The sequence below is a fragment of the Triticum urartu genome, chromosome 1A (assembly GCF_056163025.1).
Source record: "Triticum urartu cultivar PI428250 chromosome 1A, HENAU_Tu73, whole genome shotgun sequence".
Lineage (NCBI taxonomy): Eukaryota > Viridiplantae > Streptophyta > Magnoliopsida > Poales > Poaceae > Triticum > Triticum urartu.
In genome coordinates this window covers 534,567,138-534,637,512 of record NC_141873.1, presented here as the reverse complement: position 1 = coordinate 534,637,512, position 70,375 = coordinate 534,567,138, and the positions used below count along the sequence as shown (strand labels likewise).

General features: G+C 46.1%; 5 protein-coding genes and 2 pseudogenes across 10 annotated transcripts; 3 read left to right on the top strand and 4 right to left on the bottom strand.

The window, feature by feature from the left end:
- The first annotated feature begins 3,790 nt into the window (after positions 1-3,790).
- LOC125533061 (uncharacterized) lies at positions 3,791-5,787 on the top strand (annotated as a pseudogene). Its single transcript, XR_015615254.1, has 3 exons — positions 3,791-4,134; positions 4,273-4,544; positions 5,099-5,787. The product of XR_015615254.1 is annotated as an uncharacterized LOC125533061 (transcript).
- A 6,165-nt stretch (positions 5,788-11,952) lies between these two features.
- LOC125526592 (mitochondrial outer membrane protein porin 2) lies at positions 11,953-15,123 on the bottom strand. Its single transcript, XM_048691246.2, has 6 exons — positions 14,958-15,123; positions 14,792-14,859; positions 13,334-13,444; positions 13,110-13,205; positions 12,759-12,967; positions 11,953-12,501 (listed from the first exon to the last, which is right to left on the bottom strand). The coding sequence occupies exons 1-6, from the start codon at positions 15,037-15,039 to the stop codon at positions 12,201-12,203; spliced, it is 867 nt and encodes a 288-aa protein (XP_048547203.1). The 5' UTR covers positions 15,040-15,123; the 3' UTR covers positions 11,953-12,200.
- Positions 15,124-16,615: 1,492 nt separating this feature from the next.
- Positions 16,616-21,258, bottom strand: LOC125526573 (protein IQ-DOMAIN 31). 2 transcript variants are annotated; one of them, XM_048691238.2, is made up of 7 exons: positions 21,085-21,258; positions 20,568-20,700; positions 20,144-20,437; positions 19,691-19,894; positions 18,777-18,833; positions 17,538-18,600; positions 16,616-17,003 (listed from the first exon to the last, which is right to left on the bottom strand). In XM_048691238.2, the coding sequence occupies exons 2-7, from the start codon at positions 20,655-20,657 to the stop codon at positions 16,972-16,974; spliced, it is 1,740 nt and encodes a 579-aa protein (XP_048547195.1). In that variant the 5' UTR covers positions 20,658-20,700; positions 21,085-21,258; the 3' UTR covers positions 16,616-16,971. The 2 variants fall into 2 exon arrangements, with proteins under 2 accessions (XP_048547195.1, XP_048547196.1); XM_048691239.2 differs by having other exon boundaries at positions 20,144-20,434.
- Positions 21,259-28,433: 7,175 nt separating this feature from the next.
- LOC125526565 (protein PIGMENT DEFECTIVE 338, chloroplastic) lies at positions 28,434-32,594 on the bottom strand. Its single transcript, XM_048691232.2, has 8 exons — positions 31,708-32,594; positions 30,844-30,918; positions 30,681-30,752; positions 30,509-30,589; positions 30,093-30,190; positions 29,051-29,176; positions 28,921-28,969; positions 28,434-28,702 (listed from the first exon to the last, which is right to left on the bottom strand). Exons 1-8 carry the CDS (start codon positions 32,491-32,493, stop codon positions 28,490-28,492), a joined length of 1,500 nt encoding a protein of 499 aa, XP_048547189.2. The 5' UTR covers positions 32,494-32,594; the 3' UTR covers positions 28,434-28,489.
- A 189-nt stretch (positions 32,595-32,783) lies between these two features.
- LOC125526552 (uncharacterized) lies at positions 32,784-35,219 on the top strand. The gene is made up of 2 exons (XM_048691226.2): positions 32,784-33,023; positions 34,957-35,219. The coding sequence occupies exons 1-2, from the start codon at positions 32,901-32,903 to the stop codon at positions 35,074-35,076; spliced, it is 243 nt and encodes an 80-aa protein (XP_048547183.1). The 5' UTR covers positions 32,784-32,900; the 3' UTR covers positions 35,077-35,219.
- A 1,862-nt stretch (positions 35,220-37,081) lies between these two features.
- Positions 37,082-41,967, top strand: LOC147992329 (type IV inositol polyphosphate 5-phosphatase 3-like). 4 transcript variants are annotated; one of them, XM_087529362.1, is made up of 11 exons: positions 37,084-37,399; positions 37,476-37,665; positions 38,346-38,420; positions 38,873-38,960; positions 39,185-39,289; positions 39,773-40,136; positions 40,269-40,565; positions 40,761-40,945; positions 41,042-41,150; positions 41,219-41,361; positions 41,485-41,967. In XM_087529362.1, the coding sequence occupies exons 1-11, from the start codon at positions 37,247-37,249 to the stop codon at positions 41,678-41,680; spliced, it is 1,905 nt and encodes a 634-aa protein (XP_087385488.1). In that variant the 5' UTR covers positions 37,084-37,246; the 3' UTR covers positions 41,681-41,967. The 4 variants fall into 4 exon arrangements, with proteins under 4 accessions (XP_087385494.1, XP_087385488.1, XP_087385502.1 ...); XM_087529368.1 differs by having other exon boundaries at positions 37,082-37,399; positions 39,773-40,565; positions 41,219-41,383; positions 41,485-41,628; XM_087529376.1 differs by having other exon boundaries at positions 37,085-37,399; positions 39,773-40,565.
- A 232-nt stretch (positions 41,968-42,199) lies between these two features.
- LOC147992328 (uncharacterized) lies at positions 42,200-43,995 on the bottom strand (annotated as a pseudogene).
- Between the last annotated feature and the right edge of the window lie 26,380 nt (positions 43,996-70,375).

The following is a 70,375-nucleotide window of genomic DNA, read 5'->3' as shown; positions in this document are numbered from 1 at the left end:
GACGTTTAAAGCGGTAAACCCAAGAATCAAAATCCTCATTTTTCACAATCTTAGGAGGAGGACCGGCATGATTCAAATGAGTAGAAGGAACCGGTCCACCATACACAAGTGGTGGTTCCACATGGGCAAAGATGCCGGTGCCATTCTTGCCACTAGAAGAAGGAGCCTTTTCACTACTAGCTTCCCCCTTGTCGGGGATAGCATCCGACACCTTGTTGGTAGGATCCCCCACTTTCAATGGTGCGGTGGATAGTTTGAGCCCCTCAAGAAATTTAGTAAACATGTTTTCAACTTCGGTCGTCATGGAGGTTTTCAATGTCTCCAAGGCTACATTGAACTCCTCACGAGAGACCAAAGTTCCCCCATCGCCCGTAGACGAGATAGGATTCACACCGGAGTGTTCCTCCGCTCCGTCTACGGTATTAACCATACTCTTTGGACGGTGAAGTCCTTAATAAAGAGACGAGGCTCTGATACCAATTGAAAGGATCGATATGGTTGACTAGAGGGGGGGTGAATAGGCAACTACCAATTTTTAGCTTTTCTTTATCAAATTAAACTTTGCATCAAAGAAGGTTGTCTAGATGTGCAGCTAGGTGAGCAACCTATATGATGCAACAACAACAAGCACACAAGCAAGCAAGGGAACAAACACTAAAGAGCATGCACAAGTGAAGGTAAGAGATAACCAAGAGTGGATCCGGTGAAGACGAGGATGTGTTACCGAAGTTCCTTCCTTTTGAAGGGAAGTACGTCTCCGTTGGAGCGGTGTGGAGGCACAATGCTCCCCAAGAAGCTACTAGGGCCACCGTATTCTCCTCACGCCCTCACACAATGCGAGATGCCGTGATTCCACTATTGGTGCCCTTGAAGGCGGCGACCGAACCTTTACAAACAAGGTTGGGGCAAACTCCACAACTTTATCGGAGGCTCCCAACAAGACCACGAAGCTTCACCACAATGGAATATGGCTCCGAGGTGACCTCAACCGTCTAGGGTGCTCAAACACCCAAGAGTAACAAAATCCACTAAGGATGAGTGGGGGAATCAAAAATCTCTCGGTGGAAGTGTAGATCGGGGCCTTCTCAGCCACTCCTGAGCAAATCAACAAGTTTGGTTGGCTAGGGAGTGAGATCGGGCGAAAACGGAGCTTGGAGCAATAATGGAGCTTTAATGGTGGAAGAGGTAGGTCAAAGGGGGGAAGAAGACATCCTTTTATAGTGGGGGAACAATCCACCCGTTACCCCCCACTCAGCCCCGCAGAGAGCGGTACTACCGCGGGGGCAGGGCGGTACTACCGCTCCAAAGCGGTACTACCGCTCCATCTCAGCGGTACTGCCGCGCTACAGGAGAAGGGGCTGGGGCTGGGACCCAGAGCGGTACTACTGCGGAGGCAGGGCGGTACTACCGCTCGCAAGCAGCACTACCGCCACTACTACTGCAGCTAGTACCGTAAAACCCGACACGAGAAAATGCGCACTAGAGTCGAGGCGGTAGGAACACGGAGCCACAGCGGTACTGCGGCTGAGGCCACCAGCGGTACTACCGCTCCGAGGAGCGGTACTACCGCTTGCTGAGCTTCAGCCGTACTACCGCTATACTGCAGCTAGTGCCGTAAAACCCGACACGAGAAAATGCGCACTCGAGTCGAGGCGGTAGGAACACAGAGCCGCAGCGGTACTACAGCGGAGGCCATAAAGCGGTACTACTGCTCCGAGGAGCGGTACTACCACTCCGAGGAGCGGTACTGCCGCTTAGTGAGCCTCAGCGGTACTACCGCTGTGGCCCGGTACTACCGCTGGGTCCAGGAAAAACCACAAAGGGAGAAGAGAGAAGCTCCATAGAGACGGAGAGAAAACGGTGGGAGAGAGAAGAACGTGTACGTGTTGATTCCACCCAAACCATACTGAAGCAGATCCCCTCTTGATAGTACGGTGACTACTACGAAACTTAGTCCACCAACAAAGTCACGAAGGAAGCTACACCGTCTTGAGTAGAGCGCCGAGGGGAAAAAAATCATTGCGTGCCAAAGGATGAATATCTGAAAGAAACCAAAGCACCCGATTAGTCCGCAAATGCATTGTCATCAATCACCAAAACACCGTAGGGATAAATATGCCCTTACAGAAGGTTTTTTGCAAGAACTCATTATATATCCTCTTGCACGTGCAAGATGGGTAGCTGGTGTTACCATATGTTGATCTTCTTATTTTATGAGGAACAAGCTGTTATACGTAGGAAATAATTGTTACTTTTTCATGGTTATAAACTATGAGTACATCCATTTTTAATAATAGACAGTGTTTATTCTTGTGTAGGTTTTTGGCATGACAACACATATCACAAGTGTAAAATTGACAATGACAAATTTGTTATATGTGTGAATAAATGCAAATATGTTGGTAAATCAAGTAATTTTTTTACACTCGTAATGATGGAACTTTGACCTTTCAATAATTTTCCCCTTGGGAAAACATATATTGCTCTTCTTAAAGAGTAACCACTTATGTCTTACAAAAATCAAAAGCTTTCTACTGTCAATCGACAAAACGCCTACTAGATCGACCTAAACCCTTATAAAATGTAACCAGTTCACCGGAGGATTACACACCCTTTCGCCTTTCCACTTGAAAACATATCCAATCATTTTGTTGATACCAAGACTTCAGTGCAGGTCTCAAGCAATGTGCAAAACTATTTCGATGAGATTTAGAGTAACCTCGTTGCAAAGAGCTGGTGTGCTAGCCTTGATAAGTTGGAGAATTTAAAATATGATGCCCATATCTTGACTTGACAAATTATATGAAAGCCTCCTTCTCAGAGAATGCAAAGAACTCTCCAACTTCGGAAACACAAGAAACATAGGTTCAGTTAGGAGATGCATCCTAACATGATTTTAAATGGCTCCCCTGATTCTCTTTGAAGAATATGTGTTGGCACACATGGTCTATTTACAACTAGTATTGTAATCAGAAGTAAAACCATCACAGGACTATGTCTGAGAACCCCCTTCAAAGCCCTATTCTATATTAGTGATAGCAACAGCGCCTTCAAAGCCCTCTGAATAGTGACCATATCTAGAAAATAACACAATAATTTAATGTGCATATCATGTAGATTACCTTGAAATTATTTGGAGAGAGATAGAGGGCGCTGCAACATCATGGTGTCAATTTTTTGAATTCATGGGTTATTAAATGCATATGTAGATATGTATATATTTTAGTGGAGCATGTATTAGTTGGTTTCAAAGGACCCATTGCATATCAATGGAATTTCGTGTGTTGTATGCGAGATAAGTGATCACCAACATTAATAGAAAAGATATGCTTACATTCACTGGTAATGAGTGGATCATATGTGTGGCATAGTTACTCAGTGGAGGATATTAATAAATTATTTGCAAATACATACACAACAAAATGTCGTTGACATGTGTACGTACATAAAAATCGACATTGATATATGGGCCACCGATGACCAAACCGGATGAAAATCTTGTGTGCTATACCTATGTGCGGGCGGCGAATACCATGGTTTCAGGCTTACACTGCGATGAGAGGAGCACATATGTCACGCATGCACAACACAGGTGTCTTCTCTCTGGCAAGATTGAGATTTATCAACACTCAACAGGCCTGCGTGTGTTGTCTCTAGCAGTCTTCCTATCTACAATTGCATGTCGCCAAACCGAAAAAATCTTAAATAAATGATAAAATCTTGAGTTCAACTTCACATGTGTCGGTGTCTTCCAATGAGATTCATAAGCAGTTTATTAGTTTTAGTTAAATCTCTATTTTTGTGGCCCGACAATCTACCAATGCATCAAATTAATTAGTGAAAGTAGGTTCCGTACCTGGAAGGACTATAAATACACTATCCTAGTCCTCTCTCCGTCCCCATTCTCTAAGCATTCTTCATAGTTCATACTACCCACAAGTCTGTAGTTTTGACCTATCTAGTCTCATGGATCCATTGGTCAACCAAGGGTGGACCTCATCAGAGGAAGAGGAGGCAAGGTCACTCATTGTTGGGCACAACAGCCACACAATCGTGTATGATGACAAGAACAAGAGGCACAACAACATCGTGGATGCTCTCCATGAATTATTCCCTTCAAAGACAAGGCAGCAGGTAACAGATCTTTATGTCAATCTCGCCGTGGAATCGTATATGATGCATTCGAGGGAGGAGAGACATGTTGTTGGTGGAAACACACATAGTGTTGGCCCCATTAACCTAGTGAACAATAACTTTGGGGTGTCGGGTCAGGAGATTGGTGCTAGCAACATATGTGGCATCAATACCATGGGTGACCATGTGATTGACGGCTATGCAGTATGAGAGGAGGAGGAAGCAGCAACCATGAATGATAATGAATTGATATTTGGTCATGCATTGGAGGATACGAGGATCACGGAGACGAAGGAAGCACCATTGATGGTAGACAAGAACAAGATGCAGATTTTGGAGAACAATATTACTAGTGATCAACTAGTTGTTCCCCCACGCCAAGGGAGGTTTTGGACCATCGACGAACACAAGTAATCAATGTCTACTCTGACTTTTGTCATGTAGTTTAGATTGTTCTTTATATTAAATCACCATATACTAATTAATCATGTTGTGCAGATTTAATATATGTGAGAGTTAGGTTAAGTATTTGATGATATATCTCTACACCTCCCATACAAGTTTTAGACTGACAAACTTACATCCCTTACATTTATTTGTGAGTTGTCAAATATAATGATTTGAAATTAGGTAACATAAATGTAATAAATAAGGCCAGAAAACTCCAATATGGCATTACTTGCCCCTATTCAAAAGATTGATAACATGTAGAACCATACAAAATTGCTAAGATAGTGTTTAGTTGTAGTTTGATATGGTCATCTATATTCCAAAATGTTCATTCATCTAAGGATTTCTGATAAGCATGTGTGTTGTTGAAATGGTTAGAAACATATATTACGTAAGTCGGGATATTTTGTGTCTCTAAATTTATTGGTTGCTTCAATAAAACAACTCAATCGACCATTCATCTTTGCATTCCACAACTTAGTCTAACAAATTCTAATGAACCTTGTTTTTGTAGGTTGTTTCTCCGTGGGCTAGGTGTCTACGGTCGTGGTGACTGGAAAAACATATCCAAGCACTTTGTCACTACTAAAACTCATGTTCAAGTCTCAAGCCATGCACAAAAGTACTTTAGGAGGCTACATAAAAGAGCCTCGTTTGGGACGCAACGTTATAGCATCAACGATGTTGGGCTACATGATGAGGACCCATGGTCGATGAATAATAGTTCTGGTCCCTTGCAAATGCTTGGTTCTACCGGTCTCAACAATGAAACAAGCTTCGGGTTGCAGGCTCCGATAAGCTCATCCATAGTCATGAACAACCAGCCTCAGTTATGGCCACCTTTCATATATAGTCACCAAATAAATCAGCAGCCAGTGTGGAGTGAGCATCATATGTTGGGGTCAACTGGAGTTGTAACGGCTGGCATGGGAAATTCTGCTCCTCCATGTCAACAAGGATCGACTTGTTTTCCTCTTGGCAATGTATGAATAAGATGTAGTAGATCATAGGTTTGGGAAATGTTTGTGAAGCTATAGCATTAAGGTAAGCATATAAACGAATTTCCTTCCAAAAGATGGTAACATAATATGCTGAAGACAGTATGGCTAAAGTTCCTGTTTGGAAAGTCAATAATTTAATGTTTGTAAGAAACAATGTATTTCACCTTATATGTGTCGTTATCTTAATATAGTGTTTGTTTCATGTCCCTGATTTCATAAAAATACAATTATTTTCAATTACCACACTTAAGTTGGTGTATATGTTGTCTCTATATGTTTCCTTGAGTAATATATCATACATGATTGTTGCCTTCATTACAAAATTGTATTCACCCAATGACAAAACACAAGAATCTTTGAAATGATGCTCAATATTTATTGACTATATAAAATAAGATACAATTGCAAAAATACTTGAAAAACCTATCATCTACTCAATAGTCCAAATCCTATAAACTTCCACTACATTATCTAAATCATGCATGTTGGCTTTTCCTTTTTATAGTCAAAGCACCGCCACTATTTAGTGTGTTATTGCTTTAAAATACTTTAGGTACAATATAATTGAGGATCCACTATACATAGTTCCCAAATAGCTATAATGCCTTGCCTGCTCCTCATTGTATATCCCAGTTGTCTCATAGTATTGCCTTTGTTTGTCTGATAGCGGAGAATGGAGACATCATGGGCAATGACCAGCACTCACTGGTATTCATTTTGTCATGCTCATAGGACCTAGGGTTGGAATGACGTATGCATAGGAGAATATATATGAGATGGCGGAGATGGCAAAAGAAACAATAGGTGAACATATACTGGCATGGAAGTCTTTTGAAGGAAACACGGGGTAGTGTTTTATTATTCTTTCGGTGACATGAGTTGATTCAATCCTACTGAAGTTCATTTGGGCCATTGTAACTTGGTTGATAGCTCATATTTCATATTTTTCTCTGGTTAACATGAGCATTTCTTGGGAGTGTCGTTCATATGATAATAGATGATAAAATGGAAGGACATACTAGAAATAACTATAGTTGATAATAATGAGTTGGGGCAAAGATGAAGATGTGGGAGGTTCAGACTAGTCCAAGATAATGAGGTGGAAGTGCCAATGAACCTGTTCTATTATCGATGAGTAATGCCAAAAAGCGGTTGCTTTTCACCATAGAAGGATACATGCCCGATCATTGACGGAGCGAAATCTCGTCAGTTCCCTCGGTAGGGGTCCAAGCGCAGCTGAAAGTCATGGATCGGAGGTCACACGAGGGTTTTTCCAAGTTCGGGCCTTCAGAGAGTAATACCCTACATCCTGCTGGTTTTGATGATTCATAGTGGAGGGATACCTCGTGCGAGGGGTTACAATGTTGTATGAAATTGCTACCAAGAGTTTTTCTATATGTGGATAGATGATTGATGGGTACCCTAGACCTTCCTTTATATAGGCAGGAGAGGTCTATGGTTTTACAAGGTAGATGCGATCGAGGGTGTTGCCGCCCTCCTTTCTTGGACATCACAAAGGTCACCCTCTCCCTCTAGGGTTTGCTCCGCACGCTGGGTCTTGGATGAGGTCGTGCTCCTGGGCATTGGCCACCCCCTGTATTGGACACCATCTATCATTCGTTATGTCCTTGTCATTTTCCTCGATTAGGTAAAAAAATCCTTGCACTATTTCATGAGATGCATGGTGTGCACTATTAAGGAAGTGCTCGGGTATGAATTAATAAAGAGATTCAAAAGTTTAATTTTCTTTGTTATTGAACTATATAGTCATTGTGGCCCACCTTATCTACATACGGAAGAGGTTGCTTTTGACCAAGGAAGGAGACATGCTCGATCATTCTTTATGCCCTTGTCATTTTCCCAATTAGGTATTTGTTTTCATGTGCACTGTTTCAGGAGATGCATGGTGTGTATTATTAAGCAACTCCTCGGATATGAATTAATAGAGAGATTCATATGTTTAACTTTCCTTGTTACTGAACTATATAATCATTGTGGCCCATCGTTATCTACATACAGAAGTTACTTTGGTTAAGAAGTGTCGCTACACTACTCAGTGTCTACTAGGGAACTTGAGCGATGGGAGCTGCTTGGTCGTGTTTACTGCATAGCTTTGCTCTCATGGGTGCAATATTTATCGTTGATGGGTTAGATATCATTTTAATGGCCCCACCCTACAGCCATGCTATTTTGCCCTCCTTTCAGTGTGGATCGAACTCTATCGAGCATTAGAGAAACCTCATACTAGTTCACGTGCGAGAGGGGGGGGGTCCTATGCCACCTTTGATATTCATGACATACCGCCTCATATCGAGCATGCTTTGTCAAATAGCCTCATCCCCTCTCCATATGCCTCTCTCATTTGCACCCTTCCAACTAATGGCCATGGTCGCCTCCTACTTTTATACACCTCCTCCGTCCAATTGCCTGGCCTATGCTTCAATGCGGGAGGGCGCTAGCGGGGATTTCTATTCTAATGGGCAAGAAGCTTACAAAAACCGGTGATGATATGGTGGCACTTGGAATTTTCATAGACCAACCGTGACCCAGTATGCTACATAGGTTTAAATATTTTAGTTCTCTAATAAAATGCAGTTACATTACTCCATTTTTCTTGCTCCAATTTAATTCTAGTATCATTTTGCTAGAACTTTTTTGGCAAGAACTCATTATATATCCCCTAGCACGATCAAGATGGATAACTGGTGTTAGCATATGTTGATCTTCTTATTTCTCGAGGAACAAATTGTTATGTAGGAAATAATTGTTACCTTTTCATGGTTATAACTTATAAGTACAACCATTTTTTATTACCAGGCAATGTTTATTCTTGTGTAGGTTTTGATCATGACAAAACATATCACGAGTGCAAAATTGCAATGATAAATTTGATTTATGTGTGATTAAATGGAAATGTGTTGGTAAATCTACTAGAATTTTGTACACTCGTAATGATGGAACTTCAACCTTTCGATAAATTTACCCTTGGGAAAACATATATACCTCTTCTTAAAGAGGAACCACTTATGTCTTACAAAAATTAACCAGTTGCTCTTGTCAATCAACGTAGTGCAAACATAACCAGTTTGTTAGAGGGATTACACACCTTTCGGCTTGTCCGCTAGAAAAACATATCCAAGAACTTTGTCACCACCAAGTGTCCAGTACAGGTCTCAAAAGCCAAGAGCGGAAGTATTACGACGAGGTTTAGAGTGACCTCATTGCCAAGAGCTGGTGTGCCAGCCTTGATAAGTTGAAGAATTTAAAATATGATTCACATCTCTTGACTTGACAAACTATATGAAAGCCTCCTGCTAAGTGAATGCAAAGAACTCCACAAGTTTAAACACACAAGGAATATAGGTTCAATTAGGAGATGCATACTAACATGTAAACGGCTCCCCTGATTCTCCTTACAGAAGATGGGTTGGCACACATGGTCTATGTACATCGACTGTTGTATACAGTCGGAAAGTAAAACCATCGCAGGACTATTCTATACTAGTGATAGCAACAATTTTTTAGTATTTTTAAATAACTTTGAGCATGCCCTCCATTTTTTTCCCTAGATTCGCCAATGTTATGAACCTATTGTGGTTGATGAGTCCTCAAGGGCAGTGTGCTGTACAGTAAACGTCATTGCCGCAAGGAAAAAGTCACAACAGAAGATTCTAGGAAAACGTTTACGCACGGTGCGCCGGCTGAACGCTCGGGCCGGTCACTTCGCCACGCTGGCGCTAGCCACTAGGAAGGGAACACATGTACCTTATCTTCTCCCCAACGCCCGCATCCACTTCTTCTTCCTCGCGCCCGTGACCTCGCTTTCCCTATCTGTTTCCGTCTCGCCTCCTCCGACATAGCACCAGGCAGCACCGAGCACTCCCCCCTTCGCACCTCACGCTGCACCTCCTCCATGGGGGTGCTGCTCCCATCCGCCATGGCTTGCGAGCTCAAGGTCAGGGCGGCCATGGCTTACGAGCTCGGGGCGGACTGCGACAGGGGCTCCTACAAGCTGTTATGGGCGCCATGGCTTATGAGCTCGGGGGCAGACGAGGACGGGGGAGACTGCGAGCTGCTATGGGCGATGCCGTTGAGCATTTGCTACTGGAAGAAGCTCATCGAAGCTGCGAGCATCAAGCGACACCTCCCATGTTACAACTGGTGTTCAAGGAAACTACCACAGGCGCCGCAAAAAGCTTCAACCGATGACGCCAAATGCTGGGACCGCTCAGTGCCATCGCAAAAGGCTACAACCGGCGTCGCAAAAAGCTTCGACCTGCATCGCAAAAAGCTTCAACCACGACGACATATGTCAGGGCTGGCTACTGTCAGTACCAAAAAAGCTGCAACCGTTGTCGCTTTTGCTACTACCGGTATCGTTGTTTGCTACATACTTCACGGCTTAGCTGCGACGTGCAACGACGGCGGCGATCAACAAGATGTATGTTTTTGCTGGAACGAAGACTATGTGTGCTACAACCAGCTTTGGCAGAGTTACCACGGGTGAATTTTTTTGCTACAACCATGTACGGATTATGTGTGACCTCGGTGGGGAGCTGCAACAGTTGATGTTTTTTGCTACTATCGACATCCTTGTTTGCTACATGCTTCACGACTTAGCTGTGACATTCGACGATGACGGCGACGTTTTTGCTACAACCGCCGCTGGATTTTGCTTCATCCGTTCGTGGATTAGCTGCAACCCGCAACGGCGATTCGCTGCAACTGTGTTTCTGTTTTGCTACCACCGGCAAAGATTTTTGCTACATCCATGCATATTTGCTACGACGGCGCTTCAAACACGGTGATGAGCAAATCTTCTTGCTGGAGACGACGAAGGCCGGTTCCAGCAAAATGCGAGTACGGTTCCAGCAAATCTTCTTGCTGGTTCCAACATTCCTCGACCATTTTTTTGCTGGAGAGAACAGGAGGCCATGTTTTTGCTGGAACCGGTGATATGGTCGCCACCGGAGCACGGCCGTCGTGCCCTGGAGTTGCGAGTGTCGCCACCGAAGCTGCAAGCCTGCAACCACGGGCACACGCTGATGCATCCACGGAGGCGAGAAAACGCATGAGGTGATCGATCCCGGTGAGGGCGGTGGGCGGCGGCGATGAGTAGGATGCCGGTGAGGGCGGCGGCGACGAGCAGGACGCCGGTGAGGGCGGGCGGCAGGCGGCGCAGTGCTGCGACCGCCCAATCGAGGACATGCACAAGATGCGGGACCAGCAAGAGGAAGGAGAAGTTTGGGGCAAACCGTTTTTCTGCCAAATCCAATGGCCCACCTGGATCGCATCCGACGGATCACGCTCGACCGGCCGAAACCGCTGGGCCGGTGCGTATTAGTCGCCATGATTCTAACGTCGGAGACCCCAACATGAATAACTGTCTATACTATCCAAAGTACTCCCTTCGTTTCTAAATAAGCCCTTTTAGAGATTTTCAACATATTTTAGAGTGTAGATTTATTCATTTTCTATATTGGAATACAGATGTATAGACATATTATAGAGTGTAGATTCTTCATTTTCCATATTGAAATCTCTATGAAGGGAGTATAACCAATGGCCCACCTGGATCGCATCCGACGGATCACGCTCGACCGGCCGAAACCGCTGGGCCGGTGCGTATTAGTCGCCAAGATTCTAACGTCAGAGACCCCAACATGAATAACTGTCTATACTATCCAAAGTACTCCCTTCGTTTCTAAATAAGCCCTTTTAGAGATTTTCAACATATTTTAGAGTGTAGATTCATTCATTTTCTATATTGGAATACAAATGTATAGACATATTATAGAGTGTAGATTCTTCATTTTCCATATTGAAATCTCTATGAAGGGAGTATAACCAATGGCCCACCTGGATCGCATCCGACGGATCACGCTCGACCGGCCGAAACCGCTGGGCCGGTGCGTATTAGTCGCCAAGATTCTAACGTCGGAGACCCCAACATGAATACCTGTCTATACTATCCAAAGTACTCCCTTCGTTTCTAAATAAGCCCTTTTAGAGATTTTCAACATATTTTAGAGTGTAGATTCATTCATTTTCTATATTGGAATACAGATGTATAGACATATTATAGAGTGTAGATTCTTCATTTTCCATATTGAAATCTCTATGAAGGGAGTATAACCACAGTTTATGGCTACAGGGCAGAAGTCAGCCAAGAGGAGTCCTGTAATTGCCAAGTACATTCTTTCTAGCAGTCTGTGGCTCACGAATGCAGCATCAATTAATATGAATCAGGAGTATCTAATTAGCCCAAAATTCCATGGTTGATTGCATCTGGCAATGTCTGATTGTTTACTTGCTATGTGATTTTTCTGGGAAGCATTTTGCATAACAAAGCAAACACAAACACATGGCACATCCAAGTGGCATTCAGATTTCATGACATCGCAAATTCGCAATACGCCCGTGCATAACGACCAGTAGCACAGATCAACAGGGTAGAAAACCCCCTCAGGTAGAACAGGCTAAAAAACGACAGATAAGTTTGTCGCATCACCAAAGTTGGGCATTACAAGTTCTGTCTGTCCAAAGCTTTGTTCGCTGGACCAAGAGCTGATAGTACCGAAATGCTAGCATCCTAACGCACCCGCGAATCCCAAATCAGGGCTTGAGTGACAGGGCCAGCCCGAACTTGGGGCTCTTCTCAATGGCCTTGGTGTCAACCTCGGTGGAGAAGGTGATGAGAGACTTGGGCCTCCACGCGTGCTGGATGAGCGCACTTGCGACGCCGAAGTTGTTGTAACGCCCCTTCACAGTGGTCAGGGGGTCCAGCTCGTGCTGCGTCCCAATGGTGATGGTGTTCTCGTTGCTTGAGAAGCTGTGAGCGATCTCTGCTCCCACAGCAGTGGTGCGCTGCACCTGGTGGTAGTAGGAAGCAGCCAGGGTGTTTGCCTTGTTGTTCCTGAAATTGATAATTAAACACCATAAGTACCACATTTATGAATACTCTATAGGCCAAATTAGTGTTACATCATGCAGAAGATGCACAGACAAAAACGAGAGCTCTTTGACCCTACTTCAGCACTAAAATAATCGGAATCAGAAGCTAACAGGAAAGATTGCTAAGGGCAATTGGGAATTGTAGAATGTAAACAACATGCTAAGACCAGAAATCAAATAATTACACAATACAGCAAAGCACTGGAAGAAACAACTTACAGATTCAACGAAGCAGTAAGATCTTGGTTAGTGTGGCTCAGTCCAGCATTGTACTTGGTGAAGTCACCAGAGGCAGTGTCAAATGCAACATCAACACCAAAAGCAAAAGCCTTAGTCCCAATGACACCAGAAAAGTTAACAAGAGGGTTTGAATTCAGGCCAACACTGCCGTTGATGCCAAGATGGGGATGCAAGTATTGGAGTTCAGCCTGAAACCACAAGAATTCAGATTAACTTCTAAATATCTATCAAGCTACAAAAATGATAATTGGTAATATTCCTAGATGGACACTAAGATGAGATCAGAAAGATAGTTCAACACTCAAGATACAAAAGTAAAGGTGATAATACCTTCCCAGGAGTAGACTTCTGGTAGGGGAAAGGAAGAGAAAGAACTCCCTTCAAGCCTGGTGTGTACAGCTCAGGAACAGTGATTGTAGTTACAACCTGGTAAAGGGGAAAAACTAGTATAACTGGTACAGAAACTGGGGCCTCCAATATCAGGAGAAGCAAACATCAATGAAAGACAAGTATTAGGCAAGTAACAAGCACAAAGGGAGAAGAAAAGAACTTACACTTGAGTCCGAAGTTGCTTTCACATCCACTGTGAAATTCTTGATCTTCACCTGGGTCTGGAGGTCAGCCAAGATAGCTTCATTTTTCTTTGTGCTTGAACTAGTAATTGTCTAGGAAGATGAAAACAAGAGTTAGTGCAACACTAAACATTGACAAAGAAATGTTGTGTTTGCAGCCATAATTAGCGAGAAAACAAAAATGGCCCTAACTTAGCACACCATCGCAACAATACAGTACGTACATTTCTTTATTCAAGAGGGTGATTCAGAAAATAATAAAATACAATAACATAATTAATTCTCTAAATTAGATCATGCTAGGTGTAGCACCACGAAAACATAACTGAAACCATCTTAATTCAGTCCCCATCAGGATATTATAATCGTTAAACAGCATAGTCAGTGACCCTTGATCAAACACACCAGAGCGGTAGAACCATTAACACAGACCATTTTAATCTATAAATAAAATTGGAAAGGTACATTCTAGGCATGCATCAGGTAACCAGAATAAATTCACTGAATACTGATTGGTAAAATTCAACAAGTATACGGCTTCTAGTCCAAGCAAATAAAATTGTACTCCCTCCGTAAAGAAATATAAGAGCTTTTAGATCACTAGGGAGTACAGAGCAATAGATATACTATGTAAACTCAAGACCAAGTTATTGCTGAATGAATTAAGTCGCTAGCGAACACATTCAGCTTGTTTAAAACAAAATCCAGAGTGTATCACGCCCGGAATGAAATGCCATTAGAAAATTAAATACAACAGGATGTCACAAGAGATTTTTACAGCCAGGGCAAACTTCATCAGACATACAGAAACTGAAGTTACATGCAAATCCAAAAAAAAAACTTCCTAAATAGCCATGCGTCTACTACAACAAACATGTCACTAGTTCATTTGAGCAAACGCACAGGGTTCAAAACCAACTGACATTGGTAATACCAACTAGGCAACGATGAAACAGAATTAATCTGCTACATGCAAACTTAAACTGGAGATTCACCAAAACTGCAGTCATCAATCCAAACGCTGCAAGCATAGTGTCAGCTAGGATAACTTGTAAGCATCGGACAAGTTACAGTCCACTCTAACACCAAAACCTTGAGTGGGACCTCCCTCTTACAGCAATGATTCAGAAGGGCTGCTACACACTAAACCCAAAAAACCCACGCAATAACAACACGTAAACCGGTATATACGATACCAATCGCACCACATGTCAACACGGATCTTCAACAGGGGACTAGCAGGGCAACCACGGACAGTCGCCAACATGAATCGGGCCTCGGCAAGCAAAACCAGACCATTCCCGAGTCCACCCTAAACCCTAATCCACTATCCGCCTAAACGCCGCCGCAACCAAAGCAAGCAGCATCTACTCGAAGGAATATGAGCAACAGGACAAGCTGTAGCATAGGACTGAGAACGAACAGAAGGGGGGCACTCACGGCTCCGTTGGCGGCGGTGGTGGTGAAGGTGAACTTCTGGCCGGTGGTGTAGTCCCTGTTGAGGAGATCTGCAGATCCCGCCCGAGGAGAAACGAGCGTCAGCAAATCAAACAATCACCGAAGCTACTGAATCCAAGCCCCAGCGGGGAAGAGAAGGGGCGCCGACCTCTGGCCTTCTTGCCGATGTCGGCGTAGAGCCCCGGGCCGGCGGGGCGGGCGGGGGCTGGGGTGGGCTTGGCGGCGTCCATGGCGAGCGAGCGGCGGCGGACGGCGGCGAGGAGAGGAATGCGATTTGGGGGGGGCGGAGACCGTGAGGGAGGGAGGGGTGATGAATGGGGCGGAGGGCTCTGGTTTTATCGCCAGGTGCGTGGGGCTCAGACGGACGGCCCGGATCTGCCGCGGGTGGGTCGAGATTATCGCTGGCGACCTTCTTTTCCTTCAAGAAAAATATGAAGGCGGCCGTACGCGGATGACTGATGCGATGAGCCTCCTCGTGTTTTTTTTCTTTTAGAAAAATGGCTGGTGTTGTTGCGGAGAGGAATATGCGGCCGGTTGGTGAACGTTGTACCGGTGTCCATTCTCCTCCGTTTCTTGGGCAGAAAGATGGTCCTTTTGGGCCTGGCCAGAGTCAATCTGACTAGGAAAAGAAATACTATAGGTGTTTCTCAAAACAAAACAAAAAAAGATCCTCAAAAAAAATAGGTCATCAATTTTTTCTGAACCGTCCAATCTAAAGCGGACGGCTAGATGGCTTCTTCCACCTTCCTCCTCCGCTCATCATCCAGCTTGCCTCCATCGCCCGCGGACAACAACCCTCCTGCACCAGCCTCACCGTCGTGCCCTTCCCTCACCGTCGCCCATCGCTGTGATGTCGACATCCCTCTAAACAAGTGCACCAACCTGCACCCCCCGCATCGCGAAAACCGTCAAACTTCAAACTCAAGTCCGCAAGCTCGCCGCCGGCTACAGCTTGTTCCTGGTCAAGGCCTTACCGGTGTGGCCGGTGCTCCGATGTGCCTCCTTATTCCTTCCCTTCCTTCAAAAACAAAACCAACTGGCTTGGATTCAAAATTCAGGCAACTTAGGGCAACTCCAATGCAATGACCCGAATCTTGTCCCTTTTTCTGAACGTTTTGTCCATTTGGGTCGGCAAAACGGACAGCGGACACAAAGCAAACAACGGACATGATTTGTGCACCCAACTCAAGCGACCCATTTGAAGCGGACATTTCATTTTATTATGAAAGAAAAACAAGAGGCTACCGGCGGGGTCGAGCGCCGCGTGTGGGTACGAGCATCGGCGGAAACTGGCGCCGGCAAGGATGGGCGCTTGTGCGCGGCGAGCACCAGCAGGGACGAAGAGGACACAAAAGACGTCCGCTTTGTGTCCGCCTCCAACCCACATTTGCGTCAAAAATGAGTCCGAGCGGACAAAATGGACAAAAATGAGAATGGGTCTGTGCTTTGAGCAACATTTTTTGACAGCACGGACAGGTCGGAGCGTTGGAGTTGCTCGAGCTAAACTGGGACATTTTACGGCGGTGATTTTTGCTTCACCTCGCCAGGGACATGTCTGAGAAAACACACAACATAATAGGGCTAAGCTGCAGAAAAAAAATGTTCAGGCTAACAAAGCTAGACACTCTGCTCTCCCTCAAAAAAGTTTGTTAACAGAAGATTTCACGGCTAATGACAGTGACAAGGAAATATTACTATGACAAGGAAATCATCACTGACAAGAAAATGCAGCTGGGAAAACAAGGGGATGGATAACCAAATTATGTCATGGATCACTCACTGTCAGCTAAGAAAACGCATCAAGGATAAACCAACCAAACAGCCCAAGTACTCGCTAACATCAGCATCTTGTCTGTCTCTTGATCTCACTTAACAACGCACGGTATCTCAAAGGCGAACCAAAACAAACTGGGGAACAAACTTCAGCTATACAAGACACAAGCCAAAGGCGGCACGACCGTCGCAAAACCCTATAAAAATAAGTCAAACTCAGGCACCAGGTAGGCAACACCACAACAAATTAAGCAGGTCCCCTTGATGTCGCGGCAGCAGACCAGAGAGAACATTTTTTACATCAGAAGCAAAACAATCAGAGGAGCAAGCTGCCGTCCACCCAAACGTCCGTCGCCACGCTACTCAAATGGAATGGAGGATCCACGTCTTCACCGTCTCCATTCAGCTTTCATCGGTCTCTCTGCACAGGATTTAGTGTTAGAACAAGGCGAGTTGAGCTCAAGTGGCAAATATGATACACAATCCAACTATCTGTAGCAAATACGCAGTGCCATTTAAATGCAGCACAAAAATAAATATGATTTGATGCTTATTCCTTTGAACCTAGACCCGATTCAGAAAATTGGCTCACATGCTTATTCATGGATCTTAGGGAACAGCTCAGTTCGTCAATCTGGTTATTTATAGTAGAGCTAAATAAAGATAATACAAGTCAATTATCTGATTACTTTTGTGGAACCAAATGAAAAGGATATATGACTTTCATATAGTTGAGGCATGGAACAGTTTTTCGCAATTTTTATAGCAAACAAAGATGGAATATGATCTATATAAGAATAATTTGGCTTCTACCAACAACCTAATTTTCAATTACAGAAGTTACTTTGAAGTAGGCAAAAGGATACTATGTGTACTGAAGATAAGAAAGTCTGACAAGGCATCAAACAGTCTTACTAGCGTAAACATGCGTATTCAATGATCCTCTACTACTTACCAGCTGCGTCTCTTGATGACAGCATAGACTTGTCAACTTTCGCTCCCTCTTTGGTACCAGGATGGATTGGCCTTTGTGTACGCGGCGAGTGCGAGTTCTGCTTACCATTGGCAGGGGAAGGAAGGGAATGGCGGCGTGTGTAGACAGTTTTTTCTGCTGAATCAGCGCTAAGTCTAGGTGATATCTGTCCCCGCAGCTTCGCCTTCGCAGATTTTGTTGCAGCCATGTAGCTGGGCACAGCAGGAGAGTTTTTGGACCCGTTCTCTGGATATTCTGGCTTCGTTGAGAACGAAGACCTCCTGTTGCCACCTTTAAGGCTTTCGGCGGAGAGAGGTTCTTCTCTGGATCTCTGCTCCGCATCATTCACCAAAGCATTTTCTTCATTGTCAATGTCTTGCAGAGGCATAACTTCAGCTGTTGTAGCAACAACAGTCGGCTCATTAAGTTTTTCTTCAGTTGTGACTGCATATGGAGTAACTTCCACTTCAGGTTTGAGATCAGGTACAAAGATATCCACCTTCGCATTTTCCAGAAGATCATCATGGTGAGGTTCTTGAATCTCAGGATAAACTGGAACTTCCTGTGCAGTACGTTGTGGTTTCTCAAATTGGATCTCTGGGTGGTCAGGGGTTTCAGTTGCAGGACTAGATACCTTTGAGGCTTCGGCCATGGAATTAGTTACCTTCCGAAGGCTACGCTTAACCTTCTCAAGTTCAGTTAATTGGCTATCAGGCACTGAATCAGCAGGAGTGCTAGTGAATTTCCTTGGGTTCCTTCTTGTTTTTTCAGTTTCCAACGGCATGTTTGTCGGAGGGGTGGGCTCAACTGACATTGCAGAACTCTTCCGAGCATTGCGTTTCAATTTCCCTGACTCTGTTTCCATAGCGTAACTGGCCCTCTTCGTCTGCGGTTTGGCATCAGCAATAGCATTTCTCTTTGTTTGGTAAACAGGTTTCCAGACACGGCTTATGGTCCATCTCTCTAACCAGTTGAAGGCTGAATTGGGATCCCTCTCGTCATACTGAAAGTGAAGAGCCTCTACCAGAATCGGTGAAGCCAGAAGCTACAACATATACAAAGAAAAAGGTTAATTTGCAGACAGACAGCAGAAGAGCTAGATGAGAGGATGGCATGTATTTGGTCAATGAACGAGCACAAAGGCCAGACAACAGGTCAGGATAATTTGTTTTGTATATCCATGGCCTGAAATAACTATATATAGAGTTTGAACATGTATACCTTACGGGCAAATGCGTTTGAAGCTAACTTCTCCCTCCATGCATCTGGTTTAGTACCCTGAGAAAAGGCAAGAATTATTTTTTTAGCGGAAAGGCAAGAATTGTGTGTTTACAAATTTGGTAAAGATACCAAATATAAGGTCATACATGCAAATATTTTCAGCTTTGATCAACATTACATACAAATTAAAATGAAAGCATTAAAAGATCCAAGAATCTGGCCACAATGCTCACAATTGGCATCGTAGTGTTATTGTTTGGTTGAACTGAACCAGAAGGGCAGGCATTTAAAAATATACAGAAACATCCATGTCAACTGAATAGCTTTATCCTAATGATCCTAATGTTCAATGTACACAGAATTATAGCTTTATCATCAATGCAATAGCAACAAAGAGAATTGTTTTTGTATTGATCCCGGCAACAACAAAAAAAGCATAACAAAGTCCTTAGTCCAGTTACAACTGAATAGTATGTAGGTTAAACACCAACCATATTGTCTTTACAAATCATCATCACTCAACTATCAAAGATATCCAATGTGAAAAAAAAATGAAATACAGAAACATTATTCCAATTGAACTACAATTATCCCATGAGCTGAATTTAACATTTGTATGCAAACAAGTTACAAAATCCTCATGACGCTTGAAGGAGAATCATGCCAATCTGTCAACTAAGTACAAAGTGGCCTTACATGGCTTTAACGGCCTTAACGAAAACTTATTATTTCTTGTTTTAGCTTAACCGTATCTCACATCTGGCATTCCTCGACATAACAAATACTAACAAAATCATGAGCATCCATATTCGATAAGATTATAAAGTTTGTACAGATAAAAAGGAACACTCATGTGCTCTCACGATGAACAATATATCAGGTATTGGATGAACTAGAATGAGCAAGGAATTTACCACAGACTTCTGCTCGGCAAGCTTCCAACTGAATTGAATTGCATCACTAGAGAGTCTGACATTTCTACCACGAACAATAGCTTGGAACTTCACAATCAACCATGTAGCACGGAGAGTTGAAGCAGCTTGCCTCCTTACAAGATGGCCACGAATCAGCGCCTGAAGTCGTATGATTCCTTTCAATGCACGGAAAGCCCGACGTGCCTGGACAAATGTGATGCTAAAATTAGCATGGTTGTAAAGCAAAACATACCAAATGGCTATGGCAAGAATTTCTTTTGTGGCAGCTTAATAAGATCATTAAGAGAGTGAAATGTGTATGGAGTAATCCAAATGAATAGGAACATTATTAAATCATGAATATTCAGAAAGGTGTGCACAATAATTTTTGCCCTTTTTCTGATCATTTTAAGATATACACACAAGGAATTTCAACACAAAGATAAGCATTACCAGGTAGCCTCGGAAGGCAGCTTGGGCCTTGACGGCTGCTTGTTCTTCCTTCAGCCGCTCCGGGTCATTGGACAGCACATCAGACCCGACAGTGCTCTGCTTATCCAAATCATGGTTCACTTCGTGCTGCACCACCGCTTCGCCTTGCGAGCTGGAATTCTCACCCTTCCCCACCTCCGGCACGGCGTCGTTGTTGCGCGGGGTGACGAGCACCGGCTCGGAGATCACCGGGGAGCTCTCCGAGAACCCGGGCTCCTTCCCAGCAGCAACATACCCTCTGTTGCTCCCGGTCTTCTACACATGGAAAACAACAAAAGCATCAGTTGCAATCAGCAGATCTCTGCTCTCCAGGTGCAATCACATAGCAGGCAATTCCGCGGAATCCTCGGAAAAATTCAATTTTCACCTCCAAGCACTAACATACCGATAAATCCTTGGCCTTGGCGGAGCCAGACCTGGAGGTCTTCTTCCCGAAGAGCACGGACTTGAGCCACTTGGCCGGGGACTTCCCCATCGTCGCCGCCTCCTAGCCCGCCGCCCGCCGGAGACTTCAGACCCTGCAGCCGAACCGCCGGACACGTCAGCGCGCAGATCTACACTGCAGCTAATTGTTACGCGGAGAAAAACCGCCAGAACCCGCAGCATCCACCCAAACCCCCCGAGATCATGAGCACTGCCGCAGTGAAAGCAACCACAGCAGCTAATTTCAAAAAAGAAAAAGAAAAAGGAAACCAGAAACGGATCAAACGAGGCACGGAGAAGAAAAGGGGGCGAGGAGATCCGCGGCACGGACAGTTCGCGGGGAGCTCCACCCCCGAATGCGGCGCCCGGAGCCTCGGACCCGGCCGGGAAAAACGCTCGAAGCAGTGCAGCAGAGCGGCAAGCGGCGCAGATCTAGGGGGCGGCAGGCGGATCTGGGGAGCGACGGCTGGGTCACTCACCGGAGGAGGAAGAGGAGGATGCGGCGGAACCCTAGCTCCCGCTCTCTGTCTGTCTGGCTCGGACGCCCTCCTACGCCTCCATTCCGGGGAGAGGAGGCTGCCTCTGGCTGGCTGGTAGTGTGGTAGCAGCAGCAGCAGCAAGGTGAGGTGACGGCGACAGCAAGGAAAGAAAAAGAAAAATGAAATGCGAGAGGAAAAGAAGGGAGTGTGAGCCAGTGAGTGAGCGAGTGAGAGTGAGAGTGAGCCAGTGAAGCGTGGGCCCCACCGCCCCAACAGCTTCTCCCATGACACGTGGGCTCCTGGGTGCGGCCCGCCTCGATGACCCGCGGGCCCGGGCTGGGTGGGCCTCGCGCCTGGCGTCGGCACGCCGGTGGGGGAGAGGAAGGAGCGTGCGTGCGTGCGGTGAGTTTTGAATCGCGCAGCGCGGTGAAAAAGAGGATGGGCGGCGCGGGGCCACCGGCCAGTGGGGTCGGGGTATCGCCCGCCGTGGTCCGTCGCCCTTTTCCGCGGAGGAAGGTGGCTGGCCTCGCCTTTTTTTCTCACCGGCTAGCTGTCAGCCCCGTCCCCGGCCCCGTCCCGCCTGACCGTGCTGCGCGACGGGAGTGGCGGTGGGCCACGCGTCAGTCAGTGCCGCGGCGTGGACCGTGCGGTGGGCGGAGTGGGGAGGGAGGGAGGGGAGTCGATCACGCGCGCGTCCGGGGGTGGGGCCCCGCGGCCATGTGCGGTGATTAACGCCTTAAACGGACATCATGATTGTGGATTAGGACGACGGTTCAGAGCAACTCCAACGAGGAGACCCAAATGGACATCCATTTTATCCACATTTTGTCCGTTTGTATCGCTGTCCGCGTCGCTTTTTCGTTTGGGTCGGCCGATAAAGACAGACGCATTTTTTGCATGTCTGCGTCGGCATTTAATCGAATACCTGATGGGCGAGCTCCCGCGCCACCTCGCCCCGCCCCATGCCCGCGAGCTCGCCTCCGCTGCCTCGTCCGCAAGCTCCGCCTCCTCGCACGTGAGCTCCCGGCCGCCGCTCGCCGCGCAAGCCCCACCCTCAGCCCCGGAGCTCACTCCGGCCTCGTGCCCGCATGCGCGTGCGGCTGGCCGCGACTAGCTAGCTAGCTAGCAGCCGGGCACGGCAGCACCAGCATGCATGCACGACCAGCGGCGGCTAGCTAGCTCGCACGCCCGCAGCGGGCAGCATTGGATGCATGCACGGCCAGCTGCACCCAGGTAGCGCACGCGCGCGGCAGCAACACCAGCACACACGCTCGCGGCCAGCTGCGGCTGCTTGTGGCTCGTCGTCGGTCGGAACTCAAGAGCGCAGGGGCGGCGGCGTGGGTGCGGCGAGTGCCGGCCAATCGCGGCGGGGCCGGGCACGGCCGGGGCGAGGCGAGTCGAGGATGGGCGCGGCCGAGCACGGCGAGGCGAGGCCACGACGAGTTGAGGACGGGCACGGGTGGGCGCGGCGAGGCGACGCTAGGCGCGACGAGACGCAGCAACGGGGCGCGGCTGGGAGCGGCGAGGCGAGGCCGGCGAGTTGACGCCGGGCACAGCAGGGCAAAGTTCGCGCGAGGCGGGGTCGACGAAGATGCCACGGGAGGAGGCCGGCGAGGCGCTCGCGGTGTGGCATGGATGAGGAGAGAGAAAAGGATGAGAGAGATGGGTGTGATGGGTGGGTGGTTGGATGACATGTGGGCCACGCGGCACATGCTGTGGGCAGAAGCGGACAAGGAGAGCAGAGAAAGCGGCCCCTTTGTGTCCGCCAACGACTCAAATGCAATCCAAATTTGAGACGAAAATGGGTCCGTGCGTATACAAAGCGGACGCAAAATGAAAATGGATCTCTGCGTTGGGCAGTTTTTTTTTGTCCGCGCCGATCCAAACAGACACAGGCAGACGAAATGGGTTGCCTCTTTGGAGTTGCTCTTGGATGCCCTCAGGAATCTTTTTTCTTTGTTTTTGTTTTTGAGGGGGAGCCGACCATTGACCTCCATGGCCATGATAGCCAAATCCGCATGTGTTTTCAATCAAGTACAAAACCATGCATGTATCCGTGACTGGATTTTGTATTCCTCGTGAAATCATGAATGTGTTTGTTGCCGGTCATACTGAATGAATTGAAAAACACGAAGTTTGTACTCCCAAAAGAAACACACGAAATTTTGGCCTTTAGGCTTCCTATAGGAATGTGACCAAAGATAGTCAAGCAATTAGACAGCCTTTTTTCTATGCTAACGAATCTTGCACTGGTGAAATGCGTAATTGCGTGGAACATGTCTTTCAGATGGAGATTTTTTTGGGGGGTGAAAGTGGGGGTAGGCATTTAGAATGTGCTTGTTGAAAGCATAAATTTTCTTCAAGATACTTCTTGCCTTTGGCTCACTTTGGATTAATTCATTCCACCTATAACGCCAAAACTTTCAAGCCTTACCACACACCTACCCCTTATTTATTTGCAAAACAGCAAAACCCTTCAGCATATTTTCTTTGACCTGACAAATAAATGACATATCACCTTGTTTTGCTAGATCTTTGACATCACCAACCCTTGACAAATGCCTTCTTGGACCCTTTCTCCCACTCTGAAACGTCAATGTAATTTTTGTCTTAATCATGTGTCGATTAACCTCAACTGCTTGTACATAGTTGATTGTGTTGATATCTTTGTTGTGTGATTTCCAAGTTCAACAATGACAATGACAACTGGTTCCTCATCAATGGCTCGAGCATCCTCCACTAAGGACACTTACACACTCCATGAAGAAAATGATGATGGGATGATATTGAGCAATAGGGTACCTAATGAGATCAAACATTTTGCTTGGCTTCTCTTTCAGAGAATGGCTAATATTATCATCAGTGTGTTTGTCGCAGGTAATAGGATTTTGAACTCACTGGCTCACTGCAGTGCCACAAATATATGACGGATCTTTTGAATGAGCGAACTGAAAAACGGGGTGGCCGTTTTGGCTCTGGGGTGCAAATGCTCCCAGATGAACAATAAATTCAGAACAAATACTTAGATTTTAAAATTATGATTTTTTTTTTGTAGATGTTATTGGTAGTAGAACAAGCACGCTTGAAAATTTTCATGCAAAAGGGGATAGTTGTGCTTCGTTGGTGAAAAAGAAACAAAATTAAGTTTAACATTGGAGGTAACATTTGGGGTTCAACTTTTTTTTTTTGCATAGGTCAAAATGCTTAAGCATAGAATTTGGGTGGGCGAAGTAGGGACAGAGGGGGATCGATTACGCGGGCGTCGGGTGGTGGGCCCCGCGGCATGTGCGGTGATTAACGCCTTAAATGGATATCATGATTGTGGATTAAGGACGACGGTTTAGAAGCCCCGGGGAATCTTTTTCTTTGTTTTCTCGCGGAGAATCGACCATGGACCTCCATGGCCATGATGGCAAAATCCTGATGTGTTTTGGTTTCTGTTTTTATATAGTATAATAGAAAGAATGCATATCATTTCATGTGTGTACCATGTCCGTACGAGCGAGGTGTGCTGATACGAGGTTTCGTGACTGGGTTTTGTATTCCTTGTGAACACTATCATGAATGTATTTGTTGGAGGTCATAGGGTTTTGAACTCCGTTTCAGTCACGGTGCCACAAAATATCCAACATTTGTTTGGAATGAATGAACTGAAAAACACAAACTTTTGCATTAATCATGTGAAACTGGGTTGGAATTTAACCTTTGAAATCACATAACTTCAGTTTGCTTCTGCATCATTGATTGTGTCGATAACTTTGTTGTGTGATTTATCAATGCAACAATGACAATGATGACTGGTTCCTCGTCAACGGCTTGATCATTCTACACTAAGGCCACCTACACACCACATGAAGACGATGATGGAATGATATTGGGTAATAGGTTACCTAACAAGGTCAAACATTTTGGTCGGCTGCTCTTTCAGAGCATGATTAACTCCAGAAGGCCAACAACCTTCAATGCTACCATTAGCATATGTCGAGTTGTGTTCACCCTATCCCAGTTGCATATGTCGAGTTGTGTTCTCCCCGCTTAGTCCCGGCCTCAGCGGTGCGTCTAGCATCGTCACAGAGCGTGTTGAAATGTGTCTCCAATGGGCCTTGTGGGATTCGATCGGTACTAGTTTCCGGTGGTTCTGCTTGGATCCTTATTCATTTGTTTGTGTTCGTGTGTTTACAAGTTAGATCCTTGTGATTTACGTTTGCTCGAAATCGACGACGGTTGCTGTTCTGGTGCACTGGTCTTATGGGGCCTTAGCGGCATTCTCTGATTGTTTATGACAATGTTTGTCCGGCTCTGACGAGAGAGGGCCGATGACAGCGGCGCGCATTCAGCTCGCTGCAGTGTTCGCATCCGTTGATATGTTGTCTAGGATGTGGGTGTGTTCTTCATTACCGATGTTCTTTATACTGCCATATGACGTTTTTGGAGATGAAATACAAAGAAGAAACGCTAATACAAGCTTGTGGAGCGAGAGGGAGGTGTGAAGTAAGTGAGGTGGCCGGAGGAAGCAATAACGTGGGTACCCCGTACTTGATTAACAAACCAGTTTAGGATCATGACTGGCAAATCCAAGTGCGACAGCGAAGGAATCAGGAGCCGTTGAGATGGAGGAAAGGAAGATCACGTGCGAACAACGTACGTACGTCGTTCCGGCCGGGCCGATCGATCGATCGATCGCGGGGCTGGGCTAGCGTGCAACGCCGACCGGGACGCTAATTAGTCAGGGCACGTTTGGATCCTCTAATCGTCACGACGCTACCAGGCGCGCATCCATGCGTGACTGATGGATCGATATTGATTAGCCAGCCAGCTCTTTCGTCGGCGGCCAGGTGGAAACGACGCGCGCGAGTCGTTTTACGGCGAGGTGAGGCACGCCGGCAGGCAACGTTACGGGCCCGGCCAAATGGCTCTCGGATTTGGACCTTTGATGTAACGGCGCTTGACCGTGAGCTCAGTGGTTGGTGTACACGGTCTCAGGGCCACCCCATGGTACGTCGGTGTCACGTAGATATTCGAGCGGTATGGCGAGCACATGAGCAGCGACGCGACGGCGTGCTGCTCGGCGGAGCGCCCCGGCCGGCGACGCGTGCATATGCATGGCCCCAGCTAGCACGGCGGGGGTACGCACGGGCGCGTGGCTGTGTCCGTGACCGTGTTGTCCATGGCGGCGCACGAACGGAATTAGTACATACTCCCTCCGTAAACTAATATAAAAACGTTTAGAATACTATAAAATAGTGATCTAAACGTTTTTATATTATTTTACAGAGCGAATGCTATATATGGACGATCCATAGGGCCGACCGGTCTGGTTCAGTTAACCCTCCGGCAGTCGGGTTCGGTGGTTACGTGGTGGAAATCAATTCCACGTGCGCACGTACGATCGATGCATACTCCAGCACTGGAACCTACCGCATGCTATATAGCCAGGGAGATTGAGCTGTGAGTAAGGGAAGGGAGGCATCGATGAAATGCCTTACCAGGAGTACCCGCCTCCTCGGTGAACTGCCTGCTTCCGTATCAAGAAAGAAAACAAGACGCATCAACCACTCGTGTGGAAAAACTGAAAAAGAGAGTCAATGCTAGTAAAAGGAGAACCCATCATCCAGGTTGAAAGGAAAAGAGGAAAAGAGGAGTCCGGCCGGCCGGTTCCATCCTCTATTTTTCTTGTTTTACACGAGGAGGGGGACGGAGCAGCTCGCTCACCATTCACCAAATCAAAAACTGTACCTTGTGTCCCCCCCATACCCAAGTACTCATATATGCTGTTGGAACCACGGATCGACGAACAATCACAAGAACAAGAGTATACAATTTTTGCTGGGTGACGAACACCAACGGCGACGGACGCCCGCCCCAGCGACGAACGCCGGGGCCTTTTTCTTCTTCTGTATTCACTTGTCTCAAGGAACAAGACGATTACATGGGCTTATATAGCCCAGCGCACACATCGCCTAAACCAACGACCCAGCCATGTCTTCAGCGCACGCACGCAGGACCTCTCACCACTTCTACACGATCCATACTCATGCACTACGAGATACACGCGCAGCAACGCGTATGATCCGCAAGTGGCGGTCCAGCAGTATGACCACGGACTGGCTTCATACATGCAGCTCCTCGCCGGACTCCTAATGACTCGCATTAGCAACAACTAATCTATCCAACTGACATCACCCAACACACTCACATTGGTGACCGTGGACACACACGCATCACGGTTTATTTCCTAACATATGCGTACCACCCTGATCGCCCAATTAATCGTGGTAAATTGCTCGATCGGTACGTGCCACCACAGTTTAACGGTGCCCGTCTTCAATCTCCCAACAGGGCACGTACGTACGTGCATCATATACTGTGCAGTAGTAGTTTTTTCTCGGTGAGTACTGTATACTACCAGTATCAGTAAACCGCTAAGAAAGGTGAAATACGTACAAGTCAATCGAGAGCCATAGCTGCAGGCGATGAGTACTGTATAAGAGTAGTATTAGCTAACCACTAGGAAAGGTGAAACACGTACAGATCAGTCCAGAGCTATAGGCTACAGCTAGCTGATTATGAGTACGCAAGGGCGCAAGAGTGAGGACGATTGCGATGTACTCCCTGCGTCCCATAATGTTTCCTGACGCTACTAATGCTCCCTCTGTAAACATATATAAGAGCTTTTGGATCACTAAAATATAGAGGGAGTATTTTCTAGCGTCACGCTTGCTACAGTAATTTCCTCGCTCACGGCTGCTACCTTAATCCACTTTCACACTCGTCCATATAGCATGATCAATGAAGGTCGGTGGTGTATCTCACCATCTCAGGGACGAGGAGCACGCCCTTGGCATTTCCCCCATAAACTAATCAGTAGGTACGCAGATGGAGCTTTGTTGAGAAGCCTGAACTGAACCGAACCGAAGTGTCTGCGACGTGACACCTGAGGAATCTCAGTGGCCGGCGATGATAGAATAGATAGGCCCAACAAGAACAAACTTTTTTAGCCTCGGGTTAGGATCTCGCTTTCGTCTCTTACAGATCGATCGTCTGTTGACACGATGGGTCGGCTGCTATATAGGCTTTGGGTTGTTGCACGCACCGGCAGGTTATTCCAAGGTTGTCAGTCGGCCCACTGTGCGACGTTCTCCCTCACTGTTGTGATCAATAGACACGACGATGACCAGGCTTGGAACACACGGCGACGAGAAGGTGAGCAGTGCGCGTCAGAGCAACCAAGGCACGCCAAACAGCGACCTGCGATCGTGAGATCGATCGGGGATTCAGGGCGCCGCGTGCCGCGTGCCGCTCACCGACACCTTTGAGCTCATCTTGCGAAGCACTCATCAATACCGTGAGGCTGACCAGCACTGGACTGAACAAAATTTGTGCAGAAGCAATCGGTATTCCTGCGTTACAATCCCGATGATTCGGTGACACTGGGGTTACAGTCTGCTCTGTCGGACTTGATGAACTTCAGCCACTTCCAGTTGGCGTACGACTCCGCTTCGTCCTCGAACGGGACGGTATCGTCGTAGCCGTCGTCGGGCCCCTCGCCAGACCGAGGCGTCGCCGGCATTTGCTCCCGGTATCTTCGCGCCATCTCTTCAGCCTCGGCGAACACCTTCTGCGGAAACCAGAGGAAATGAAAAATGTGACTACCTTCACCATTGGCAGCTTGACACATATACTCCCTCCGTCCGGAAATACTTGTCATCAAAATGGATGAAAAATGGATGTATCTAGAACTAAAATACATCTAGATACATCAATTTCAATGACAAGTATTTTCGGACGGAGGGAGTAGTATGTAAAACTGAAGAGCCAAAGAGGCGGTGCTCTTACCTCTTTGTTGGAGAGAAACAGTCCAGGCTCGCTCTCAAGGTCCCTAATACTGCACACAGCCGAAACACGTGAGCTCTCGGTGCTGCACATACATGGTTTTTAGTTTTTGCGAGTTTTTCTTTCGGCATACCTAAGAGCAATTCTGTCTGGCGTCGTCGACTTGATCACAAGCGCTTTCACTCTCTCGCCCACGCTGAGCGCGTCACTGACGGATCTCAGCTGACCGTGTGTTATCTTTGAGTCATGCAGCAAACCACTGCAGAAGCATCACAAGCTGTAAATTAAACATCTGAAATGTTCCCACCTATACATTGTTCACAAGCTTGCCAAGTGAACAGAGTGATGTCCATAATACTCCGCACTACCTACATTCCGAATTATAAGATGTTTTCGATATTTCAATATGGACTACATATACGGACTGAAACGAGTGAACAAACACACTAAAACACATCGATATACATCCAATTCAGAAAAAAAGTAAGAACATCTTGGAACAGAGGGAATACCTTTTGAAAGGAAAGATGCATACTCCAAATGCTTGAAGTTATATGATCTATTATAAATGGAAGTGAAGCATGGCATGTAAATACTTGAAAGTACATATTCCAAAGGCAAGCCCTTTGCTAGAGCACATGGCAATCGCTCATAATCTAAGCCAGGAGATTGATAAAAGAAGAGAGACTCACTATCTGGCGAATTATCAGAATTTCCAATGGAACTCATCAGTGTGAAGGCTAGTCAGTGAATCCCATGTTTCACTAAAATTAACAATAACTCTTTTGTTCAGGTAATCCAGTTAAGAATGTCAAAAGGAGCAAGATTGACAATTATATTTGTATAATCTAGTCAAGACTTAACATCATCAATGTTGCCAAAGCTTTTAAAATATTGTGGTAACAGCCACCTTCTAAATTATTTGGTAAACATATTCTTTGTTTGTCATAAAATAGGAGTAAGCCATACTAAAACATATGCACAACTATAAGAGAATATGGCCAAAAAGAAACTTATCAGCAGCTACTAATGAAATGATGGAACTGGAAGGTATGCTCCTTCAACTTTCAAGTGTAAAATGAACTTTGGCAGAAAAGAAGAAATGCAATATTTAGTATGTACTCCCTCTGTTCCAAAATAAGTGTTGTGGTTTCAGTTCAGTTTAGTGATATTACCTTCTGTTAGTCTCCCCAATCCTAATTTGTGCACCATATGGGAACAACTTGCGGACTGTCCCTTCCAAGAGAGCCCCTTCTTTAAGGTATAACATTGCCTAAAAGAAGTACCGAAAATCAAAATTATTCAGAAGAACTCAAGGGTGCTCATTGTTCTCTTATACAAGTCAAAATCTGATCAACGTGCTGTACTATTCAATTGATATAGATACTTCAGGTGTATTTATCACAAGTTGTAGACTGCAGCAAAAGCTATTTAAATAAACATTTCTTGCATAAGTTTGTGTCTTTAGCCAATTCAATAAGTTGATGGACCAAGATGATCTACTATGAAGAGCCACAGTAAAAACACATGAATGGTGCAGGTAAGGACAACAGACTGAACAGAGGCCCATATAAACATGCAGTTAACTTACCCAAGCCTCCTTTTCACTAATTATTAATTCGTTAGTCCTTTCGTCAATCTTTGTAATACAGACATGTATCTGTCGACCAACCTGTGCAGAAGAAACAATATAATTCACAAGTTACAGCGACTTTATTGACAATAACTTGACAAAATTAGATAAAAGGGATCATGCGTCTTACATTGTTCTTTAGATCTGTAAAATTTCTTGGTCTAGTCATCATCTGAGGCTTAGGTAGGAAGGCCCGGAGCCCCTAAATGATGGAATAATGGATGTGAGTTTTAGCTACAAATTTTGAAAAGTGGACTGTAATGTAATCCATTGAAGTTATGAGTAACTCGTACCTCAATTCTTGACAACAAGCCTCCAGCATTCCACTCAGAAATTTTAACCTTGATAGGTACATTTAGCTGCTTTATCTGGACATCAGTATGTACAGAAATTGTCATATATAAAACATTCAGAATAAAAATAATAGCTATTGAACTCAGAACTTCATAGGTCACAGTCATGTCCAATCATCCATTGTCATCGAGAAAATATGACCAAAACAAGGGTTTTCCATCCTACAAATTTTTCCATTGCACTACTCTGCATCCAAGATGTGAAACATCAATTTTACGATACAATAGGCTGAACGACGGATGCATGTACGTTGTTATTAGTTGGAAGATTACAAGGTCTCATGATCATATGATGTAATACCAACCATTTCTTCATGTACTTGAGCATGAAATCACTCTATGTTCTTAACAAAAACATGAGATGCTCTATTTTGGGCTGCAAATGATTTTGACTCATGCCATGCTACGAACCTTGAAGACAAAATTGTGTATTAACCCAGGAGCAAGCTGTGATTGTACATAATTGCCTATTAACCCACAAGCAAGATATATATCACACTGCTTTAATAGCTCGAGGTTTTAGATAGGCCGGCCAGTATATGAAAAATCTACTTGGTACAAGCAAGACGGCGGCCATGACTCGGGGGTTGCAGATCTATTCCTGATACTAATAATACACACTACATTAGTAGTGGTGTTTGAAGTATCTGTACTGCATTATGTTCAAACAAACTATATCTGTATCTGGTACTGAACTACTGACAGTGCACATCAAAACATACATTGAACGATCAAATCATGGCTAATTCTAGACCAGTTCATCAAATTCCAAGAACAACAATAGAGAGGAGAGTCATAGAGGACCTGCCTCACTCTGTGCCACGCGACGCGCCGGAACAGCCTTCGCGAAGACAGCAGCGGCCGCCCACCAAGTGTTCGGCCGAGGACCTCGGCGAACACCACCGTGCCAACGCCCACCACCGGCGCACATTTCTCCTTCCCGGTCCTCCCAACCCTCGCGCCCACTCCGCCGGCCGCGACGCCGACCCTGCCTTCCGCGGCGAACTCCCTCGCGCCGCCCGACGCGACGTCGCACGCCAGGTAAGCGAACTCCTCCGAGGACGCAGGCGCCGCCTCCTTGGTCAGCATCAGCGCCGGCTCGCCTCCGGCGCCGACGTCGACGTCGATTGCCCGCGCGTCGCCCCCGACGACGACGCCCACGACCAGGTCCCCGGGCTTGGGGTTGTAGTAGATGACCCCGCGCCCGGCCGACACGGCCCGGTCCTCCGAGGCGTGCTTCCTGGCGGCGGAGGCGTCGGCGCCCTTGACCTGGAAGAAGTTGAGGTAGGGCGCGAGCGCCTCGGCCGTGGACGGCGCCGGGGCGACCTCCGGCTCGGGCTCGTCCTCCTCCGGCGCGGAGGGGGACGGGAACGGCTTGTCGAGCAGGTGGAGCTCCTCGCCTCCTCCCCCTCCACCCCCGCCCTCGACCACATCGGAGGAGGCGGGTAGGGAGCGGAGCGGCGTGGGAGCTCGCGCGCTGAGGAGGACGGGGATGCGGAGGCTCGCGGCAGGGGCTCTGCGCTTGGCTCGGCGGGTCCGCGCGGAGACCGACGCGGCGGGGAGGAGGGAGAGGAGCGAGGGCGGCGGCATGGCGAGGCGAGGCGAGCTCGCGGGGAGCGAGCGAGCGAGCGGCGTGGCGGTCAGCGGCTGTGATGCTCCAGCGCTATCTCCTCGCGGGGATAATTTTTCGGAAATTTCTCTTCGCCTCTTCGGCAACGCCCTCCTTGGCTCGCGCTATTCTGGTGCACAAGTCGGCCCGGCCCATCAGCGAAGACGTAGACCATGACCAGCCCAGGTTTCCGTCCCCCGTTGCGGCGAGCGTGGCCCAGTAATGTCTAGCACCACTGACATGCGGGACCCGGTGTCAGGCCTAGGTCGAGCCGTCTGACCGACGCGAGCACCGAATCGTCCGTCGCAGTCGGCGCAAGCAAGGAAGCCAGAGAGCGGCGGAAGGAAGGAAGGGGAACGAAGGAGCGCAAGCAAGGAGGAGGAGGAGGATGGGGTTCATGCTGCGGGTGAGGCTGGCCTCCTTCTTCGCGGGCGCGGCGGCCGCGGCGGCGGGCGGCGGCTACTTCCTCTACAAGGACTACAAGCTCGCCCACGACTCCACGGCCCTCCAGGTACGGGCCGCGCCCCTTCCCGCCTCAGATCTCGGTCCCTGCACTGCCCCAAACGCATCTGCCCGCGGCTCTGCGCCCCGCGTCTAGGAAGTAGAACGGGGGAATGGGGAAGCCCCCCCCTCCTCGTTGCGTCGTCTGTGAAGGATGGATCGCAGTGCTGATTTGATTTCCTGACGCGGGTCGAGGAAACCACTTGTTTGTAGATCATGTATTCATGTTGCTGTTGGCATCATTGGTCTGCCCTGAAAATTCCCCCCAGCATCGGACTTGGATAGGCACCAGGAGAACGTATCCAGTGATAGACATCCATGTCGTTTGCTGATTATATACTTGGGGATGCCTGTAGTGCCACATTTCATTCGATTATTACAACTTGTGCTCTGTCTGTCTGCCTACAAATCACCATGCCTAGTTTCTGCAAGCCGTGCTCGGGTAACCAGAATGTCGTTTTGAGTTTGGACCTCTATGGCTGACAGTTCCAGTTCCACTTCGTGTGATGTAGTGTCTTTGGCTTACCAAGCTAATGGTCTGTTTGGCAGTTCAGTGGTTTGTAGCTTGCTCTGATCTCAGGGGTAAATCGTAGTTTAAGGTATCCCCTAGCCTTGCTGAACTTTTAGACTAAGTTATCACTTCTATCTCTGTTTAAACCTTTGTTCTGGTGAGACTTTGGGTCCAAAGTGACCATGTAAATATTTGTAACTAGTATAGTTAAATTTATTGACCGTAGGAGCCTCTCCTGCTGTCTGGTTGCTCAAAAAAAAAGGAGGGGTACAATGATTTGAATAGGATCCGAGGTATAATGTTACGTCGACGCATGGTCGTCATACTTTGTTCATAGTTTCAGGCAAGCAATTGGACATGGGACTGCCTAGGAGAGAGTCAATATCTTTTGGTGTACTTCTGAAGTTCTCTAGTCATGTGTTGTCTTGTCTAAATGCATGTGACTAGTTTGCTGCAACTTGACCTCTGGATGGTGGATTGATGGATATGTACTGTTCTATAATTATCTCATACCACACACTGAAATGCCTATTTGATTGGTAAGTGAAAGCATTGTTTTCTGCAGTCCCTTAGCACATTACAAGACGATCATGTCTTGACAATGTAGAATGGACGCGAACATGAATTTGGAAATGCATCTAGTGTTAACAGCATGGCATTTATTATTGTTGAATTTTACTCGATCCTCTGTTGTGGTTTGGCATTCGTTGATGCAGCATATCTCAGGAGCGTTTCAGTTTCATAGACTCAACCAATCTTGCAAGTTCCAACATATATTTGCTCAAACATAGATGTTTTTTTTTCAGAGTAAACTCAAGTATAGACCATATATTATTATTTTGAACATTACATATATGATATATCACAACTCTTGAAGTTGGCCTGTTCCTCTCATCAACAAGAATGTTGGTGGTTTTGCCTACCTTCCGGTATGAAATTGTGGTGACTTCATCAGAATGATGGAACACTAGATATCCTGACAATGAAATATGAGAAGAACACTAGGATAATTCACCATATTTGATTTACCATGGTCATTCGGTATGCACTGGTGGGATTGTTCAGTAGTTCATGTAAATAGGTAGAATTTCATAGATGAAAGGCTCAAATTTGTCCAGGTAGATGCGATAAAGACACGTGTTTGTATAGTTTTCCCAAGAAATTGTTTGAAATGTGGGATGGGCTTTGTAACCTTAGTTGAGGATGTTTTTTTCCCGAGGTAAAGCTTAGCTGTGAATGTTTTTCATAAGTAAAGTTGCCTTTTACATGTCATTGGCTTTAAGAAATGCAATCATTGTCTGGGCTTTAAGATTGAGGTTTCTATACATGTGGTGTTTGTTAACCATGCTCCCTCTGCATTTCCACTATACACCTGCATGATTCTCGTTGGGTTGAAGATAAGCATCTGATCTTTAAATCACAACTTTTGCAGGTGAAAGGTCTGCACGACCACTTGGACGCCCGTTACAAGGCTCTCGACAAGCGGCTTGCAGCTCTGGAAGCCCAGAAAAGCGCCGACTCCTCTCCGTCTGTGGACGCGCCATCGGGCTAGTCGTCCGCCTGTCCATCACGAGGCTTGACAAGTGGATGATTCTAAGTCTGTTTACTTTTAACATGCGCGCGCTATCTGCTTCTCCTTTGAAGGCAAGGGGCCTGTGACTGACAGCGAAATAATATAGCGAACGGTTTTTGTTTTGTTGTGTGGGCAAGAAGAATCTTGTGTTTTGTTGCATGATGATGGGGGATACATCAGATCTTTGCAGCCAATTTCGCACTTGCTGTCGCTTATCCCGGGGATTCAACCCGAACCCTTTATCAACGCCCCTCGATTTCTCGGCTGTTCGTTTTCACTAGCAATTTAGATGGTTTATGTTGCCTGGCTTTTTCGCACTTTTGATAGTCTTCGCTGATGAAGAGAAAAATAGTGTTGTTGGCTGATCCATGCTTGCACGTTTTATGGAGAAGAAAAGAAAAGTCCAGCTGATAAGCGTTGGTGGTATCTGCAAAGTGATCCGATCCAGCTCAACATCACCTTGTCCATTCGCCACGGCGACCTGCGTTGTGTTGCGTGTGGCCATGCCTCTTTGCCGACCTCTGTTGCCACTTGCCTAATTCCCCTTTATAATTTCTGTCAAATTGCTGCTTATTGGTTAGGAATGGTTCAGACCTGTGATTGATGATAATCAGAGCAAGTAATCGGGAGGAGCAGTTTGATTATTGGCATTAGGCAAGGGCTGCTTTTATCGAGATCTTGGACTGTTGTAATTAATCAATCATATCAAGGTCGAACTTAACTATAGCCATTATCGGCTATCATTATTGGGCTCCCACCATCTGCAGGCACAGAAGAAGATGATCATTAACTGGCTGAAGCATTGTTTCCACCACTATTTTTTCCATGCATGAGAATGCAAGCTAATAGTCAGCGCAACAGCATAGTATATACTCCCTCCGTTCCTAAATATTTGTCTTTTTAGACATTTCAACAAGTGACTACATACGAAGCAAAATGGGTGAATCTACACTCTAAAATATGTCTACATACATCCGTATGTAGTAGTCAACCATGCCAAGAGGCCGGGTTAGTCGTCCCCTGAATAGGAAAATAAACATGCGTTGCGCACTCGCTTCCTGCACGATTTCATCCTCTACCGAAGTTCGGGTACATGTAGTAGTAGTATTTTGCTTCGAGTTCAATCATGTTGGAGGGATGCTCGGTCGCCGAATCATTGAGGATCTCTTTGTGTTTCTTTTCCCTGGAACTCATTGGAAATTACAACTAATTCACACGATTGGGCCAAATCCAGCACACCGCTGCTGTACAATGATGTGCTTAGGCAGTTAGGTCAGTTAAGGCTGATTGAGGTGGATTATGACAATCCAGTTCTTCCAATCAGTTCTTTGTCAATTGTTCTCTTTGGCTAACTAGATAATTGGTTTCACGACTGTTTTTTCATAACAGATTATTATAAATTAAGTTTAGTATAGTATGCTGCAGCTCAACAACTGCAAACAGAGCCTAATGCATTTCCCGTCGAATCATTTTTTTCGATCAAAGGGGAGCCCCCCGGGAGGCTCCATTTCATAAAAACAAAACCACGACAACTATACAAAACATCTCGACTAAAACCAGGTTCTGAAAGCCACCGAGGCAAGGGAAAGGAAACGACAACATCAACCATCCCGTCAATGTCGTGTGGGTCTTTCGTGTACTCTGTTTTTCTTTAAATTATGCCGCAGTTCTGCTTCGCACGAAACGTGGGAATGAAGATATATTTGATGACAAATATTTCAGGAATATATACAGCAACAAAGTACGCCTTCCTGAATGAAATGTACATGTTCTAAAAAAAAGAATGAAATGCACATGGCGGCAAAAGGAAAATGCTGAAAATACTCGAAACCAGCTCGTAGAAGAAAAGAAAAACATGTCGTTGTTTGATTTTTTTTCGAGTTGAAGATGTTGTTATTAAGATACCCTTAAAAAATAGAGAATATTTAAAAAAAAACAGAGATGGGATAATGATACGGTTAGGAGCAAGGCAAAGCTGTTAAGAAAGAGACGACGGGCGACGAGCCGAACGGGTCGCCGGTACTCCTCGCTGGCTCGCTGTCTTAACCATCCATCCATCATCGCCGCCGACGATGCGGCAGTCAATTGCCCCACGAACTCTTCCGCCACAGATACGGCTGTCGTCGGGGCGCCCCGCTTCAAAACCCAGATGACCCCGCAGACAAGTCACGACGAGAACCGGCGGACGGCAATGGCGTCCTCCTCCTCCTCCCCGGCGGCTCCGTTGCTCCGACCTTGGCAAGATGACCGGGACCGGGACGACGCGGCTGCTCGGAGCGACGGTGGGAGTCGGCAGGAGCAGGTACTGGTTCTTGGCGATTTGAGCTTGGGAACTAGCTTGTGATAGATTGCTGATGGTTCTTGTTTGTGCTGCGAAGGGGGTGATGCGGAGCTGGGCGGAGGCGGCGCTGCTGTGCTGCGGCGCGGGCTGCGGCGACGCGGAGCGGCTGTGGCGCAGGGTGGTGCTGCGCAAGTGGCTCAACGTCGGCGCCGGCTCCGGCGACTCCGACTTCAGCGCCGACGAGGCCGAGGCCGAGGCAGACGACGACGAGGAGCCCGGCCACCAAGGTCCGCCCATCTCTTCTCTTCTTCAGTGACCCCTTCCCCCATTTCCTGCGCACGATCTGCTCTGCTTCGAAGCAAGATGGGGGGATTTCTTGTGTGGGGATTGGAGTGCAGACAACCACATTGCGAATTCGCAACGCAGATAGCCTCACAATGGATAATTGCCAGCTCAATTGTTCATTGGTCGCTTTCTCGTCTGAGTTCATCGTGCTGCAGCATCATGAGCGCCACCAGTTCAGTTTCGTATGGGTAATGGCCACGAGTGCCGTATGGGTCATCTACCTGGTCGATGGCGACCTCCACTGTGATGTCCGGCTGCTAATCCACTTTCTGCAGACCACCGTTTTCGTTTGGCATATTGCCATACTCGACATTTTTAACCAGGAGAAAGGTTTGGTTCGAGGAGTTTGAGGATTCCAAATTCCTGATGCCTTTTTTGTTTCGTCTCAAAGCCTGCTTGAGCCAAAAGGGTTAGCGAAAAGTTTGGCCGCTTTTGAACACCGCCTTTTCGAGGCTGCCCCTTTGATGCAGAAAGGGGAAAAGAGCAAAGAATGTCTGTTAATTTGTACTGTGCCATGTAAATCCATAGCGCTTTATATGCATAGGTTTATTCAGCTTAAATCTGCAGATTGATATCGATCATCATACGTGTTCTGACTGCCATGTTCGTTCCATTTGTGCAGAGAAGTGCTGCTGTTGGGAACACAAGCTGTATGATGAGGAAAGGAGATCGCGTGGACTTGGTGCGGGCACGATTGGTAATTTAATTGTTATCTCATTTGTTGGAGAAGAATATATGGACAAAACAGTTGTTGGCAGTTCAATTTTCTTCTATATATTTTCCCCATAAGAGGAATTGGGTCCTACGTTATATCCATGCCAGCAAATAGGCATTGCGTAGTGGTGATAAAAATATCAAAAAATGTGGATAGTGCTTTTCCACTTTCTGTAAATAAATATAAATATTTCAAAACAACTTTTTTTATGGTAAAGTACAAACGGTCTGGCTTTACATAAAGCCAAATATTTCAAAGAAATATATGCGTGATAATTTGGAAGCACCTGGATGCCTTTTAATATGCGTTTCGACTTGCTATGAAGCCTGTTTTGTTACATAAACGACTGTTTGGTAAGCCATTCGTTGACACAAGCATCTGTTTGACCTGGGTTGACAATTGCTTTATATGCTGATTCAAGCTGTAATTTGTAGGTAATCAAGTGAAGGCTGTGCCTGACAGACCTAAGAGGTGCAATTCAGAGACACTTCGTGCTCAGTATATCGATGTCGCTGAACTCAGGTATATAGCTAGACTTATATATTGCTCCCCTCTTATCTTTGGCCTTTCTGACAGCATCTTCGTAACATCCTGTGGTTACTGAAATAAAAGCTCATATGCCTGGTTTCTGTCACATAAAACATTTCAAAAGATTTAATACTAACTAATTGAACCTAGCTACAATTAGGCTAATAAATGCTACTCCCTCCGTAAATTGCTTCCAACCTTCAAGGTTTTACATGCAGGATTTTCGTAGGGACATGGAATGTTGGAGGCAGAGTTCCACCTACTGACTTAGACATTCAAGAATGGCTGGCGATGGAGGAGCCAGCTGATATTTATGTTCTCGGGTAAATCACTGCTAACAAACTTTCAATTGCACGAATGTTCATTCTTATTTTGGAAGAAGATATGTGGCACAGATTCACACAAAATAAGCTGTCACAATCTGACATAGGCATAGCAGTTACAATCTTGGGAAATCTTAAAAAGCTGTTTCTGGATCATCCACTTAAAACATACGACTCTGTAACTTAATATAAGATGTTTTTTGATACTGTCATAGTGTCTGACAGTGTCAGAAAACGTCTTATATCAAGTTACGGAGGGAGTATCTGAAAAATATTTGGTTATCGGCTGGTATCTAATCAGTTTTTTCATCCGTGTCACACCTTAGCTTATTATTTGGCTAAGATGTGATTTGTTGTGGTGCACTACTGCCATTATTTTGGATGAAAGGCCCATGGCCCTGCTTTTTATTAAAGCCACAGTTCAAGCCGCACCAAACATTCCCTTAGTTTATATTTACCATGAAATTTATGACCATCTTTCAGATTTCAAGAAATTGTCCCACTAAATGCTGGGAATATATTCGGTGCTGAAGATGACCATCCAGTTGCAGTCTGGGAACATATCATTCGTGAAACTTTGAATAAGATATGTCCATATAAACCAAAGCACAAGTGTGTCAGCGATCCTCCTTCACCATCAAAGTTCAATCCATCAGATTATCTTGTGATGGAAGATGATTTTCTTAGTGAGGCCGACAATGAAAGTGAGGGGGAACTTCATCCATTGATTGGACAAGACATTAATCCAGTTACTAATGATAGTGGCGTTTGTAGAACATATGAATACTCCACCTCTGCTTCCAGTGAAAGAGTTCACGAAGGCGAAGACTTCAGCAAGATGCTTCCAGTAAATACTTCCCATCACTCCCACAACTCAAGTCATACGCTTTTTAGATCTAATCTGAAAGAACCAAACAACCAAGCTGGTCACTTGGAAAGGCCTGGAATGATTTGGCCTGAACAACAATTGGATATGCAGGTTCATCTTATTCACGACAGCACATCAGTTACTTCAGTGAAGACTCGAACAGCTTCTGCGTCTTTCAAATTGAGACATGAGAATTCTAATGGTTTTCCAGAAGATAATCTAGACCATGATGTTAGTACCGATAATAGAGTCGTTAAGAGGAAAAATTCAAATTTTGTACGGATAATAAGCAAGCAAATGGTCGGAATATATCTTTCGGTGTGGGTTCAGAGAGGCCTTAGGAGGCACATTCAGAATTTGAGAGTATCAACTGTAGGTGTAGGCGCGATGGGTTACATTGGTAACAAGGCAAGTGCCAAACTTGATCTTATTTTCTCTCATCACTCATTTTGCATTCATTTGTACTTCATGCCGAAGTTTTCATTTCATTGACTTGCCTTGTCATCTCATATCAGTTCTTATTAGATTCAGCATGAATACACTCGTCGGATACTATCTGATTTACAAAATCATCTGATGACATTTGTTTCTGCAATGCTCCAGGGATCAATATCAGCCAGCATGTCTATATATCAGACACCCTTTTGTTTTGTATGTTGCCACCTTACATCTGGTGAAAAGGATGGAAATCTAACAAAGAGAAATGCAGATGTTGAAGAAATCCTTCGAAGAACGGTATTTAACCCAGTTCATAGAGTCAGCATGCCTAAGGGAATACATGACCATGAGTAAGTCGGCAAATTTGTGTCGCCTGAATCTTTGCTATCCTCCAATGCAATCATTTTCTCAATTGCTTACATATGCGGCCATTTCATAAATTTCAGAAAGATTATATGGTTTGGGGATCTCAACTACCGAATCAACCTATCATATGAAAGAACACATGAACTTATCTCCAGACAGGAATGGGATTTATTGTTTGACAATGATCAGGTAATTTAATGGTTCGGTACATAAATTACTACCTGTAGTATTTCCAGCTCACGCTTTTGCTGTGACAGCTAAAATGGGAACTGACGAAAGGGCGTACATTTGACGGTTGGATCGAAGGGGTGATTAGCTTCCCCCCAACATATAAATACGAATTTAATTCAGATAAGTATGCGGGTGACGAGCCAATATCCGCAAGAAGAAGACCTGCATGGTATGCTATCTGCCTAATTAAGGTCCTGCCTTTTTGTTTCGCACATTTAATCTGATAAGATCCATCATAGCTCATGTTTGGGCATTAGAACCCAGGATAAATAAATGTTGCATACTTCTGTAGGTGTGATCGGATTCTTTCATATGGAATGGGCATCAGGTTGGATTCTTACAGAAGGGTGGAGCTTAATCTTTCGGATCACCGCCCGGTGTCCGCTGTCTACATGGCCGAGGTTGAAGTTTTATGCCAAAGAAAGTTTCATAAGGCTCTAACATTCACCAATGTAGAGGTAGATGATCATCTTTTATTGGAGAGATAAAGCACTTGTTGAATGAAGAGCCCTGGACTGTGAGTGAACATGCTGTTCTTAGCTCAAGGCGCAATGCCGGTAATTTCAGACAAGTTACCAGAATGTACAGAAGCAGATAGGGGTGGCAGTTTGATGCATAATAGGGATTGGGTTGTGGGTGTGTGTTTCCGACCAAATTGGTCGTCCTGTAAATGAAAAGAAGAATAAAAGGTAGTCCGACTCCTCAGAAGAGGATCAATTGTTCATATCTAACAGGATCTGCAGAGAAATGAGTAATGTTCTGCCCTTTTTCTTTATCGAGGTACCGTTCTTGCTTCTTTTTTAATGTCTTTTTTTTGCGAGGATTCTTTTTTAATGTCTGATGATGGTTAGCCACTGAAGATAAGAGCCGGAGCTGCTAAGTACATACATGAAAAAAAAGTATTTCAGACCACATTGGCGAAGCTGAAATTTCCTGGATTAACGATTCAGAAGCATCTTGTTACTTTCGAACTTGAGTAGAGCAGGGCAGATGTTCAGTAAGTTCCTTCAGACAACATAAAAGTATTTCAGACCACATTGATCCAATGCGACAAACTCGGTGAAAACTGCAGCAGCCGGTCCTCCACCTAAAGAAAACAAAATCATCACTCTGTCAGTAACCAAAAATACAAACAGAACATAATTAGCAGAACCTATGCAACATAAGGGTTTGAAGTGTTAGAACCCATGACCAGCTCATCAACATAAAGAAAAGCTATATCATAATCGTGGCTATGTCCCCTATGAATTTCCATGACAAAAAGGAATGGAAGTACTGAATAACATAATATTACTAGCTTTAAGGCCCCAAACATGCCAACTGAGTTACACCTTTGACAATTGATTTTGCACTTTTACTCATTTGACATCCGTTGCGGCTATAAGTTCATCTATCTAGCATCGGGACAATTTCTAACTAAGCTTAAATTATTAGTGAATTAATGCTTAAGAAGAAGAACAAAGGTACTATTTGAGAAACAATGCATTGGATGAGCAATATAATGCTTAAAGATGAGCAATCACCTGGTATATAGAAACTCGTGAAAGGATGAAACTTATTGATAATAATGGGTTCCAGTAAGTTTCTTCGGTTGCATTGACTTAACTTCAACCATGTAGGCATTGCGGTCCGCATACAGAAAAGTTACACCATTAACCTCATCATACCCCAGTATTACCATCTCTCTCCACGCTAACTCGATCTGAGAAGGAAGTCTAAGAATGTTATGCATGTCAACTGTCTTGTGCAACAACCATGTGGTGACACCATGGCAGTCAACCTCCCTTTGCCACATTTGGAAGCTAGAGTAAGAAAATGCGGCGAGACCGACAATGCCGTCCTCTCCCTGGATGATCTGATATGTGTGCGAATCGTGGGCGCACCAAGGCGCCTCGATCAAAGTTAGGCTCTGCATATTCAGATCAAACTCAAGTATGCCGTGGTTGATCGGCGAAAGCGCCCAGTAAACGACGTTGCCAACAAGGGTGCTAGGGCTACTGCGAGAACAAGCATGGCAAGCTGCACATGAAGGCTTGGTTGAGATGACATCGCCCCAAGTGCCGGACTGCGAAGACTAAACACAAGCGAGTGATCGATCGTCGTCTCTGCCGGTGGACACCATGAGCAGCTCGAATGGCCCCGAGTGGCAACCGTCGTGCACGTGACCCTGGTCGCCGGCAGCGCAGAGCACCGCCCCATTGATGCACCCTCTGTTCAAGGAAAGCTTCGGTGGAAGGGCCACGCAGCGCCGCTCGCCGGTGACGAGGTCGCACACAACGAACTCTTCCTGCAGCATGTCTTTGAGGAGGGCGCGGCCGTGGCGGTACCCGAGGAAATAGATGTCGTAGCGGCGGTCGCGGAGGCCGTAGCGTCCAAGGCAGAAGCGCTCCGGACGGGTGCGGACGGGAGGGTCCAGGTTGGGGGTGAACACGACCTCGTGGTCGCTGCACACGAAGGCGCCGAGGAGGCGGTGGTGGGCGTGAAAGCAGCGGAGGAACTGGGGGTCGGTGGCGACGCGCTGCCACCGCTTGCAGACGGCGGACGCGCGCGGGAGGGAGCACGGCTGCGGCGGAAGATGGAGGAGGATCTCCCAGAGAACATCGTCGATGTCCGGCAGGGACGCAGGCGCCTCCGGCAGGTTGCCGCGGCGGCTTCGGCTGCGGGGGATCGTCGTTCCGGCTCCGTCCTCGCTCGCGTGGGTTTGAGGATGGAGGCGCGGGCTGCGTCGGCGGGCCACTCCGTTGCTCTCCTCGCCCGCGTCGCTCTGGGAGCTGAGGCGCGTGCTGCGGCGGCGGCCCGCCATTCCGGCGTTCTTTTCGGCGCCGCCAAGAGGACACACGTGGACGTGGGGTGCTCCTAGCGACGCGTCGCGGGCCGGCCCACCAACCGACTCAGCAAAGCAAACGCGAAAAAAAAAAGAAACTAATCGAAATTGAAAAATTAATGTATGGGATGGCTGGGATTCGAACAGAGAACCACCACATTCGCAGCTTAACGGTTTAACCACTAGACTAAGCTAGTTCTTCCGCTTAGTTCTATAAAACCGTCCTATTTAACGTTTGCTTTAGTAAGAACCAATATAAATTCCCTCGAAAAAGGAAAAGGTACATTTGAAAAGAAGATCATCGATTTTTAGAAAGTTCATGATTTTTATAGAACAGTTCATCGATTTTTCTAAGTTCACTGATTTTTGAAAAAAAGTTCATCGATTTTGGAAAGAGTTCAATGATTTTGAAAAGATTTCATCGATTTTGAAAAAAGTTCAACGATTTGGAAAAGAGTTCATCGATTTTCAAAAGGAGTTCATCGATTTCGAAAAAGAGTTCAACGATTTTGAAAAAAGAGTTCATCAATTTTGAAAAGAGTTCATCGATTTCGAAAATTGTTCATCTCTTTTGAAAAGAGTCCATCGGTTTTGAAAAAAAAGTTCATTGATTTGGAAAAACAGTTCACGAATTTGAAAAAGGTACATTGGAATTTGGAAAAAAAATTCAAGAAATTGAAAAATGTTATCGATTTTGGAAAGAGTTCAGTGATTTTGAAAAGATTTCATCGATTTTGAAAAAAAATCATCAATTTGGAAAAGAGTTCATCGATTTCGAAAAAGAGTTCAACGATTTTGAAAAAGAGTTCAGTGATTTTGGAAAGAGTTCATCGATTTTAAAAAGAGTTCATCGATTTTGAAAATAGAGTTCATCAATTTCGAAAAAAGAGTTCATCGGTTTCGAAAATTGTTCATCTCTTTTGAAAAGAGTTCATTGGTTTTGAAAAAAAAGTTCATTGATTTGGAAAAACAGTTCAGGAATTTGAAAAAGGTCCATCGGAATTTGAATTTTTTTTCAAGAAATTGAAAAACGTTCACGCATTTAACAAAGAAAAAGAAATTCAAAGAAAAAGGGAAAAAAAGGAAAAGAAATAAAAAGAACAAAAGAAGGAAGACGATGAAAATGAACACTTGTGATCTGGTTGTCCCATTGGTTACTGTGACTTACATATAAGGAAGAAGTCAGTCGTGGGTTCGATTCCCACCCACGCTCATGTTTTTTTTTTTTGCGGGATGAAAGCAAAAGGAAAAGAACGTAGACGGGCCGAGCCCAACCCGCTGCGGGGGTATGCGCCCGTTAGTGAAAAGAACTAAAACCGGCTCAGCGGGCGCCATTTAGGAATTGCCGTGGACGTCGTGTAGCGGGCTTTTGATTCGCTTGAGGTTTTGTTCAAGGCCCCTGACTGACAGAGTGATATTAGGCCTCGTTCGTTCGTTCGGCCTGCTCAACGTGACGGCTGCGAAACGAGAACGAGATGGGACAGCCCAGACGCGTGGGATGCCATAGACTCGTTTTTTCTGTTTTTCTTTACGTTATTCGTTTTCGTTTTTTTGCATTATTTTTATTTTGTTTATATTTCAAATATTCTACAAAAAATGTTAAATGTGTATAAAGAAAATGTTTATCATGTTCCAGCAAAAACATGAAAATGTTTATCACATGTACGAAAAATGTATACAAAAAAATCTATAAGAATTTTTTTGATCAAGTATTTAAAACATTTCAATCAAGTATTTGAATTTTTTCTAAATGTGTATAAATTTTTTAACCATGTATTAACAAATATGATCAAAAAATTGATCATCATATAAAAAAAATTAATCAAGCACTTGAAAAAATGTTAACCAAGCATTTGGAAAATTTTAATTGTGTATAAAAAAATATTAGCCATGGAAAATGTTAATCAAGCATTTGAAAATTTTGAACACATATTTTGAATTTTTTTAATGAAGCATTTAGAAAATGTTAGTTGTGTATTAAAAATGATGTATTAAAAAATGTTAATCTTGTATTGAATTGATCAATGATTTAAAAAATGCGTATAGAAAATGATGACCATGTATTAAAAAATGTTACATTTGTATTGGATTTTTTTAACCTGTATTAGAAAAATGTAGAATGAAAACCAGAAGAAAAACCGACAAAACAATGAAAGACACAAAGAAAAATGAAAATAAAAAACAAAAGAAAATGGAGAAGAAAAACAGAGCAAAACAAAACAAAAAAAGAGAAACATAAACGGGAGAAAACCGAAAAAGCAGACGAAAATGAAAGAAAAGAAAAAACAGTGAAAAAGGAAAAAAGAGAGGAGAAAACCCAATGAAAAAAAGAAAGGGAAATGATTAGGATCACCCGACGGATAACAACGTTACTTTCAGCAGAACTATAATGGGGTTGTTTTTGTGCAGCAATAATAGTTCTTGAAATTGGACAAAACTTTTTGGAGATTTTTTATGGAATATAAAAAAATACTGGAGCCAAGACCCACCAAATGGGGGGCCACCTGATGCCCATAAGGCACTAGGGCGCGCCCTGGTGGCTTGTGGGGCTCACGTGGCTTCGCTGACTCTAATTCCAACTCTATAAATTCAGAATTCCCGAGAAAAAAATAAGGGAGGAAGTTTCATCGCGTTTTATGATATGGAGTCGCCGCCACCTCATGTTCTTCATCTGGAGGCCAGATCTGGAGTCCGTTTAGGGCTCTGGAGAGGGGGATTCTTCGTCATCATCATCAACCCTTCCTCGTCACCAATTTTATGATGCTCACCACCAGAGTGAGTAATTTCCCCGTAGGCTTGCTGGACGGTGACGAGTTGGATGAGATTTATCATGTAATCGAGTTAGTTTTGTTAGGCCTTAATCCCTAGTATCCATTATGTTTTGAGATTGATGTTGCTATGACTTTGCTATGCTTAATGCTTGTCACTAGGGTTCGAGTGTCATGATTTCAGATATGAACCCTTTGTATTTTCACAAATATATTTGTGTTCTTGATCCTATCTTGCAACTTCTAAGCACCTATTACGTGTTATGACCCGCATACCCCAAGGAGACAATAATTGGGCTTCTTTCCGGTAATTATCGTAGTTTGAGAAGTGCATGTATTCACTATGTGTTAATGCTTTGTTCCGGCTCTCTATTAAAAGGAGGCCTTAATATCCCTTAGTTTCCTTATGGACCGTGCTGCCATGGGAGGGTAGGACAAAATATGCCATGCAAGTTCTTATCATAAGCACGTATGACTATATACGGAATACATGTCTATGTTACATTGATGAATTGCAGCTAGTTTTGTGTCGCCCAGTTATAACTGTTACATGATAAATTTCATCGAACATAATCATCCATCACTAGTCCAATGCATATGACTTTTGCATATTGATCTTGCTAAGTTACTATTGCGGTTGTTGTTGCTGCTACAATCACTATAAAACTGCTACTATTACTGTTACTGTTACTACTACTGTTGCTATCACTACTATCAAACTATCATACTACTGTGCTACTGATCACTCTACAACAGATATTTAGTTCTCCAGGTGTGGTTGAATTGACAACTCAACTGCTAATACTTGCAAATATTCTTTGGCTCCCCTTATGTCGACTCAATAAATTTGGTTGAATATTGTATCCTAAAAAATTGTTGCGATCCCCTATACTTATGGGTTATTTATATTTCATTATATCATGACAAATGTTTATTATCATGCTAGAATTGTATTAACCGGAAACTTGATACATGTGTGGATACATAGACAAACCGTGTCCCTATTAAGCCTCTACTAGACTAGCTCGTTAATCAAAGATGGTTAAGTTTCCTAACCATAGACATGTGTTGTCATTTGATGAACGGGATCGCATCATTAGAAGAATGATGTGATGGACAAAACCCATCCGTTAGCTTAGCATATTGATTGTTCAGTTTTATTGCTATTGCTTTCTTCATGTCAAATACATATTCCTTTGACTATGAGATTATGCAACTCCCGGATACCGGAGGAATACCTTGTGTGCTATCAAATGTCACAACGTAACTGGGTGATTATAAAGATGCTCTACAGGTATCTCCAAAGGTGTTTGTTGGGTTGGCATAGATCGAGATTAGGATTTGTCACTCCGAGTATCGGAGAGGTATCTCTGGGCCCTCTCGGTAATACACATCATAAGAAGCCTTGCAAGCAATGTGACTAATGAGTTAATTAGTTGCGGGATCATGTATTACGGAACGAGTAAAGAGACTTGCTGGTAACGAGATTGAACTAGGTATGAAGATACTGATGATCAAATCTCGGGCAAGTAACATACCAATGACAAAGGGAATAACGTATGTTGTCATTACGGTTCAACCGATAAAGATCTTCGTAGAATATGTAGGAGCCAATATGAGCATCCAGGTTCCGCTATTGGTTATTTACCGGAGAGGTGTCCCGGTCATGTCTACATAGTTCTCGAACCCGTAGGGTCAGCACACTTAACGTTCGATGACGATTTTGTATTATATGAGTTATGTGATTTGGTGACTGAATGTTGTTCAGAGTCCCGGATGAGATCGCGGACATGACGAAGAGTCTCGAATGGTCGAGAGGTAAAGATTGATATATAGGACGATGGTATTCAGACACCGGAAGTGTTCCGGAGGGTATCAGGTACTTATTGGGTCACCGGAAAGGAGTTTCGGGCACCCCGGCAAAGAGATGGGCCTTATGGGCCAAGTGAGGGAACACACCAGTCCTGATGCACCCCTACAGAGGCCAGCCCTATGAGGAGGAGAAGGAAAGAGGGGAGGGCAAGGAAAGTGTGGATTAGGATTCCTACTTCCTTCCCTCCCCCCTCTTTCCTTCCCCCTCGGTTATATATGGCAGGAGCGCGCGCAGCTTGGGAGGGACTTCAAGTAGGATTCCTCCTACTTGGGCGTCTCCTATGGAAGCTCCCCTCTCCCTCCCACCTATATATACGTGGGGAGGGGGCGCCTAGAACACACACCAACAATTGTTAGCCGTGTGTGGCGCCCCCTCCACAGTTTATGCCTCCGGTCATATCTTCGTAGTGCTTAGGCAAAGCCCTGTGCGGATCACTTCACCATCACCGTCACCACGCCGTCGCGATACTGAAACTCTTCCTCGACACTTTGCTGGATCAAGAGTTCGAGGGACATCATCGAGCTGAACGTGTGCAGAACTCAGAGGTGTCGTACGTTCGGTGCTTGATCGGTCGGGACGAGAAGAAGTTCGACTACATCAACCGCGTTGTCAAACGCTTCCGCTTTTGGTCTATGAGGGTACGTAGACGCACTCTCCCCCTTTCGTTGTTATGCATCTCCTAGATAGATCTTACGTGAGCGTAGATTTTTTTTGAAATTGTATGTTACGTTTCCCAACACGAATACCATCGTCCTATATATCAATCTTTACCTCTCGACCATTTCAAGACTCCTCATCATGTCCGTGATCTCATCCAGGACTCCGAACAACATTCGGTCACCAAATCACATAACTCATATAATACTATATCATCATCGAACGTTAAGCGTGCGGACCCTACGGGTTGGAGAACTATGTAGACATGACCAAGACACCACTCTGATCAATAACCAATAGCGGAACCTGGATGCTCATATTGGCTCATACATATTCTATGAAGATCTTTATCGGTCGAACCATTATGACAACGTACGTAATTCCCTTTGTCCATCGGTATGTTACTTGTCCGACATTCGATCGTCGATATCTGCATACCTAGTTCAATCTTGTTACTGGCAAGTCTCTTTACTCATTCCGTAATACATCACCTCGTGACTAACTAAGGGCTGGTTCCCCACCCAATTCAGCCCATGGGGCCCTCCGGGATAGGTGGCCCCACCCGGTGGACCCCCGGGACCCTTCCGGTGGTCCCGGTACAATACCGGTAACCCCCGAAACCTTCCCGATGGCCAAAATTTGACTTCCCATATATAAATCTTTACCTCCGAACCATTCTGGAACTCCTCGTGATGTCCGGAATCTCATCCGGGACTCCGAAAAACTTTCGGGTTACTGCATACTAATATCTCTACAACCCTAGCGTCACCGAATCTTAAGTGTGTAGACCCTACGGGTTCCGGAGACATGCAGACATGACCGAGACACCTCTCCGGTCAATAACCAACAGCGGGATCTGGATACCCATGTTGGCTCCCACATGCTCCACGATGATCTCATCGGATGAACCACGATGTCGAGGATTCAATCAATCCGTATACAATTCCCTTTGTCAATCGGTACGTTACTTTCCCGAGACTCGATCATCGGTATCCCAATACCTAGTTTAATCTCGTTACCGGCAAGTCACTTTACTCATGCCGTAATGCATGATCCCGTGATCAACAACTTGGTCACATTGAGCTCATTATGATGATGCATTGCCGAGTGGGCCCAGAGATACCTCTTCGTCATCCGGAGTGACAAATCCCAGTCTCGATTCGTGCCAACCCAACAGACACTTTCAGAGATACCTGTAATGTACCTTTATAGTCACCCAGTTACGTTGTGACGTTTGGCACACCCAAGGCACTCCTACGGTATCCGGGAGTTGCACAATCTCATGGTCTAAGGAAATGATACTTGACATTCGGAAAAGCTACAACAAATGAACTACACGATCTTTGAGCTATGCTTAGGATTGGGTCTTGTCCATCACATCTGAAAGGATCGATATGGTTGACTAGAGGGGAGGTGAATAGGCAACTAACAATTTTTAGCTTTTCTTTAACAATTTAAACTTTGCATCAAAGTAGGTTGTCTAGATATGCAACTAGGTGAGCAACCTATATGATGCAACGAGGATAGGTACACAAGCAAGCAAGAGATATGAAACAAGTAAGCTTGCTCAAATAAAGGCACGAGGTAACCAAGAGTGGAGACGGTGGAGACGAGGATGTGTTGCCGAAGTTCCTTCCCTTTGAGAGGAAGTACGTCTCCGTTGGAGCGGTGTGGAGGCACAATGCTCCCCAAGAAGCCACTAGGGCCACCGTATTCTCCTCACGCCCTCACACAATGCGAGATGCCGTGATTCAACTATTGGTGCCCTTGAAGGCGGCGACCGAACCTTTACAAACAAGGTTGGGGCTCTCTCCACAACTTAATTGGAGGCTCCCAACAAAAACCATGAAGCTTCACCACAATGGAATATGGCTCCGAGGTGACCTCAACCGTCTAGGGTGCTCAAACACCCAAGAGTAACAAAATCCACACAAGAAAGTATGGGGGAAGCAAATATCCTTTGGTGGAAGTGTAGATCTAGGTCTCCTCCTTCAATCCCTAGAAAATCAACAAGTTTGAGTGGCTAGAGAGAGAGATCGGGCAAGAGAGCTTGAAGGGCATTAATGGTGGAGTGAGAGAGGTCAAAGGTAGGAGTGGTAGGTGGGAGAAGCCCCCTTAAATAGTCACCCCACATTTCCAACCGTTACTGCGTGTTTTGCACTGCAGCGGTACAACCGGTCCTCGTCCCGGTACAACCGGGACTCATGGTGTAACTGCAGAACCCTACCAAGTGGTACAACCGGACAGGCGGGCGGTAGTACCGGCTAAGAAAAATAACCGGACTAACCGCCTGGCTACCACACAACCACCGCATCAAAACAGGAGCTTGACCGGTACTTGGGCGGTGCCTGGCCGGAACAACCGCATGGCCTTGAGCTCTTGGGCGGCTAAGTTCTGAGCGAAAGAACCGCTCGGACCACCGGTGGTACCGGTCATCGTGGAACGACCGGACCAACCGGGCCACTACCGCCCAAGAACCGCATCAAACCAGAAGCGAGAGCGGTACTTGAGCGGTGCATGGACGGAACCACCGCCCCAGCTGTTGCAGAGCATGGTGGCGGTACCACCGCCCGGAGGTAGCGGTACAACCGCTTGAGCGAAGTTGGTGAGCGACAAGACCCAGTGGTACAACCGCTCCAGAGAGCGGTACAACCGTTGGGCAGAAACAGTGAGCAGGAAAGAGGGGAAGAGGCAAGGAAAACTCTCTCTCACACACACACCTGAGGAAGGCAAAGAGAGGGTGAGAAAAGTGTACGTGAACTGATTCCCCCAGAGCTTCCTAATGAGGATTCCCTCTTGATAGTACGGGTACTCTACGACCAAAGAAAATAAAAGCGTAGAGGACACATCTTCGATCTTTTCCTTCGAGAGGCAATAGCAATCCGATGTAAGCCTAAGCATCGAGAACCTGAAACATATAGCACACGATTAGACCACAAAGGTTTGTCATCATCATCCAAAACATAAAGAAGGGAAATGCCCTTTCAATCTCCCCCTTTTTGGTGGATGATGACAACAACACAATTTGTAAGAGATAAGTCAATGAAATCTAGACGGAACTCCCCCTGAATGTGTGCCCCAACAAGTACTAGCTGTTAGAAAGCATGGGCACACTTTCAGGACTAGACTCCCCCTAGATTTTATAGACTCATCCTCTGAGCTCAAAAGGATAGACAATATAATACTTAGAGGCAATAAAAAGGTAAATAGAGAACAAGTCTCACACACAGCACGGAACGAAACAAGTCCACAAACAAACACAAAACAGAAAAACCCAAGAAAATCCCCGAGACCTATAGAACCCTCTCCCCCTTTGGCATCAAGACACCAAAAAGGAAAAGAGCGAAGCTAGCGACCCAAAGCTCAGGCGTCCTCCTCTGACTCCTCGGTTGCATCTGGATCTTCATCATCAGAGTCGTCATCATCGTCGTGATCAGATTCTTCCATGGCATTGTCAGCTGCTGCAAACGAGGATGATGGCTGGGGAGGGGCTTCATCATCAGTCCAGGTGCTATGGGTAGAGATCCAACGCTCCTCTGGGGTGATGCTCTTCTCAGAGCCACTCTGAACCTGCATGTTGAGGTGCTTCATCATTGCAATTTGGCGACGCCGTGCAAGCTTCTCATTGACATGTGCCTCATACATCTTCTTCTGGATGTCAGCCTCGAGACAAAAGGTCTTCTTCACCTTGGCAGTAAGTTTGGCCACCCACGAAGGCTTGGCCCCTGGCTCCAGCTCAAAGTCCTCATTGTCAGAAGTAGCATAGACATCCTCAGGAGCATGTTCAGGGAAGCGAGGCTCGTCATGCTTCTTCTTCTTAAGGAGCTTGACCTCATGAACAGTGAGGTTGTCTGGAGAAGTGAGGAGCTCTCCAGGACGACGAACAGCCCACACAGAGTTCAGAAAGCACATGACAAACGGAGCGTAGATTGGGACATTACGGTAGATGACCATGTTGTACATCTCATGCCACAGCCAATTTGACACATCAAACGTTGCCCCTATCCCCACCATGGTCTTCATAGCAACCATCAAATCAACCAGATAGCCATGAATCTCATCTTGATTGCCCACCTTGGGCAAGAGCACATTGCGCAACACTCGGTGCATGATGCCATAGACCTCAAAATCCTTGGATTCTCCAATAATCCCACGGCCCCAAATGTACAGAGGGGCAAGCTTCTCCTTAGGCATGGACTCAGGAAAAGCATGAGGGCGAATGCCACCCCTTCCTTCCAGACCGGTATCCTCGTACCCAATAGCATTGCAGAAAGCCCTCCAGGGAACGTGAAACAATTCATCGCGACACATGAAGGTGAGAGTGCGCGCATCATCTTCCCCAAAATGAACCGTGGCATAGAACTGATTGATAAGTTGAACATCAAAGTCACAGTTGACTGACATGATCTTGACAAGATCAAACTCCTCGCAGAGAGCTAGTGCCTCACCAAAATACTCCATGTTGTTTCTCCAATGATCAAAATCAATTGTCCACTGCTTGGCATATCTATTCTTGTTGTAATCAAAGAGTTCATGAACAATCCGCACTTGCATCTCATTCCGGAACTGAACAGTGGTCCAACGGGGAGCAATGGGAACCTCATACGGATTCTTTGAGCGGAAGGCTTACCATGGCTTTCCAACGATGTAACGGCATAACCACACGTTGCTTAGCAGCTGTAGACTTTTCACGGCGAGTGGGCTTGGTGGGAATCACAACTTCTTCATCATCATCAGACACAACCGGGCGCAAGGTCCTTCGTGCCCTCTTCTTGGTCTTGCGAGGAGCAGAGCGAGAACTAGAGCCACCTGAACACACACATGAAAAGAACACACAAAAACCCAACAAGGATGATAGGATTGCACCCACTAGCAGAAAAGGAACAAGTTGCAACAACAGAGAAGATAGAACAATGCTTAGTGGTTGATATACTCCGATTGTACCGGATCTTCCGCCGGTAGTACCGCTCCAGCGGTTGTACCGCCCGTAGGGGCGGTAGAACCGCTGACAGTGGCACTACCAGGGAAGATAGATCTAACTGAGGCATACGAATCACACAAGTAATATTCCGAATTCTAAGTGCTGCAAACAAGATAGGAGGCTAACAAAGAACTCTTCTAAGCCATAGATCGAACACTAAACGCGGAAGGATAAGTAAAGCCCTAGACAAGGAAGAACCCTAAAAAAAGTCTAGAGGCAAAGAACACGAGGCATTACCACCATCCATGGGAAGAGATCGGGAGGCCTCCACGGAGAGAATCCACGGAGAGCCAAGGATCCGAAGCGCGAGACGCACTCCGGGGCAGGGGCAGAGATGGCCGGCAGCTAGGGCAAAAAGAAGAGGAACGAGGACGAAGGGAAAAAGACAACCCTTCAGCCCCGTCGAGTATATATAGGCCCGTACACACGCCCCGGTAGAACCGCTTAGGGGAGCGGTTGTACCGCTCGTCTGGTACAGACCGGTGGATGGAGGCGGTACTTCCGGTGCCTGAGAGGCAGCGGTAGTACCGCACGGCATCAACCGGTAGTACCGGACGTGGGTTACCATGGGTTTGTGCGGTGGAACCGCCCAAGCACCGAACGGAGACCCTTGGGATGGCACAACCCGGTACCAGCGGTAGAACCGCTCGTGGTACCGGTTGTACCGCCCGACCACCTAAGCCCAAGCCAAGATCAAATGGGTGCAATCCGAAGGGAGGAAGAAGGGGCACAAAACAGGAGAGAAACAACACCCTAGGAGAACCTAACACAAAGAGCAAAGAAAGAAAGAGAGAAAACAACACGAGAACAACAAGGCTAACTCCAACCTCCCGAAGAGAGGACGGTGGCCGAGGCCACCCATGTTTGAGTCAATTGGTATGGCACCGCGAAGAATTATCCTTGGGTCCATGACCAAAGCTCATCTTTGAAGCACCATCAAATATGGCTAATGTGAAAGACACAATCAATTTATGCATAATGGGGGGAGGGAGAGTTCATTGAGAGAACAACACTCCCCCTATGTCCATGCCTACACCTAAACTAGACAACACATTGAGCGTGGTAGGGTGTGCAAGGGTTCAAGCCACATTGCTCGAATCAATGATATTTAGCTCATGCCTTAACTCGCGAAATCTTGCTTCATCCAAGGGCTTCGTGAAAATATCTGCAAGGTTGTCATGAGTGTTGACATAGTTGAGCTCGATCTCTCCTCGTCTAATGTGATCCCGGATGAAGTGATACCGGATCTCAATATTCTTCGTCTTGAAATGTTGCACCGGATTGAGAGAGATCTTGATGGCACTTTCATTGTCACACCAAAGAGGCACTTTGTCACAAGTGACACCGTAATCCTTTAAAGTTGGCCTCATCCATAGGAGTTGAGCACAACAACTACCGGCGGCAACATACTCCGCCTCAGTGGACGAGAGAGACACACAACTTTGCTTTTTGGAAGACCAACTTACCAAAGAGCAACCAAGGAATTGGCACCCTCCGGAAGTGGACTTCCTATCCACTTTGTCTCCCGCCCAATCAGAATCCGAGTACCCTACAAGCTTGAAGTTTGATCCTCTAGGGTACCATAGGCCAAAGTTTGGGGTATGAGCCAAATATCGAAAGATTCGTTTGACCGCCACATAGTGACTTTCCTTAGGTGCGGCTTGAAACCGTGCACAAATTCCCACACTCAACATGATTTCCGGTCTAGATGCACAAAGGTAAAGCAAGGATCCAATCATGGAACGATATACCTTTTGATCCACCACTTTACCATTGGGATCTAAGTCAAGTTGGCACTTGGTGGGCATTGGAGTGGAAGCCGGCTTGACGTCACTTAGCTTGAATCTCTTGAGCATGTCTTGAGTGTATTTGGATTGATTGATGAAGGTTCCTTCTCTTCTTTGCTTCACTTCGAACCCTAGAAAGAACTTCAACTCTCCCATGGAGGACATCTCGAACTTTGAGGTCATGAGAGCGGCAAATTCCTCATTGAAAGCTTTGTTAGGAGAACCAAAGATAATATCATCAACATATAATTGGCACACAAACAACTCCCCTTTGACCTTCTTAGTAAAAAGAGTGGGGTCGATTAGCCCAACTTCAAAGCCACGGTCTTGCAACAACTCGGTAAGGTGGTCATACCACGCACGTGGGGCTTGTTTAAGGCCATAGAGCGCCTTATCGATTTGATACACATGATCGGGAAAGTAGGGATCCTCGAACCCGGGGGGTTGCTTGACGTAAACCAATTCATTAATGGGACCATTAAGAAAAGCACTCTTCACATCCATTTGTTGTAACTTAAAATTATGATGAGAAGCATATGCAATCAACATGCGAATGGATTCAAGACGAGCAACAGGAGCAAAGGTTTCACCGTAGTCGATACCCTTGACTTGGGAGTAGCCTTGTGCTACCAAACGATCCTTGTTGCGAATGATAATCCCATGAGCATCTTGCTTGTTCTTGAATATCCACTTGGTTCCAATGACATTGTGGTTCCCCGTTGGCCTTGGCACCAATCTCCACACTTTGTTGCGCTCGAAGTTGTTGAGTTCTTTGTGCATGGCATTGAGCCAATCCGGATCTTCTAGCGCCTCATAAACCTTGTGGGGTTCCACACAAGAGACAAACACGTGATGCTCACAATAATTTGCTAATTGTCTATGAGTGCTTACCCCCTTTCTTAAGCTTCCAAGCACATTCTTCATGAGATGATCCTTGGTGGAGAGCTTGGATGCAATCTTGGCGGCACGACGTTCTAATTCCTCCTCAGTGGTGAGTTGAGGAGCAGTTACTTGATCATATTGAGCGCCGTCATGAACTTGTTCTTGATATTGAACTTGCTCGGGGGAGAGAACTTGACCTTGGGCATCACTTGGTGTGTCAACACCGTCTTGAGTATGATCTTGCCCTTGGTCTTGTTCATGAGGTTGAGGGCCTTCACTTTGTTCTTCGGAAGCGTGTGGGCCTTGGGTTGGTGATGGCTCCACTAGAGTGGAGCATTGTCCTTCTCCTTCGGCCACAAGGGGTTCCTCAATGGGTAGGATAAAACTAACACCCATTCTTCTTATGGCTTGAGGAGGAATTTCATCATCTACATCACAAGTGCCACTTTGCTCCACTTGGGAGCCGTTATTCTCATCAAACTCCACGTTACACGTCTCCTCAATAAGTCCCATGGATTTATTAAGGACACGGTAAGCATGAGAGTTTGTAGCATAACCAACAAATATGCCCTCATGAGCTCTAGCCTCAAATTTAGACAACCGAACACCTTTCTTGAGAATGAAACACTTACACCCGAATACCCGGAAGTACTTGAGGTTGGGCTTGTTACCGGTGAGTATCTCATATGGAGTCTTGTTCAAGCCCTTGCGGAGGTAGAGCCGATTGGATACATGACACGCGGTGTTGATGGCTTCGGCCCAAAAGTTGTACGGAGACTTGAACTCCGCCATCATGGTCCTTGCCGCATCCATCAACGTCCGATTCTTCCTTTCCGCAACACCGTTTTGTTGAGGGGTGTATGGTGCGGAATATTGATGCTTGATTCCCTCATCGCTAAGAAATTCATCCAAGGTGTAGTTCTTGAACTCGGTACCGTTGTCACTTCTTATTGTCAAGATCTTTGCATTGTGTTGACATTGTGCTTCATTTGCAAAGTCAATGATGGTTTGTTGGGTCTCGCTCTTCCTCTTGAAGAAATACACCCACGTGTACCTTGAGTAGTCATCCACAATCACCAAGCAATACTTACTACCACCAAGACTATCGAAGGATGGAGGCCCAAAGAGATCCATGTGAAGGAGCTCCAAAGGCCTCTTTGAATAAATGATAGTCGTGGGAGGGTGAGCCTTCTCATGTAGCTTTCCTTCGATACAGGCACTGCAAGCACGATCTTTAGCAAAACTAACATTCGTTAGTCCAAGGACATGGTCCCCCTTTAGGAGACTTTGCAAAGATCTCATATTGACATGGGCTAAACGGCGATGCCAAAGCCATCCCACATCAACTTTAGCCATTAGGCATGTCGCGGTCTTAGTGGGTCGCTCCGAAAAGTTAATCACATATATACCGTTCTCGACATGCCCAACAAAGGCTACTTTAAGAGTCTTGCTCCACAAGAGGGCCATGGTATCGATATCAAAGAAAGTGGCAAATCCCATGATTGCAAGTTGACGAACGGAAAGTAAATTGTATGCAAGGGACTCAACAAGCATGACCTTCTCGATCGTGAGATCATGAGAGATGACCACCTTGCCAAGTCCCAATACCTTAGAAGATGAGGCGTCACCCCACTCGACATTGGTGGGCATAGATGGAACCTTGTGCACGTCCACCACCAAGTCCTTGCTTCCGGTCATATGATTTGTAGCTCCGCTATCGAGCAACCATGATCCACCACCGGAAGCAAACACCTACAAGAGATCAATGCTTGGTTTTAGGTACCCATTTTGTAATGGGTCCTTTGATGTTAGTAACAAGGGTCTTAGGAACCCAAATAGACCATTCAATGTATTCATGAAGAGAACCAACAAATTTGGCATAAACATGCCCATCACTAGCACGACATAACACATAAGAAGGATTAAAATCACCGGCTTTGTTGGGAGGGGTGACATTGCCCTTATTGACATTGTTGTTCTTCTTCTCCTCAGGGGCACTCTCTCCCTCCCTCACAAAGGTTTGCATGAGAGGAGGAGGTCGTTTGGTCCTGTCATTCTTCTTCCTGTTCTTGGAGTCGGGCACGTACCCAACCCCTTCCTTGGCCACAACTCCCTTTTGGTTGATCAAGAGATCGTTGAGGTTCTTCTTGCCTTGTATGCAAGTCGCAAGACCTCTCTCAAGTTGCTCCTTCAACTTAGCATTTTCCTCAACAAGATGTATATGCTCACAACACGGGTTAGTAGCATTTGCATTATCAATTAAAACCATATGAGGAAAAGTTCCTTTCTCCTTAGTTAGCTTCACTTGGAGTTGATCTTGAGACTCCTTGAGACTAGCGTGAATACCCTTCAAGGCCTTGTGGGCCTTGTCAAGTATGTCAAACTCCTCTTTGAGTCTAGCAAGATCAACCCCGAGTTTGGCCTTCTCGGAATTTAGCACACGAGAAACAATGAGGTCATGATCATAATCTTTCTTTAACTTAGCATGATCAACGTTGTGTGACTCCTCAAGAGCCAAACGAAGACCATGCTCTTCCTCAAGAGCATTGGAAAGATTCGAGATCTCATCGGCATAGTCACGACTATGCCCTTCCATCTTAGAGATGGTGTCCTCGTGAGCCTCGATCATGTCATTGGCTTCACCAAGTTGTTCCAAGAGAGCAACAAAGTGCTTCTTGGATTTTCCCTTGAGTTTGCCCATAAAGGCCTCAAACTCATTAGCCTCCACATTAGCTCCCTCAAGTTCATTAATGCAATCCATCGGGGAAGGATGATTAATGATGGTAGTTTTGATGTTGGAGGTTACCTTGTTGGTGGCTTTAGCCATGAGGCACTTGGCGGTGATGCTCTCGTTGGGTGAGTCGAAGAGAGACACCCGTGACGTTGTTGCAATGGCAACGGAGGCCATGGCAACCAACTCATCATCTTCATCATCGTCATCATCCTCATTGTACTCTTCTTGCACAACCAAAGCCTTGTGAGGAGTCTTCTTGGAGAAGTTGTTCTTGTTGGGGAACGACTTGGCCTTGTCCTTTCGGATGAGCTTGCCACCATTGTCTTCCCTCTTCTCATACGGGCATTCCGCAACAAGATGACTCATGTTGCCGCAATTGTAGCAAGTCCTTACACGTTGCTTGCCCCTTGTACCACTCGAGTTGTTTTTGCTAAAGTTTGGCCTCGAGTTTTTCTTGCTCCAAAATTGCCTTGAAGCAAGTGCCATGTGTTCATGATATGCATACTTCGTATCTTCGGGGTTGCTCTCCTCTTCTTCCTCTTCTTCGTCTTCCACGATGAGCTTGGCCTTCAATGCAAGGTTAGGCTTCTTTGCCCGTTGAGAACGGAGCACCGCATTGTCGGCGGTCTTGTCCAAAATGTTCATGGCCATAAACTCATCCAACACTTCGCTTGAGGTCAAAGTGTGGAAGTCCGATCTTTGACGAATGACGGAGGACATGGCCTTGTGATAGGGAATCATTGCCTTGAGGAATTTGCGCTTGATCCAATTGTCATCCGTGTCCTTGCTCCCGTGATCTCGTAGTGAGACCGCGAGTTTGGTTACTCTCCGATAGAGCTCACGAGGTTCTTCATCTTCCTTCATTGCAAACTCATCGGCCTCATCTTGTACCACTTCATAGTTGGAGCGTTGAATGCTTGCGCTTCCCCGGTAGAGAGACACGACACAATGCCATGCATCTTTGGCCAAGGCGAAAGGACGAAGATGAGGTAGGTCTTCGGGCGGAATTGCATCTTGAATGATGAAGAGAGCATTCTCATTGAATTGATTGTCCGCGGCTTCTCGAGGAGTGAAGTTGCTTGGATCATGTGGATAGAAACCTTCTTCAATGATTCTCCAAAGGTTAGTGTTCACATGATTTAAATGATGTTTAAAGCGGTAAACCCAAGAATCAAAATCCTCATTTTCACAATCTTAGGGGGAGGACCGACATGATTCAAATGAGTGGAAGGAACCGGTCCACCATAAACAAGTGGTGGTTCCACATGGGCAAAGATGCCGGTGCCATTCTTGCCACTAGAAGAAGGAGCCTTTTCACTACTATATTCCCCCTTGTTGGGGATAGCATCCGTCACCTTGTTGGTGGGATCACCCACTTTCAACGGTGCGGTGGATAGTTTAAGCCCCTCAAGAAATTTAGTAAACATGCTTTCGACTTCGGTCGTCATGGAGGTTTTCAATGTCTCCAAGGTCACATTGAACTCCTCACGAGAGACCGAAGTTCCCCATCTCCCGTAGACGAGATCGGATTCACACCGGAGTGTTTCTCCACACCGTCTACGGTATCAACCATACTCTTTGGACGGTAAAGTCCTTAATAAAGAGACGAGGCTCTGATACCAATTGAAAGGATCGATATGGTTGACTAGAGGGGGGGGGGTGAATAGGCAACTAACATTTTTTAGCTTTTCTTTAACAATTTAAACTTTGCATCAAAGTAGGTTGTCTAGATATGCAACTAGGTGAGCAACCTATATGATGCAACGAGGATAGGTACACAAGCAAGCAAGAGATATGAAACAAGTAAGCTTGCTCAAATAAAGGCACGAGATAACCAAGAGTGGAGACGGTGGAGACGAGGATGTGTTGCCGAAATTCCTTCCCTTTGAGAGGAAGTACGTCTCTGTTGGAGCAGTGTGGAGGCACAATGCTCCCCAAGAAGCCACTAGGGCCACCGTATTCTCCTCATGCCCTCACACAATGCGAGATGCTGTGATTCCACTATTGGTGCCCTTGAAGGCGGCGACCGAACCTTTACAAACAAGGTTGGGGATCTCTCCACAACTTAATTGGAGGCTCCCAACAAAAACCACGAAGCTTCACCACAATGGAATATGGCTCCGAGGTGACCTCAACCGTCTAGGGTGCTCAAACACCCAAGAGTAACAAAATCCACACAAGAAAGTATGAGGGAAGCAAATATCCTTTGGTGGAAGTGTAGATCTAGGTCTCCTCCTTCAATCCCTAGAAAATCAACAAGTTTGAGTGGCTAGAGAGAGAGATCGGGCAAGAGAGCTTGAAGGGCATTAATGGTGGAGTGAGAGAGGTCAAAGGTAGGAGTGGTAGGTGGGAAAAGCCCCCTTAAATAGTCACCCCACATTTCCAACCGTTACTACGTTTTTTGCACTGCAGCGGTACAACCGGTCCTCGTCCCGGTACAACCGGGACTCATGGTGTAACTGCAGCACCCTACCAAGCGGTACAACCGGACAGGCGGGCGGTAGTACCGGCTAAGAAAAATAACCGGACTAACCGCCTGGCTACCGCATAACCACCGCATCAAAACAGGAGCTTGACCGGTACTTGGGCGGTGCCTGGCCGGAACAACCGCATGGCCTTGAGCTCTTGGGCGGCTAAGTTCTGAGCAGAAGAACCGCTCGGACCACCGGTGGTACCGGTCATCGTGGAACGACCGGACCAACCGGGCCACTACCGCCCAAGAACCGCATCAAACCAGAAGCGAGAGCGGTACTTGAGCGGTGCATGGACGGAACCACCGCCCCAGCTGTTGCAGAGCATGGTGGCGGTACCACCGCCCGGAGGTAGCGGTACAACCGCTTGAGCGAAGTTGGTGAGCGATAAGACCCAGCGGTACAACCGCTCCAGAGAGCGGTACAACCGCTGGGCAAAAACAGTGAGCAGGAAAGAGGGGAAGAGGCAAGGAAAACTCTCTCTCACACACACACCTGAGGAAGGCAAAGAGAGGGTGAGAAAAGTGTACGTGAACTGATTCCCCCAGAGCTTCCTAATGAGGATTCCCTCTTGATAGTACGGGTACTCTACGACCAAAGAAAATAAAAGCGTAGAGGACACGTCTTCGATCTTTTCCTTCGAGAGGCAATAGCAATCCGATGTAAGCCTAAGCATCGAGAACCTGAAACATATAGCACACGATTAGACCACAAAGGGTTGTCATCATCATCCAAAACATAAAGAAGGGAAATGCCCTTTCAACATCATTCTCCTAATGATGTGATCCCATTATCAATGACATCCAATGTCCATAGTCAGGAAACCATGACTATCCTTTGATCAACGAGCTAGTCAACTATAGGCTCACTAGGGACATGTTGTGGTCTATGTATTCACACATGTATTACGATTTCCGGATAACACAATTATAGCATGAACAATAGACAATTATCATGAACAAAGAAATATAATAATAACCATTTTATTATTGCCTCTAGGGCATATTTCCAACAGTCTCCCACTTGCACTAGAGTCAATATTCTAGTTACATTGTGATGAATCGAACACCCATGCAGTTCTGGTGTTGATCTTGTTTTGCTCTAGGGAGAGGTTTAGTCAATGGATCTGCCACATTCAGGTCCGTATGTACTTTACAAATCTCTATGTCTCCATTTTGAACACTTTCACGAATGGAGTTGAAGCGACGCTTGATATGCCTGGTCTTCTTGTGAAACCTGGGCTCCTTAGCAAGGGCAATAGCTCCAGTGTTGTCACAGAAGAGTCATCGGCCCCGACGCATTGGGTATGACTCCTAGGTCGGTAATGAACTCCTTCACCCATACTGCTTCTTGTGCTGCCTCCGAGGCTGCCATGTACTCCGCTTCACATGTAGATCCCGCCACAACGCTTTGCTTGCAGCTGCACCAGCTTACTGCCCCACCATTCAAAATATACACGTATCCGGTTTGTGACTTAGAGTCATCCAGATCTGTGTCGAAGCTAGCATCGACGTAACCCTTTACGATGAGCTCTTCGTCACCTCCAAACACGAGAAACATGTCCTTAGTCCTTTTCAGGTACTTCAGGATATTCTTGACCGCTGTCCAGTGTTCCATGCCGGGATTACTTTGGTACCTTCCTACCAAACTTACGGCAAGGTTTACATCAGGTCTGGTACACAACATAGCATACATGATAGACCCTATGGCCGAGGCATAGGGGACGACACTCATCTTTTCTCTATCTTCTGCCGTGGTCGGGCATTGAGCCGTGCTCAATCTCGTACCTGGCAATACAGGCAAGAACCCCTTCTTTGACTGATCCATTTTGAACTTCTTCAATATCTTGTCAAGGTACATACTCTGTGAAAGACCAATGAGGCGTCTCGACCTATCTCTATAGATCTTGATGCCTAATATATAAGCAGCTTCTCCAAGGTCCTTCATTGCAAAACACTTGTTCAAGTAGGCCTTTATGCTTCTCAAGAATTCTATATCATTTCCCATCAACAATATGTCATCCGCATACAATATGAGAAATGCTACAGAGCTCCCACTCACTTTCTTGTAAATGCAGGCTTCTCCATAAGTCTGCGTAAACCCAAATGCTTTGATCATCTCATCAAAACGAATGTTCCAACTCTGAGATGCTTGCACCAGCCCATAAATCGAGCGTTGGAGCTTGCACACCTTGTCAGCATTCTTAGGATCGACAAAACCTTCCGGCTGCATCATATACAATTCTTCCTTAAGGAAACCATTAAGGAATGCCGTTTTGACGTCCATTTGCCATATCTCATAATCATAGAATGCGGGAATTGCTAACATGATTCGGACGGACTTCAGCTTCGCTACGGGTGAGAAAGTCTCATCGTAGTCAACCCCTTGAACTTGTCGATAACCCTTAGCGACAAGCCGAGCTTTATAGATGGTCACATTACCATCCGCGTCTGTCTTCTTCTTAAAGATCCATTTATTTTCTATGGCTCTCCGATCATCGGGCAAGTCAGTCAAAGTCCATACTTCGTTTTCATACATGGATCCTGTAACACCCTCGATGCGACTATAGCTCCCACGTGTCGAGGCACGACTTAGAGACATAATCGCATTGAAGGCATATGTCGCAAGTTAGGCAATCTTCACAACATCCCATGTAATATGAATAATAAAGGGGAGAACATAGTTGGCTTACACTCGCCACGTCAATCAAGTACATAAATAACATTACATCATCCAAAACACTCATGGCCCGACTACGGCGCCAAAGTAGAAGAAAACCCAACATGCGACCACGGTCCCAATCACCCCAACTAGGCACCACTACTGATCTTCAGGAAAAGACACGTAGTATCGTTGAGAGTCTTCGTCGAACTCCCACTTGAGCTCATGCTCGTCACCTGGAGCAGAATCACCTGGACCTGCATCTGGTATAGTAGGAATCTGTGAGCCACAGGGACTCAGCAATCTCGCACCCTCGCGATCAAGACTATTTAAGCTTATAGGAAGGGTAAGGCAAAAATATGTGGAGCTGCAGCAAGCGACTAGCATATATGGTGGCTAACTTATTCGCAAAGGAGAGCGAGAAGAGGAGGCAAAGCGCGAGCGAGAAACTAGAGAGCAACCTGCGCAAACATTACTCCAACACCGTGTCCACTTCCCGGACCCTGCCGAGAAGAGGCCATCACGGTAACACACTCAGTTGATTCGTTTTAATTAATTAAGGTTCAAGTTATCTACAACCGGACATTAACAAATTCCCATCTGCCCATAACCGCGGGCACGACTTTCGAAAGTTCAATCCCTGCAGGGGAGTCCCAACTTAGCCCATGACAAGCTCTCACGGTCAACGAAGGAATAGACCTCCTCCCAAGACGTTCCGATCAGACTCGGTATCTCGGTAATTCAAGACAACTCTGACAATGGTAAAACAAGTCCAGCAACACCACCCGCTGTGCCGACAAATCCCGATAGGAGCTGCACATATCTCGTTCTCAGGGCACACCGGATAAGCTAAGCGTACGAGAGCCAACGTAACCCAAGTTGCCGAGGGACGGCCCCGCACGGTGCTCTAGGTTGGACCAACACTCAGAGGAGCACTGGCCCGGGGGGGTTAAAATAAGATGACCCTTGAGTCCGCGAAACCCAAGGGAAAGGCTAGGTGGCAAATGGTAAAACCAAGGTTGGGCACTGCTGGAGGAGTTTTACTCAAGGCGGACAGTCAAGGGGTTCCCATTATAACCCAACCGCGTAAGGAACGCAAAATCCGGGAACATAACACCGATATGACGGAAACTAGGGCGGCAAGAGTGGAACAAAACACTAGGCGAGAGGCCGAGCCTTCCATCCTTTACCAAGTATATAGATGCATTAAGATAACATAGCAATATAATGATATCCCAACAAGTAAATAAATGACCTAACAAGGAACGGCTCCAATCTTCACCTGCAACTAGCAACGCTATAAGAGGGGCTGAGCAAAGCGGTAACATAGCCAATCAACGGTTTGCTAGGACAATGGTGGGTTAGAGGTTTGACATGGTAATTTGGGAGGCTGACAAGCAAAAGGTAGGCATCGTAGCATTGGCATAGCAAGAGGGAGCAAACTAGCATAGCAAAGATAGTAGTGATTTCGAGGGTATGATCATCTTGCCTGCAAAGCTGTCAGAGTTGACTGGATCCTCAAGAGCAAACTCAACGGGCTCCTCGTTAGCGAACTCGTCTCCCGGCTCTACCCAAACAAGGCAAACAAGCAACAAGGATACAATCAACCACGTGCAAACTCAATCAACACGATGCAAAGATGATATGCTATGCGGGATGCAAAATGCAAGATATGACAGGAAATGCATGAACCCGGCCTCAACTTGGAATTCCAAGGGTGCCACTGGAAAGATGAGATGAAATCGCTTGAAAACGATATAAAGAACGCCGGAATCGGAGTTACGGTTTGGAAATGGCAAGCGATTTAAGAATGACACCGGTCTGCGATTTACAGCAAGTAGGCATCTAAATGCAATAAGATGAACATGCTACAGCACCCAAACGTGACAACAAAATGCATGGCAGGGACGCACACAAGATTCTTAACAAAAGACTAGCACTGAGCTACGGCCAATTCATCCATTATGAGGTTCAAACAAGCATGGCAAAAACGCAAATGCAAAACAGATCTCAGACTTAGTGAAATTAACACTTGTCTGAAATTTCAGATCACGAAGCCCTCTTCGGAGCAGCAAAACAACATGATACATGACCTGATTAAGACAAGTAAGAGCATGGCATGGAGATACTCAATAATCTTAACAAAAGACCCAAAGTGACCTGGGGCCAAAAGGGTTCACAAAATATACTAACGGGCACACGAACATAGCTAAAACACAATCAGTTTTCAGACTTAGTGAAAACTGGGACATGCTGAAATATAACTCACAAAGGCATGTAAACGAGCTCGATGCACTCACTACGGTGCAAGTCATGGCAAGGCAAGCATACATCCATTAAGAAGGCACAAAATACAAGCTAGACATGGCAAGAACAATGGCATAGCATGCACGGATCAACTACAACAACATCGGCAAAATCGCAAACAAGTTGACGATCTGCCCAGATTCACAATGAAGCAAAAGTAGAGCTCGATTGACTCAAGCTAGGGTGCTCCATAATTGCAAACAAAGACATGGATGGATAGAGCATAACATGATTAACAAAACTCCTTTACTGATCATCCTCAAAAGAGGCACGGGTCACTAGGAAACAAGCTGAACATATGGCATGATGAACTAAATAATCCCAGACTTAGTGAAAACTACTAAGTCTCTGAAAACAGATTTCCCGGGTGCCTCACTTTACAAGCTTGCACAAGTCACCACACACATCCTAAAAATGCATGGGTTGCACCTCTGGATAGATGACAAAATCCTTAACAAAACATATGAAGGACTCACAGGCATAGCATGCACACAATAATCATGGCAAAAATGACAAAAGTCTAAGATGACCTAGCAGATCTGACAATTAACTCACGAAGCCTCCTTCTAACAGAATTTCTGGCATCAAGATGAACTCAAATGAAAATGATGCAATGGAATGAAATGATTTACTCTCTGGGATGAACATTTTGATATGCTATACGCCCAAATCGGAGCTACGGATGCAAAGTTACAGAGCCGCGAACATGAGCATGTGAAGTAAAAATTCTGGGACTTAGTAAAAAAAACTACCCCGGATCAGATCTAGGGTTTAGGGCACGCAACCCGAGGCGCGGCCGGATCTGCACTGTAGCTCCTCGCCGGAAATGGCGCCTTGGCCGGAGGAAGACGGGCGGCGCCGGAGGGAGGCCGCGGCCGGGGCGGATCCGGGCGACGGAGAGGCCGGCGCGGCCGGTGGCGGCGACCGGGCGGCGGGCGGCGCGGCGAGCTACGGCGGGCGGCGGCGAAGTGGCAGCGGCGGGGCGGCGGCGCGCCGGCGGGGAGGCGGCTCGGGCGCCCAGGCGGCGGCGCGGGGGAGCAGGCGCGGGGAGGCGGGAGCCTCGGGCGGCGGCGGCGACCGGGCCTGCGCGGGCCGGATTTGGGCCCTGCGGGCCGCGCGGAGAGAGCTGCCGGGTGAGGTGGCGGGCGCCTATTGGCTTGGAGTGGCGGCGGGGATGACGTGGCGCGACGCCACTGGCCGGAGCGAGGTGGAGGGCGGACGTGTCCGTCGGTGGAAGAAACGTCCGGGCGCAAGGTGGAAGAGGACTAGGGTTTGTACCGCGAATGTTTCGGAGGGGATCACATATATATAGGTAGAGGGAGCTAGGAGAGTCCAAATGAGGTGCGGTTTTCGGCCACGCGATCGTGATCGAACGCTCTAGGACATGGAGCAGAGTTTGGTGGGTTTTGGGCCAAATTGGAGGGGTGTTGGGCTGCAACACACACGAGGCCTTTTCGGTCCCTCGGTTAACCGTTGGAGTATCAAACGAAGTCCAAATGGTACGAAACTTGACAGGCGGTCTACCAGTAGTAAACCAAGGCCGCTTGGCAAGTCTCGGTCCAATCCGGAAATGTTTAATCCCCACACACGAAAGAAAGCTAGAAATGGCCATCGGAGGAGAACGAAGCGTCGGAATGCAAAACGGACAACGGGGAAAATGCTCGAATGCATGAGACGAACACGTATGCAAATGCAATGCACATGATGACATGATATGAGATGCATGACAACGACAACAACACACGGAGACAAAGACCCGAACCCGAGAAAATAAATATAACTTAACACCGGAAACGGCAAGAGTTGGAGTACAAATTGGGAAAGTTACATTCGGGGTGTTACAGATGCTATCTCGGATTTCATGGCTTCCAGCCATTTGTCGGAATCCGGGCCCACCATCGCTTCTTCATAGTTCGAAGGTTCACCATTGTCTAACAACATTGTTTCCAAGACAGGGTTGCCGTACCACTCTGGTGCGGAACGTGTCCTCGTGGACCTACGAAGTTCAGTAGTAACTTGATCTGAAGTTTCATGATCATCATCATTAACTTCCTCTCTAGTCGGTGCAGGCACCTCAGGAACATTTTCTTGAGCTGCGCCACTTACCGGTTCAAGAGGTAATACTTCATCAAGTTCTACTTTCCTCCCACTTATTTCTTTCGAGAGAAACTCTTTCTCTAGAAAGGACCCATTCTTGGCAACAAAGATCTTGCCTTCGGATCTGAGGTAGAAGGTATACCCAACAGTTTCTTTAGGGTATCCTATGAAGACGCATTTTTCCGACTTGGGTTCGAGCTTTTCAGGTTGAAGTTTATTGACATAAGCATCGCATCCCCAAACTTTTAGAAACGACATCTTAGGTTTCTTCCCAAACCATAATTCATACGGTGTCGTCTCAACGGATTTCGACGGAGACCTATTCAAAGTGAATGCGGCAGTCTCTAAAGCATAGCCCCAAAATGACAGCGGTAAATCGGTAAGAGACATCATAGATCGCACCATATCCAATAGAGTGCGATTACGACGTTCGGACACACCATTACGCTGAGGTGTTCCAGGCGGCGTGAGTTGTGAAACTATTCCACATTTTCTTAAGTGTGTGCCAAATTCGTGACTCAAGTATTCTCCCCCACAATCTGATCGCAAGAACTTGATTTTCTTGTCACGTTGATTCTCAACCCCACTCTGAAATTCCTTGAACTTTTCAAAAGTCTCAGACTTGTGTTTCATTAAGTAGACATACCCATATCTACTTAAGTCATCAGTGAGGGTGAGAACATAACGATAGCCACCGCGAGCCTCAACACTCATTGGACCGCACACATCAGTATGTATGATTTCCAATAAGTTGGTTGCTCGCTCCATTGTTCCTGAGAACGGAGTCTTGGTCATTTTACCCATGAGGCATGGTTCGCACATGTCAAATGATTCGTAATCAAGAGACTCTAAAAGTCCATCTGCATGGAGCTTCTTCATGCGTTTGACACCTATGTGACCAAGGCGGCAGTGCCACAAGTATGTGGGACTATCATTATCAACCTTACATCTTTTGGTATTCACACTATGAATATGTGTAGCATTACGCTCGAGATTCATTAAGAATAAACCATTCACCATCGGAGCATGACCATAAAACATATCTCTCATATAAATAGAACAACCATTATTCTCGGATTTAAATGAGTAGCCATCTCGAATTAAACGAGATCCTGATACAATGTTCATGCTCAAAGCTGGC

Coding starts and splice junctions, on each gene's coding strand:
- LOC125526565 (XM_048691232.2), bottom strand. CDS start 32,493: ATGCCGCCGCCCTCGCTCCTCTCCCTCCTCCCCGCCGCGTCGGTCTCC. Junction 30,753..30,843: donor GCTTGTTGTCAAGAATTGAG/GTACGAGTTACT, acceptor TCCATCATTTAG/GGGCTCCGGGCCTTCCTACC. Junction 30,191..30,508: donor TTAGTGAAAAGGAGGCTTGG/GTAAGTTAACTG, acceptor TACTTCTTTTAG/GCAATGTTATACCTTAAAGA.
- LOC125526573 (XM_048691238.2), bottom strand. CDS start 20,657: ATGGGGAAGTCCCCGGCCAAGTGGCTCAAGTCCGTGCTCTTCGGGAAG. Junction 19,895..20,143: donor CTGCCTTCCGAGGCTACCTG/GTAATGCTTATC, acceptor ACATTTGTCCAG/GCACGTCGGGCTTTCCGTGC. Junction 18,601..18,776: donor CAAACGCATTTGCCCGTAAG/GTATACATGTTC, acceptor TATATGTTGTAG/CTTCTGGCTTCACCGATTCT.
- LOC125526552 (XM_048691226.2), top strand. CDS start 32,901: ATGGGGTTCATGCTGCGGGTGAGGCTGGCCTCCTTCTTCGCGGGCGCG. Junction 33,024..34,956: donor ACGACTCCACGGCCCTCCAG/GTACGGGCCGCG, acceptor CAACTTTTGCAG/GTGAAAGGTCTGCACGACCA.
- LOC147992329 (XM_087529376.1), top strand. CDS start 37,247: ATGACCCCGCAGACAAGTCACGACGAGAACCGGCGGACGGCAATGGCG. Junction 39,290..39,772: donor GCTGATATTTATGTTCTCGG/GTAAATCACTGC, acceptor ACCATCTTTCAG/ATTTCAAGAAATTGTCCCAC. Junction 41,151..41,218: donor TATTGTTTGACAATGATCAG/GTAATTTAATGG, acceptor TTGCTGTGACAG/CTAAAATGGGAACTGACGAA.
- LOC125526592 (XM_048691246.2), bottom strand. CDS start 15,039: ATGGACGCCGCCAAGCCCACCCCAGCCCCCGCCCGCCCCGCCGGCCCG. Junction 13,206..13,333: donor AAGCAACTTCGGACTCAAGT/GTAAGTTCTTTT, acceptor CCCCTTTACCAG/GTTGTAACTACAATCACTGT. Junction 12,968..13,109: donor AGAAGTCTACTCCTGGGAAG/GTATTATCACCT, acceptor TTGTGGTTTCAG/GCTGAACTCCAATACTTGCA.